The sequence below is a fragment of the Oryctolagus cuniculus genome, chromosome 4, assembly GCF_964237555.1.
Source record: "Oryctolagus cuniculus chromosome 4, mOryCun1.1, whole genome shotgun sequence".
Classification (NCBI taxonomy): domain Eukaryota; kingdom Metazoa; phylum Chordata; class Mammalia; order Lagomorpha; family Leporidae; genus Oryctolagus; species Oryctolagus cuniculus.
In genome coordinates, this window is record NC_091435.1 from 56,665,198 (window position 1) to 56,737,286 (window position 72,089).

The following is a 72,089-nucleotide window of genomic DNA, read 5'->3' on the forward strand; positions in this document are numbered from 1 at the left end:
TTATGATGGCTTCCCCCCACCCCCATAACTTCCCTCCCACCCGCAGCACTCCCCTTTCCTGCTCCCTCTCCCCTTCCATTCACATCAAGATTCATTTTCAATTCTCTTTAAATAGAGAAGATCAGTTTAGCATATAGTAAGTAAAGATTTCAACAGTTTGCACCCACATAGAAACACAAAGTGAAAAATACTGTTTGAGTACTAGTTATAGCATTAAATCACAATATACAACACATTAAGGACAGAGATCCTACATGAGGAGTAAGTGCACAGTGACTCCTGTTGTTGACTTAACAAATTGACACTCTTGTTGATGGTGTCAGTAATCACCCTAGGCTCTTGTCATGAGTTGCCAAGGCTATGGAAGCCTTTTGAGTTCACCGACTGTGATCATATTTAGAGAAGGTCATAGTCAAAGTGGAAGTTCTCTCCTCCCTTCAGAGGAAGATACCTCCTTCTTTGATGACCTTGATGACCTGTTCTTTCCACTGGGATCTCACTCAAGAAGATCTTTCATTTAGGGTGGTTTTTTTTTTTTTTTTTTTTTTTTTTTTTTTTTTTTTGCCAGAGTGCCTTGGCTTTCCATGCCTGAAATACTCTCATGGGCTTTTCAGCCAGATCCGCATGCCTTAAGGGCTGATTCTGAGGCCAGAGTGCTGTTTAGGACATCTGCCATTCTATGGGTCTGCTGTGTATCTCACTTCCCATGTTGGATCGTTCTCTCCCTTTTTTATTCTATAAGTTAGTATTTTCAGACACTAGTCTTGTTTATGTGCTCCCTTTGGCTCTTAGTCCTATCTACTTACATGAGTTTTCTGATCTGTCAACTACATGTGTTCTTCCCTCTCTTTCGGAAGACATATTCTTTTTTTGTATAGAAAATTATTATACTTATTATATAATATATAATTTATAAGTATAATAATTATAATAATTTCATAAGTATAACTTTTGGCTTGTAGTGGTTCTTCCTCTCAGACCCACCCTCCCACCCCCAAGCCATCCCACCTCCTACTCCCCTCCCATCCCATTCTGCATTAAGATTCATTTTTAATTATCTTATAATTAAATTAAATAATTATCTTATAATTAACATTATACTAAGTATAATTAAATAATTATCTTATAATCAACATTATACTAAGTAAAGATTTCAACGGTTTACACCCACTAAGACACACAAAGTATAAAGTACTGTTTGAAGACTAGTTTTACTGTTAATTCTCATAGTACAACACATTAAGCTAAGAGGTCCTACATGGGGAACAAGGGCACTGTGACTCCTTTTGTTGATTTAACAATTGACACTCTTATTTATGGCATCAGTAATCACCCAAGACTCTTGTCATGAGCTGCCAAGGCTATGGAAACCTCTTGTGTTCACAAACTCTGACCTTATTAGACAAGGCCATAATCAAAGTGGAAGTTCTCTCCTCCCTTCAGAGAAAGGTACCTCCTTCTTTGATGGCCCCTTCTTTTCATTGGAACCTCACTCACAGAGATCTTTCATTTAGGTAATTTTTTGCCACATTATCTTGGCTTTCCATGTCTGAAATGCTCTCTTGGGCTTTTTAGCCAGATCTGAATGGCTTAAGGGCTGATTATGAGGCCAGAGTGCTGTTTAGGGCATTTGTCATTCTATGAGTCTGCTGTGTGGCTTGCTTCCCATGTTGGATCATTCTCTCCTTTTTAAATCTATCTATTATTATTATCAGACACTTACTTGGTCTTATTTATGTGATCCCTTTAACACTTAATCCTATCTTTTTGATCAGTTATGAACTTAAACTGATCACTTTAACTAGTAAGATGGTATTGGTACCTGTGGAAGACATATTCTTTAGCTTCTCTTAGCAAAGTTTTGTAAGTTTTAAGTGTAGAAGGTTTACACATAATTAAACTTATTCCCAAGTATTTCATATTTTGGGAAGCTATTGTAAATGGCATTTAAAATCATTCCCCATTGCTAATTTTCAGTACATATAGAGATATAGTTGTGGTTTTGGGTTGACTTTGCCGTTTGTAACATTGCTGAATTTACTTCGAACTTTAAATAGTATTTGCTTTTTATATACATAGGGTTTTTAAATTTGCTCTCATGACATTACAGAAGAAGATTGACTTATTTCCCAAAACTATGTCTTTTTAAAAAAATAATTGAGCCACATAGATTCTCAAACACAATATTGAATAGAAATAATGAGAGAAGATTTCTTTATATTGTTCTCAATCTTAAAAAGAAAACCTTTAGTATTTCACCTTATGAAAGCATTAACTGTAGAGTTTTCATTCATGTCTTAATTATCAGGTTTCTGGGAGAAGTTAAAAAATTTAATCAGGAATAGATTTTCAGTTTGATCCATTGTTTTGCTTTTCCTTGATGATATAGTTTTTCTTCTTTACTCTGTAATGTGGTAAGTTACATTGTTCTATTATAGTAAACTAACCTTGTTTTTCAGGGCCAAATAATACTGGATCATGATGCATTTGAAAATATAAAGTATAACTTTCCACCTCACCAAATTTCATGGATGCATCTTTTAATAAGAAAGGTAATCTATGGGCAGATGTTTGGTACAGTAATTAAGTTGCTGCTTGGAATATCTGAATCCCATATTGGAGTATCTGGTTTGTGTCTTAACTCTACTTTTTATCTTATGTCCTTCTATTGTACATTTGGTACATAGTGGATGATGGCTTAAAGGCTTGAGTCCCTCCCCCCACCCCAAATAAAATGAAGATTTTTTTTAGTTAAAAAAATGAAAGGTACTTTAATATACATGTTAATCACACAGAACTAGAATACATGAAGAGAGAAACATACTCCACAGTGGAAGTTCATCCTTGTATTTTTCTGGTTAATCAACTTTGGTCAGGTACAGGGGTCTTTCTAAGCAAACAAAATTCCTCTACGTGTCCCATCTGCAATCCTAAGATTCTTCAAAATGTCTGGGATTCTCTATCCAAAGTCTGCCACATATAAATCCAAGCCACAGATCATATGCTGACTATTGTTCATTGTTGGTCCTTCACCTACAAATACAGTGAGTGATGACTCTGGTTTCAGAGTATTCTCTGATTTTGGCAAAAGACAACATTTGATTCTGAGAATTCTTGTATTCTTGAACTTATTCTATTGTCTGGTTCTTTACTTCTGATTCTATGACAATAAATGGGATATGAACAGAGTTAAAAGTTTTTGAACTAGGATCCATGCAAATTTTCAGATTCAATACTAAGTACATAACTTTTAAATTTTAATCATCAAAAAGATTTTCCATTTTTCTTGTTTTATAATTTTCCTTTTTGACAGAGAAGTGGAAAACTTTTCTGATTATTTAAGCTTGAAAGTAGGGTCAAGGAATCTTTTAGTGCCCAAGTGAAGGCACTTGATGAATACAGAGGTGGAGAGTAATATTGTGGTTAGTATTTTGAAATATTTTACCATCATAAACAGATTTTAAACTGATAAGAAGCTTTGGTGAAGTTATAGTCAAACAAACATACACATGGAGAAGTAAGGAATCAAGGAAGAATTCACATTAGGGTGACAATTGAGCACACAGTGTAGGGTAAAATATATCTTATAGGTCAGTTGTGGAATTAAACACTGATGTATTTTTTTTGTGATATGAGGGTTGGCAATAATGGAGGCCAAATGTGTTTCTAATTTCAGGTCCATTATTCTATAATTAGCTGAGATATTGTCCAGTTTTTTGTTGTTGCTTTGGCCTGTGGCCTGTTGTTTTCAGACTTGGTGTGATATTTTGTTTATCACCTTGTTTTCATAAGATTATTAATGTTAAATTACAAAAAAATACAGCTTTAGTCATGATTTCTAAAAACCTATTAAACTGTTATCACAGACTAGATTATAGATCATTCTGATCTTACTGCAGGATAATTTGTAATAGCACAATGTAAAAAGGTACATTAATTTTGAAGATTTTATTAATTTAATTTATTTGAGAGACAGAGAGAGTTACCAACAGTGAGAGGGCAAGACATAGAGAAAGGTCTTCCATCCACTGTTCACTGCCCAAGTGGCTGTAAATACATTAATTTTAGGAAGAAAATTTGCATCTAACTTTTAGGTACCTCTAATCCAAATCTTGATTTGTACTTAAAACAATTGAATTATCTAGTTTACATAATACATTTTGTATTTTTAAGTTTTTTATTTTACCTATCATTGACTTCTAGAGACATGATAATAGCTCAGAATAAAGTTGTTTTCTTATTTTCTTTATTGATTTATCTGTACTTAGTGAAATATAATTTTACATGTATGTGGCATAAATTTCAGTTTTTATTTTTTATTTTCATGTTTATTCTCTGTTACATAATCATTCATACATTTTACTTTGCCTGTGATTAGTATTTCTTCCTTTTGTTTATATTTGCATGATTATATTTTTGCTCATTCTCATTGAAATATACAGTAGATGTGTTATGGTAGGAATTATATTATTAGGGTTTTTAATGTTAAAATATTTACCATTAAGTGAAATGTAATTAAAAATAAAAATATAATGGTATAATTTGATAATATTTTATTAAGATTTTTTGATATCTGGGTCCTTGAAATTGGTCTATGTTTTATCTCCTTGTACAGTCCTTATTTTTGTTTTGATGTTAGGATTTTGCTGTTTTCATGTGACAATTTAGAAACTATTCCTTCCATCTCTAGTTTTTGAAAGAACTTTTGTAGATGTGACACTATTTCCTTACTTAGTGTTCGCTAGGATTCACCATTGATACTACTTATGCCAAGAAAGTAAATTAGGAATTCTAATTTTGACTTTTAAAAACAGATAGAAAGCTATTCAGATTTTCTTTTTTTAAACTTTTATTTAATAAATATAAATTTCCAAAGTACAGCTTTTGGATTACAGTGGCTTTTTTTTTCTATTATTTGTTCTGTCAGTTTTAGTAAGTGATATTTCTTAAGAAATTTGTGCATTCTTTGAAGTTCTCAAATTTGTTAATAAAAGTTGTTAAAATATTGCATTATTATTTTTAGTATTTTTATAGTAAAATGCCCTCTTTTTGCTCTTTGCAGGTCTTCTTTCTTATTAACTTCTTTTGCTAGAGATTTATCCATTTTTATCAGTCTTAAAAAAACGACAAAAACTTTGTTGGCTTCTTTCTATTGTCTTAAAATGCTCCTATTTTTATTCTCTTTCTTTATTCACTTTAAGTTTTATTTCATATTTTTTTTAATTTAAAAAAACAACTCACCTCTTCAGATAGAAACATAGATTTTACACTTTTGTTCATTCAATGTACTTTCTCCTAAGGGCTGTTTATATCCCATGGTTTTGATATTTTGTGGTTGTATTATTCAGCTACAATATTCTAAATCTTCCATTGGGGTTTCTTATTTTCTTTATCCTTTATTTAGAGGATAGTTTTGTTGTTAATTTTCAAATAATTTTATATTTTAAAGCATCTTATTGTTATTGATTTCTTTTTCAATGCTGACATGGGCAGAGAACATATTGTTAGATTTTAATCTCTTCACACTTATTGCAGTTTGTTTTATTTTCCTGGATATGGTCAAGCCCGTGAAGCTCCTGTAAGCAGTAAGAAGGATGGGCATTCCTCTGCTGTTCCACTGACTATCCTTGCAGTGCCGCTTACATGAACATGATTGAGAGTGTACTTCACATTATTCAATATGCTTGCTAACCTTTCATTTACTTCTTCTATCAATTATTGAGTGACAGCCTATATTAATTTAATTAGGAAAGTAGAAAAAAAGTGACAGGGAATGAAAGAATTAGACCTTATGCAATTAAAAAAGACCAGTTTTAAAATTTTTGTTTATTTTTCATTGTATTTGAAAGGCAGACACACGTACATACACATTCAGAGAGAAGGGAGAGAGAAGGAGAGAGAGATATCTTCCATCCATTGGTTTACGTCTCAAAGACTCAAGAAAGCTGGGGCAGTGCTAGGCCGAAGCCAGGAGCCTGAAACTCAGTCTGGGTCACCCATATGTGTGGCAGAGATCCAACTTCTGGAACCATCACCTGCTGACTCCCAAGATGCATATTAACAGGAATTGGAGGAGAGAAAAGACAAATTGAAACATCTGAGGATAAACTGGACTCTGTGCGTATAGATTGGAATTTGGATCTTTTACTTCCTCCAACCTTGGTAAATGACTTGCAGAAGGAACTCAAACCCTCTGCAGCTTATGTTGAGTTAGCTGCTGCCTTTTTGCCAGTTCCATTATCTCGCAGATCCAGTAATCTGAAATGTGTTGCCACTCCTCTTTTTCTTTTCTTGTGGAATTATTTGATGCATATTTATTTAAATATTATCTGAAAGGCAGAGCAATAGAGAAATAGAGACAGAGAAAGAAGAAAAGAAAGGGAGAGAGATATCTTCATTTGTTGACTCCCCAAATGTCTGCAATAGGCAGGCCTGGGCCAGGCTAAAGCCAGCCTAGAAGAACTTAATCAGGGCTTCCCACATAGGTGACAGGGACCTAAGTACTTGAGCCATCATCCGCCTCCAAGGATGTTCAATGAACAGGAAACCAGACTGGAAGTGGAATAGCTAGGACCCAAACCAGGCACTCTGATATGGGATAAAGGTGTCCCAAGTGGTGACATAGCCACTGAGCCAAACATGCAAATGTATGTATGCATGCATGTATGTATGTATTTATAGTATTACTGTTCCTAGTTTTCTTTTAAGTACCTGATATAGTATAACTTACTCTTCTTCAGGACTAAATAAACCACAAAACCAACTTTTCCCTGTTTTGATTAATTTTCTTTCCAGAGACCAGCCTGTAATTCCTAACCCTGGCAAATGTAGTAATATGGAGACAATGTCATAACAGCACTTGTATGTTACTGTAGCCATTCATGTCTCCAAGGGCATGCTATCAGTGGCTCAACCCTTAATCCTTGGAAACTGACAGTAACCACTGGTATGTCATGGTCCAAACTAGGAATACACAAATCTGCCAAATGGAGGATGCACACTCTGAGCTTACATGAGGAAAAGGTAGAGCTCAGGTTTGTTTGAACATACTTGACAAAACTCAAGCTGAAATTTAGTCCTATTGTAAGGTATTAAGAGCTGGGATCAGGTAGGACTTTAAAGAGGAGATTAGGTCATGAGAGCTTTGACATTAGTGGATTAATGGATTAGTGTGTTATCTTCAGAATAGGTCTATTACAAAAGCCAGTCTCTGTCTCACTCCTTTTGCCATGTTATGCCTGCAGACTACAGAGTATCATCATTATACTTAGTGAAATAGGCCAGTTCCCAAAAGACAAATATCATATGTTGTCCCTGATCTGTGCTAACTAATAGAGTATCTAAAATGTAATGTATAGGAGTGAAATTGATAATTTGAGATTCTATGCATGTTTACTTTAATGTGGAGGAACAATTTTTTTCCCTCATACCTATTTTTTGAATTCTTTCCTTAGTGTAGGTTTAATTATGAGTATAAAGTAAACTGAAAATAGATCTTTGTAAAAAAAAATTAAGAGTGGGAATAGAAGAGAGAGGAAGAAGGGTAGAAGGAGTGTGAGTGTGAAGGAGGGTGGGAAAAATTACTATGCTCCTCAATCTGTGTATATGAAATGCATGGAATTTGTATACTTTACATAAAATTAGGAAAAGAATGAAGCCCTCTAGAAGCATAATAAACCAATTTCCTTTCTTTCTAAATAACCTAGTTTCAGTCTCAGGATCTTTTCTAGCAGCGGAAAATGGACTTGGTAATGTTTCCTGTTCTATGTAAGACCTTACATAGTGCTATAGAATGTGAACATATGCCAAAATGAAAGGAATCTTATTCCACTAATTCCAGATTTTTTTCTGGCTCTGTTTCTCAAAGAATCACCTAGTCCCATGTGAACAATCCAGTAGGGCATTTTCTGATTCTCTGTGTAATTTCCCTGTTATCTGTTTTCTTCTCAGTAGTCATTAAAACCAATGAGACGGCTGTTCAGAGAAGATTCTTCATCCGTTCTCTAAGGAAGGAGGATATTGAATATGAAACTTACCATTGCTGCCACAGTTGATTTTCCACTTGATAGCTTTGTCAGCTTTCTGGGCAGGCTCATTTGGCTGTCTTTTAAAAATGTAACCATTATATGAAAGAAAGTATTGACATTAATAGGAAACAACATTTGAAGAGGAAATGATGAAGGGGAGAGAGGAAGTTGATGAGCATCAAAAAATGGTGTCAGCAGTTTAATTCAACAGTAATATAATTAATGTCTTAAGCTTCTGATTCTGAGGTCATAAAGAATCCAATAGAGAAAATCCCTTATCCATTCTTCTTCCTCTTCCCCAAAAGGACAGAAAAATAATTTGGAAGCATTATCTCATAGCTTGTGGTTACTTTAGGGTTTGGGGCTGGGGGGAATCTCAGTTATCATTTACTGTAATTATATTCAGAAAAAAAAATCTAAAAAACCTGTTACTCTTCCTATGGTATTGGTAATGGTGGGAATTCTTTGATGTAGTTTGATATATTTATAAATAGAAATTCCTAGCTCCCTTTACTTTTGTAAAATCATACAGAGAAAAGACATGAAAATTGCTGTGATGTAAAGTAAATAATTAGAAAGAATTGCCAATATAAAATCTTATGGAATTCAAAGTATTGACAACCTATGTCTAGGTTTGGGGATAACAGGAAAATTTAGTTAAGAAAGTGACTTTTTAGCTAGTTTTGATGAAAGAATAGGATAAAAACATGGAGAACAGAATTCTGGAAAAAAACAAACAAGCTAGGGGCCTGGGGTAGAGAAGCACTGGCTTTTTGGGAATAGAGAGTGGTTCAATTTGGTTTAGGTCTTTGGTATATGATGGGTGTTTTAGGAAATAAATGTAGAAAGACAGTCTGACATATATACTCGCATATTAATAAATCAAAGGCATTTGAGCACTGAGTTATATGTGATGAAACCCTTACTTCTAGATTAGATTAGCTTAAATGGGAATATGCTTCAGAGAATGGGGAATGCAAAGATAATTTGAATTAAGGGGAGAAGACATTTTTCTTTTTTTTAAAGATTTATTATTTTATTTATTTGAAAGAGTTACAGAGAGAGGTAGAGACAGAGAGAGAGGTTTTCCATCCACTGGTTCACTTCCCAGATGGCTGCAATGCCCGGAGCTGCGCCAATCTGAAGCCAGGAGCCAGCAGCTTCTTCCGGGTCTTCCACGTGGGTGCAGGGGGCCCAAGGACTTGGGCCATCTTCTTTTTTTTATTTTTTTATTTTTTTAACTTTTATTTAATGAATATAAATTTCCAAAGTACGGCTTATGGATTACAATGGCTTCTTCTATGACCCAGTGTTCATTCAGGAGCATGTTGTTCAATCTCCATGTGTTTGCGTATGCTCTAGGGATTCCTGAGTTACTAATTTCCAACTTCATTCCTTTATGGTCTGAGAAGCTGCATGGTATGATTCTAATTCTTTTGAATTTGCTGAGACTTGCTTTATGGCCTAATATGTGGTCAATCCTAGAGAAGGTTCCATGTACTGCTGAGAAGATTGTAAAATCTTTAGCTGTAGGATTGAAAGTTCTGTATATATCTGTTAGATCCATTTGGGCTATAGTGTCGTTTAAATCTACTGTATCCTTGTTGATCTTCTGTCCTGTTGATCTGTCTATTTCTGAGAGTGGAGTATTGAAGTCCCCCAGTACTATTGTATTGGGGTCTAAGTCTCCCTTTAAGTTTGTTAACAAATCTTTTAGATAAACTGGTGCCCTGTAGTTAGGTGCATATACATTGATAATTGTTATATCTTCTTGTTGTATTGATCCCTTAATCATTATATAGTGTCCCTCTTTGTCACTCTTAACAGTTTTTGTGGTAAAGTTTATGTTGTACGATATTAAGATGGCTACGCCCACTCTTTTTTCATTTCTGTTGGCATGGTATATCTTTCTCCAGCCTTTCACTTTCAGTCTGTATGGATCTTTGTTGGAAAGATGTGTTTCTTGTAAGCAGCAAATAGATGGGTTTTGTTCCTTAAGCCAATCAGCCAATCTGTGTCTTTTAACTGGACAGTTCAGGCCATTAACATTCAATGTGACTAATGATAAGTGGTAACTTTGCCCTGCCATTTGCCAAAGATAAGTTCTAATATATGCTTTGAATTCCCTGTGATCTTTTGCTGTGAGGTTTCCTTCCTTAACCTTCTTTCATATTGATGACCGTGTTTCTGTGTTTCTGTGTGTAACACATCTTTAAGCATCTGTTGCAGGGCTGGACGAGTGGCAACAAATTCTTTCAATTTCTGTTTGCTATGAAAAGTCTTTATTTCACCTTCATTCACAAATGATAGCTTTGCAGGATATAATATTCTGGGCTGGCAGTTTTTCTCTCTTAGTACCTGGGCTATGTCTCGCCATTCCCTCCTAGCTTGTAGGGTTTCTGATGAGAAGTCAGCTGTGAGTCTGAGAGTAATTTGACGTTTCTCTCTTGCACATTTTAGGATCTTTTCTTTATGTTTCACTGTGGAGAGTTTAATTACAACGTGTCGTGGTGTGGTGAGGATATCTTTTGGTCGTGTTTATTAGGGGTTCTGTGAGCTTCCTGTATTAGGATTTCTCTGTCCTTCTCCAAACCTGGGAAATTTTCTGCTAATATCTCACTAAAAAGGCCTTCTAATCCTTTCTCCCTCTCCATGCCTTCAGGAACTCCTAGAACCCGAATGTCGGGTTTTTTAATAGTATCCTGAAGATTCCCGACAATATGTTTTAGATTTCTAATTTCCTCTTCTTTTCTTTGGTCTGACTGTATCCTTTCTTGTTCTCTGTCTTCTAAGTCCGATATTCTCTCTTCTGCTTCACCCATTCTGTTTGTAAGGCTCTCTATTGTGTTTTTCATTTGATCTATTGAATTCTTCACTTCATTATGATTTCTCGTCACTATCACAGTTTCCTGTTGTATTAGTTGTTTTGTTTCATTTTGATTCCTCCTTAATATTTCATTTTCACGAGAGAGATTTTCTACCTTGTCCATTAAGGATTTGTGTAGTTCCAGAATTTGTTTTTGAGAACTTCTTAATGTTCTTATCAATTTTTTGAGATCTGCTTCTTGCATTTCTTCTATGTCATCATCTTCATAATCTTGAATTGGGGTGTCTTTTTCATTTGAGGGCGTCATGGTGACTTCCTTGTTTTTATTACCTCGGTTTTTGCGTTTGTTATTTGAAATATTGGAGATATTTGGTTTCTTCACTGTGGTGCTTTTTCTTGTTATACTATGACTCTAGATTAAGTGGACTGTCTGTTTTTGATGGAGCCTTAGAGGCTTGAGATGGGTGTGGCCTGAGAGCTCTGTTTGGTGTGCCAAAGGTGACACTCCCAGGTTAGGCGTGATAGATCTCTCTCTCTCTCTTTCTTTTTTTGATTCAAAAGGGAAGTAATTCCGCACAGCTGAATGAAGTTGGAGGTAGTTAGCAGGGAAATGATATACCCACAGGAGCCAGAGATCGGAACCTCTTTCCCAAGGACCACACAGAGGATCTGTTCTGCCCACAGAGTGGGCTCAAATTCTCCTTCAGTCTCCCACTGGGTTGCCAAAGTTACGGAATTGTAGCATCTCTGGAGTGTACTCATGTGAATTCCGTGAGTTCTCTCCCCCACCGTCTCTTTTTTCACAGTCTCAGTTCAGTAGCACCACAAATTTACTAGGTTCTAATCTCCTGTTAATTCGCCCCACCCAGAGTCAGGTTTTTCTGCTAGGCTCAGGGCCGGTGCAGACCTGAGGTCACTCTGCTTATGACGTATGTCCAAGATGGCACCTGCTCTTTGTCTTGCTCGCCCTTGAGAGGTGAGCGGAGAGAGAGAAACCCGTGTCCATACCAGTCACCTTTTTTTTTTTTCTCTCTCTCTCTTCCAGTTAGCCTGGTGAACTTCCCCCCCCCCACCCGGGGGTCGTTCCCTCTAGTCTCCTCTCTCTGCTTGCCTGCCGGTGTCTCGGGCTATTGAGGTTCGGCTCACCTCGCGTTCCAGCGCTGGTGTGTTGAGTCTGCCGCTGGTGTCCTGAACTGTGGGCTCCCACGCTCTCCACGCAGGTCCGCTGTGAATCATGCGTTCCGGAAGAGTTTCTTCTGCTCTTTCCTCCCCTACTCTTCCTTGAACCTGCAGTATCTCCACTGTTATTAAACTATCTCTCCCCGGACTATCAGTGTGCTCCCTTCCTATTCCGCCATCTTGCCTCCCCCTGGACTTGGGCCATCTTCTACTGCTATCTCAGGCCATAGAAGAGAGTTGGATCAGAATTGGAGAAGCTGGGACTAGAACCGGTGCTCACATGGGATGCCAGCGCTTCAGGTCAGGGCTTTAACCTGCTGTGCCACAGTGCCAGCCCTGAAGACACTTTTCAATATAACGCCTAGGTTTGATAAACTGAACTGGGCAACAGATTATGACATGAGGGTGAAAAAGACTTTGATTCTGAGTGTTTGTGTAGAAGAGTATGTCATAAGATAAACTGCAGAATGCTGAAAATAATTAATTTAGAAAGGAAGGTCTTAAATTCAATCACTGACATAGTGAGTGGGAGGAGTTGCAGGGAAATGTTGGTGTAGATGCTGCCAGATGCAATAGAAAATGTGCATCTAAATTTAGCACAATCTAGAAGGCTACATAAAGAGCTGGGAGCCATATGGTGGATGGATTGTCAAAGGAGAGAGCATAAACAAGAACAGAAAAGAGCTCCAAAGGCTTATCCTTGGGGAAAATCTAAGTTTAGAGCTCAGAATCAGAAAGAGGAGTATGGTAAGTAGATGTAGTGGGAACATCAAAAGAACTTTGTGTCAAAAATGCTAGCAAAAAACCTTTCAGCATGGGGTGATCTGGTCTGTTAAATGTCATAAACTTGAAAAGGAAGAGAATTTGTCCTTTTACCACATGATCTGAAAATGACCTCTGATGTTCAGGAAATTAGTTGAGATCAAGAGCCAGATTACAAAAATTTAATTAATTAATTTTTATTTATTTGAAAAGGAGAGAGAGAAAGAGAAAGATCTTCCATCTGCTCATTCCCTCTTTTTTTTTTTTTTTTTTTTGACAGGCAGAGTGGACAGTGAGAGAGAGAGAGACAGAGAGAAAGGTCTTCCTTTGCCGTTGGTTCACCCTCCAATGGCCGCCACGGCCGGCCTGCTGCGGGCGGCGCACCGCCTGATCCGATGGCAGGAGCCAGGTACTTCTCCTGGTCTCCCATGGGGTGCAGGGCCCAAGGACTTGGGCCATCCTCCACTGCACTCCCTGGCCATAGCAGAGAGCTGGCCTGGAAGAGGGGCAACTGGGGCAGAATCCAGCACCCCGACCGGGACTAGAACCTGGTGTGCCAGCGCCGCAAGGCAGAGGATTAGCCTAGTGAGCCATGGCGCCGGCCTCATTCCCTCTTGAAATGTCCATAAGAGCCAAGGCTGGACCAGGCAGAAGCCAGGAGTCTGGAACTCCATCTGTGTCTCCCACCTGAGTGGCAGGGACCCATGTACTTATGCCATCACCTGCTACCTCCCAGGGTGTGCCTTAACAGGATGTTGAATTGGAAGAGTGGGGAATTGAACCAGACATTCTAATACGGGATGTGGTGACCCAAGTGGCACCTTAACTACTCCACCAAATGCCTGCCTCCCAGACCAGAAGAATTTAACAGTGAGTGGGGAAGGAGGGAGCAGAGACTGCAAGTATTTTTAGTTTAGGGATGAGCAAGGGAAATTTTTTTCTTTTTTTTAACTTTTGCTTAATAAATATAAATTTCCAAAGTACAGTTTATGGATTACAATGGTTCCCCCCCACAACCCCAACTTCCCTCCCACCCGCAACCCTCCCATCTCCCACTCCCTCTCCCATTCCATTCACATCAATTCATTTTCAATTCTCTTTATATATAGAAGATCAATTTAGTATAAATTAAGTAAAGATTTCAACAGTTTGCACCCACTAAGACACACAAAGTGTAAAATACTGTTTGAGTACTAATTATAGCATTAATTCACATTGTACAACACATTAAGGACAGAGATCCTACATGAGGAGTAAGTGCACAGTGACTCCTGTTGTTGACTTAACAAATTGACACTCTTGTTTATGGCGTCAGTAATCTCCCTAGGCTCTAGTCATGGGTTGCCAAGGCTATGGAAGGATTTTGAGTTCACTGACTCCGGAGCAAGGGAAATTAGACTGGCAAATAAAAGAGCTGTTTGCACCTCAATGTTTATTGCAGTTCAATTCACAATAGCTAAGACATGGAAACAACTTAAATGCCCATCAACAGTAGACTGGATAAAGAAATTATGGGATATGTACTCTATAGAATACTATACAGCAGTAAAAAATGAAATCTGGTCATTTGCAACAAAATGGAGGAATCTGGAAAACATCGTGTTGAGTGAATTAAGCCAGTCCCAAAGGGATAAATATCATATGTTCTCCCTGATCTGTGACAACTAACTAAGCACCTAAAAGGTAACCTGTTGAAGTGAAACTGACACCATGAAAAACAGTAACTTGATCAGCCCTTGTCCTGACTGTCCAGGAACAACTTACTATTTTATTCCATTTAGTATTTTTTTTTGTTCTACTTAATACCATTGGTTGAACTCTTTTATTAACACACAATTATTCTTAGGCATTTAAAGTTAACTGAAAAGTGATCCCTGTTAAAATTATGAATGGGAATAAGAGTGGGAGGAGATGTACAGTTCGGCACGTGCTCACTTGGACTTACCCCTAATGGTAGAACTAGAAACATGGCATGGGACTCCAAATTCCATTAAGTTAGCAGGTACCAATGCCATCTTACTAGTTAAAGTGATCAGTTTAAGTTCATAATTGATCAAAAAGATAGGACTAAGATTTAAAGGGATCACATAAATAAGACCAGTGTCTGCTAATAATAATTGATAGAATTAAAAAGAACGATCCAACATGGGAAGCAGGATATGCAGCAGACTCATAGAATGGCAAATGCCCTAAAAAGCACTCTGGCCTCAGAATCAGCCCCTAAGCCATTCGGATCCAGCTAAAAAGCCCATGAGAGTTTCGCAGACATGGAAAGCCAAGACAATGTGGCAAAAAAAAAAAAATTACCTAAATGAAAGATCTCTGTGAGTGAGGTTCCAATGAAAAGAAGGGGCCATCAAAGAAGGAGGTATCTTTCTCTGAAGGGAGGAGAGAACTTCCACTTTGATTATGGCCTTGTCTAAGTAAGGAAGGAATTGTTGAACTCAAGAGGCTTCCATAGCCTTGGCAGCTCATGACAAGAGCCTCGGGTGATTGATGATGTCATAAATAAAAGTGTCAATTGTTAAATCAACAACCGGAGTCACTGTGCACTTGTTCCCCATGTAGGAGCTCTGTCCTTTATGTGTTGTACTATGAGAACTTACGGTAAAACTAGTATTAAAGCAATTCTTTATACTTTGTGTGTCTGTTTGGGTCCAATCTGTTGAAATCTTTACTTAGTATAGACTAAGTTGATCTTCTGTATATAAAGATAATTAAAAATGAATCTTAGTGCAGAATGGGATGGGAGAGGGAGTAGGAGAGGGGATGGTTTGTGGGTGGGAGGGAGGTTATGGGGGGCAAAAACTACTATAATCCAAAAGTTGTACTTATGAAATTTATATTTATTAAATAAAAGTTTTCTAAAAAAAAAGAAGCTTGCGGATGAGAAGAACTAGGATTGTAGGGCAACATTTTAACGAAGGAAGAAGGTGCCCCTTATCCTTTTTGGTTTTCTGTTGTGATTGCTTTGTTTTGAGAATGGACAGACTATCAACAGGCTGTGATGAAGGTGCAGAAGCAAGAGACGGAGGTCAACTCAACAGAATGCTCTTCAGGAGACTTCCTCATAGAGGAGATTTGTGCTATCCACCACCAAATCAAAACAATAACAACCAGCAGAAAAGTATTTCAATCTTTAAAATTATTATTTTTAAAAAGATTTATTTATTTATTTGAAAGCCAGATTATACAGAGAGAGAAGGAGAGGCAGAGAAAGAGAGATTTCCATGAGCTGATTCACTTGCCAGTGTGCTGCAATGTCTAGAGCTGCGCCGATCCATGAAGCCAGGAGCCAGGAGCCTCCTCTGGGTCTCCCGCATGGGTGCAGGTGCCCAAAGACTTGGCCCATCTTCTGCTGCTCTCCCAGGCCATAGCAGAGTGCTTAATTGGAAGTGGAGCCGCCAGGACTTGAACCAGCACTCATATGTGCTGGCAGTGTCTTTAAAATTATTAAACAAAACACTTAGTAATAGTGCCTGAATGTCTTATTTGTAAACAGGCATTTTAGAAGATAAAATAATTGAGCATACTAAGGACTACAAAAGGATTATTGAGTTATTTTATGCTAATTTCTCAAGTACTACTTTCCAGACCATTAAGTGTTCAACCGTTGGAAACACTGAAAGCTATACTAGTGTAAGCCAATGCTGATTAAGTCTCATCAGAAATTAAGATAAAATAGATGATGTTACAAAAGATAAAAACACAAATCAGTGGAGAAACGATGGGCTTTTCATCAGAGGGTTCTAGGACAATTAAATATACATAGGCAAAACAAAGAACTTTGATTTATATCTCACGTTATACATAAAGCCTGATTCAAAATGCACCATAGACCTGTTAGAACTAAAACTATAAAACTTTTGGAAGAAAATGAAAATAAAATCTTTCTGATTCTAGGTTAGGCAAAGAAGTTTTCTTTAAATTTTTTAAAATTTATTTTTACTCGTATAGTTTGTAACATTTAATATAGCTCAGAGATATAATTCTAAGAATATAATGATTTTCCTTTCCTCTCACCTTCTCTTCCATTTCTCTTTCTGTCCTTCCCTTATTTCCTTCTTTCGTTCCTTCCTTCTTTCCCTCCTTCCTTCCTGTTTCTGAGATAACTTATTTTTAATTTCCATTACAGTCAGGGGCTTAATTCTCCACAGAATAAGAGTTCAATAGGCAAAAAGCAAACACAGCCTAGTTTAGTGGGAATATAGGCAAGGACTATAAACAATAGTTGAATGGAAAGAAGACTATTTCACGCATATACAGTAAATTTTAGAGTATCACAGACCGTTAAAGTAGTGTGACATACTTAACCATTGGTTTGACAAAGTCTAAAACAAACTTTGACAATACTGTATTCGCTGAAATACTGATAAATACAGACATTTCTTTTTGTTTGTCTTTTTATTTTGTTTTCTTTTGTAATTTTAGCTCCTACATATAAGGGAGAATATACTAGGGGGTGGAACTGATTTATTTGGCACTGCATGGGTGTTGGTGTCCCCCTTTTCCTCAGTGCTCTACCCTAGCCTAACCCAAAGAGAATATCTACTTGCTCGCTTTATCAAGGGGATGACTGCTGTGTATTTACCTAGCATTATGGATAAAGGCTTTTCCTTCTTCCTCCCCACAAGGTTCCTCCTAGTAGTGTGATTTTCTCAGTATGCCTCCCCATCTTTTTATTTATTTATTTATTTTATTTTTATTATTTGACAGGCAGAGTGGATAGTGAGAGAGAGAGACAGAGATAAAGGTCTTCCTTTTGCCGTTGGTTCATCCTCCAATGGCCGCCACAGCTGGCGCGCTGCAGCCGGCGCACCGCGCTGATCTGAAGGCAGGAGCCAGGTGCTTCTCCTGGTCTCCCATGGGGTGCAGGGCCCAAGCACTTGGGCCATCTTCCACTGCACTCCCTGGCCACAGCAGAGAGCTGGCCTGGAATAGGGGCAACCGGGACAGAATCCAGCGCCCCGACCGGGACTAGAACCCAGTGTGCCGGCGCCGCTAGGTGGAGGATTAGCCTATTGAGCTGCGGCACCGGCCTCAGTATGCCTCCCCATCTTTGAAAACATCAGACAGTCTTTAGGAAAGTAAGGGGAGTTGTGCTCTCCGTGGAAGACCCTTATCTCTGCTATATAAATTGCAAAGGATTTTATATTTTCTGTATTCAAAGGTGGCAAATTTTGTGTTAATTATTTTACTGTAAATGAAAGCTTTTGCAATTAAAGTGAAAGTTGCCCACATCCAAAAAAAAAAAAAAAAAAAAGACATATCTTTCTCTGTCTGGCTTATTTCACTCCTTATGATGTCCTCCTCTAGTTATATCCTTTTTACAAAAATAGTAGAATTTCATTTTTTTAAATAAAGATTTATTTATTCATTTGAAAGGCAGAGTTAGAGAGAGGCAGAAGCAGAGAGAAAGAGAGGTCTTCCCTGCTCTAGTCTACTCCCTAAGTAGCCACAATGGCCAGAGCTGAGACAATCTGAAGCCACGAGTCAGGAACTTCTTTGGGTCTCCCACATGGATGAGGGGTCCAAGAACTTGGGCCGTCTTCTGCTGCTTTCCCAGGTCACAGCAGAGAGCTGGATTGGAAGTGGAGCAGCCGAGACTCGAACCAGTGCCCATATGGGATGCCAGCATAGCAGGCCGGGGCTTTAACCTGCTGTGCCACAGTGCTGGCCCTGAATTTCATTCTTTTTTACAGCTGAATAATATATGCCATGTTTTCTTTATCCATTCACCTGATGATGGGCACCTTGGTTGATTTCATATTTGGGCTGTTATGGCCAGTGCTACAAAGTGTAAAGTGGTGTAAAATGCAGAAAGTGCTAAAGTGCTCCTTTCCTTTGGGATACATACAGTAGTGGGATTGCTGGATCATATGGCATGTCTACTTCTAGGTTTTTAGGAAATCTGTATACTGTTTTCCAGAGTGGCTGCACTAATTTACATTCCTACCAACAATGTATAAGTGTTCCCCTTTCTGCACAATCTCTCCAGCTTTTGTTACTCTCTCTGTTTTGGATTTTAGCCATTCTGGCAGGGATGAGGTGATGTCTCTTTATGATATCTCATGATGGCTTCGATTTATATTTCCCTGATGATTTTTGATGTCGGGCATTTTTTTCAAATACTTGTTGACCATTTGTATTTCTTCTTTTGACAACTGTCTATTAAGGTCATTTGCCTTAGTGGATTGCTTGTTTTCTTATTGTTGAGCTTTTATGTTGCATATATATTATGGAGATTAGTACTTTGTCACATAGCTTGAAAATATTTTTTTCTCTATTGATTGCTTACTTTGCTGTGCAGAAACTTCTGAGTTTGATATAATTCCATTTTTTAGTTTTATTTTCTTTTGCTTGGTGATCTTACCCAAGAAGTTGTCACCTACACCAGTGTCTTACAATATTTCTACTACATTTTTTTTTTCAGCAAATTCATAGTTTCAGGTATTAAATTTAGGTCTTTGATCCAAGCTGATTTGATTTTTGTTTAAGGTGAGAAGTATGAATCCTTATTCCAATGAATGGTCTGGGTACTTGTCAAAAAGCAATTAGCTCTGTGTATGTGGATTAATTTCTGGGTTCTCTATTCTATTTCTTTGATCTCTGTGTTGGTTTTTATGCCAGTACTATACTGTTTAATTACTATAGCTTTGCAGTAAGCTTTATTATTTTATTTTTATTTTTTTTATTTTATTTATTTATTTATTTTTGACAGGCAGAGTGGACAGTGAGAGAGAGAGAGACAGAGAGAAAGGTCTTCCTTTTGCCGTTGGTTCACCCTCCAATGGTCGCTGCTGTGGGGAGCAACTGAGACTAGACTAAGTTACTGGAATTAAGACTTATTCTATGCATCTGCTCTCCCACAATATGGCGCTGAGAGAGAGACCAAACAACCTCTATGCAGCTGCCTCATCAGTTTGATAAGCTGCAGGAGCTGATCCTGCTCCTGATTGGAGGAGAGCAGCGTGCTCAGTGTGTGGGCAGCAGAGTTGGGATTGGTGGAAGAGGACTATAAAGGAGGAGAGAGACAACATGCACCAGGAACATCTGAGGGGAACACCTGAGGAACATCTGAGCAGCCCCCAAGAGAGCCGGCCAGTGGTGTGCTGCTCCTCCGCGGAAGCGGGGAAAGTGGCAGGGGGTGCTGCCCCTCCATGGAGGTGGAGGGGCTGGCAGCAAACCTGGGAAGGGCTGAGCAGACAAAAGAACAGCGCAGGGTCCAGTGTGTCCTTCCTCCGCGAATAGGGGAGTGACACGCTGCGGCTGGCGCACCGCGCTGATCCGATGGCAGGAGCCAGGTGCTTCTCCTGGTCTCCCATGGGGTGCAGGGCCCAAGCACTTGGGCCATCCTCCACTGCACTCCCTGGCCACAGCAGAGAGCTGGCCTGGAAGAGGGGCAGCCGGGACAGAATCTGGTGCCCCGACCGGGACTAGAACCCGGTGTGCCGGCGCCGCAAGGCGGAGGATTAGCCTAGTGAGCTGCGGCGTCAGCAGTAAGCTTTAAAGTCTAGTATTATGATGCCTCTCACTTGATATTTTTCCCCTCAGGATTGCTTTGACTATTCTGGGTCTTTTTGGATTCCATATGAATTTTAGGATTTTTTTTCTAATTCTGTAAAGAATGTTGTTGGTATTTTGATAGGAATTGCATTGACTCTGTAGATTACTTTAGAGGATATTGATTCTTCTAATGTTTGAGCAAGGAATAGCTTTTTAATTTTTTGTGTGTGTCCTAGGCAGAGAATTTCTAAACATGGTCCCAAATGCCCAATCTATAAGAGAAAAAAATCTGACTTAATCAACATAAATTTTTTTGAAAGACACTTTTAAGAGAATAAGTAAACCACAATTAAGCAAAAAATATTTGTAAACTAAAACTGTACTGAGAATATGTGAAGTGCTTTCAAAATCCATTACAAACACAAAACCTGATTAAAATACAGTAAAAATATTTGAACTGGCTCTGCACCAATAAGACATATAGAAGGCAAATGAATCCTAAGAAGATATTCAGTAAATTCATTATCTCAGAAACACAAATTAAAGTCACTGACCATAACAAATGTTAGGGAGGATGTGCATGAGCAGACTGCTGAAAGGAAGATAAAACATTATAAACTCCCTGCAAGACAATGGGATAGGTTGAATAATAGCTTCTCGAAGATATGTGCATCCTAATCCCTGGAACCTACTAGTTTCATAGTAATATATACACATGTGATTAAGTGAAAGATCTTGGAAAAACAGGAGTTAATCCTGGTTATTCAAGTGACACCAAATACAATCTTTAGGGCCCTTCCTATGGAGGAAGTTCGGAGTCCATACAGGAGATGTGATAATAGAAGCAAGCCTGAGGAAGAGTTCATGAGCCAAGGATTGCAGGTAGCCTGGAAGTTAAAGGAGTGAAAGGGACTCTCCTCTGAAGCTTCCAGAAAGAACACAGCCTGCTCAATATTTTAACTTTAGCCTTTGACCTATAGAACTGTAAGAAATGTTTGTCTTGATTTAAGCAGCTCATTTTGTGGTAATTACTATAGTTTTTAAAATGTTTATTATACATCTACAAGCAACCCACTTATTCTAGCCCTAGATATTTATTTAAGAGAAATGAAAGTTATCCTTATCCAAAATCTTGTATTTGAATGTCTGTAGCAGCTTTAGGTATAATAGGCAAGGCTCAGAAATAAGCCAAATATCACAGGTGAATGAATTATGGGTATGGTATACCCATACAATGGGATGCTACTAACAAATAAGAACTCAACCTGTTGATAGATAGACACAACATGGAAAACTCTTAGAATAATTATACTGAATAAGGACACCAGAAAAAATTCTATATACATTATTCCATTTCTAAAAATTCCAGAAAACTATCCGTGATGACAGCATAGTATTTGCTTGGTAATGGAGAGGAGGTACAGAACAGGGTGACCTGAAGGGAAGGATTATCAAAGATCAGGAAGAAACTTTTGAGGGGTGATAGATATGTTTATTATCTGGATTGTGGTGACGGTTTCACAAGGGTATATGTCATCAAAAGTTATTAAATGGCATACTGTAAGTATATGTGTTAATTATCTGTGAATTACACCTATAACAGCAACAACAAAGAGTATAAATCTCAGAAGGCTGTTGTGAGGCTCCCAAGTATGAATACATTTTGCATATAACACTTGCTATAACTCCTGGCATAGTAAGCACTCAATAAATTCTAATTGTTATTTTTTAGTTCAGAGGAAAGATTGTTATGGCAGTAATTGTTAATGACCAAGTCTCTTTAGAAAGAAATGACAGTAGATATTGCAGAAGAAAATGAGAAATAGATATTAAATATAGGAATTTATTATATATACTGCACAAAGATGTGATGCAGTGATGGTGTGCCTTACTAGTGCTGTGAATCCTTCTCAGTACTTACTAAGTGTCTTGGGTTCTATTATATTCTTGGACACAGTAGCTGCTTAAGAAATACATATCAGACTGAACTGAATTAATCACCCCTCTGTCTTTGTAATCCAGGAACCTGAAATGCATGGTCACATATACTCTGTAGCTAATTAACCACAACTCAATTTTGGAGATTCCTTGCCTCAAGGCACTTGGCCTTCTCTGATGTAAAACATTTAGGTAATGATAGACAGGAAGCAGTGACTTATGAAGAAGACATGCCTGGGGAACTCCAGAACCTATAGGAGGAAGTGTCTAGGAGAGGTTAAGTAGGCTCCAGCTGGGGTTGGCAGGGTACTTTCATTTCCCACGGTTTCCACATGTGCTTTTTTGAGTGGAGTAAACTCTTCACCAAACAACAGACATTTGTATTTTCTTATCCAGTTCTTGTTCTTGCTGGGGGGTGGGAATTCAGTACTGCTGTGTACCATGAGAATTATTTCTTCCACTCTGTGCCTACTCCTGAAGTTAGTTTGTGTGTAGTCATAGCTCGGAGAATTCCATGCTAGTTGCATGATAGACCAGTGAAAAGCTAAGCAGCTACAATCAGTTTTATATTATTTTGCTTGTTTTTACATTTTCCCCCAGAAACCTTGTATTTAAGATGTACAAAATTCATACATTTCATCAATACAACTTCAGGAACATAGTGATTCTTTCCACCATACCCACCTTCCCACCCTTCTTCTTCCTCCCTTTCCTATTCTCATTCTTATTTTGTTCTGAGACCTACTTTCAATTAACTTTATACACATAAGATTAACTCTATACTAAGTAAAGAGTTCAACAAATGGTATGGAAAAAAACCTGTTCTCAGGTCTTCAAAGAAGGAGGTACCTTTCTCTGAAGGGAGGAGAGAACCTCCACTTTGACTATGACCTTGTCTAAACAAGATAAGAGTCGGAGAACTCAGAGGGCTTCCATAGCCTTGGAAACTCATGACTGGAGCATAGGGAGATTACTGATGCCATAGACAGGAGTGTCAATTTGTAAAGTCAACAACAGGAGTCACTGTGCACTTACTCCTCATGTAGGATCTCTGTCCTTAATGTGCTGTACATTGAGATTTAATGCTATAACGAGTACTCAAACAGTATATTTCACTTTGTGTTTCTATGGGGGTGCAAACTGTTGAAATCTTTACATAATGTATACTAAACTGATCTTCTGTAAAAAAAAAAAAAAGAAATTATCAATTCCCAACTTGACTCTCACTGGGATTAAACATGACAATAGGTCTGATCTGATTTCATCATCATTTAAAAAATCATCTATTATTTTTCACTTTATGTTTCTGTGTGGGAGCAAACTGTTGAAATCCATACTTAACGTATACTAAGCTGATCTTCTGTATATTAAGAGAATCGAAAATGAATCTGGATGTGAATGGAAGGGGAGAGGGAGTGGGAAAGAGGAGGGTTGCGGGTGGGAGGGACGGTATGGGGGGGGGAAGCCACTGTAATCCATAAGTCGTACTTTGAAAATTTATATTCATTAAATAAAAGTTAAAAAAAAAAAACTCCTACTAGACTAGTAGTTAATGTGCTTGAAACTTTAAAGAGTAAGTTAGATCTGTTTTATGCAACGTGGCACTTCCAGGAGATCAAGGGTGACAATCATTCCACATATCATGATTGTCAATGTATCAATATGTCAGAAGTACTGAGTTTTCAAATCCTCTTCCAGTCTTCACAGAGTTTGCATTATAGATATACTGTATCTATAGTTTACATTCTTTGTTGGGCCATTAGCAAGGCTTACATTTATTAAAAATAAAGATAATAAAGTAAAAAAAAAAGAAAAAAACCTGTTCTCAACAGTTGAGACAAGGACTATTGAAAATCTTCACATCTCAAAGTGTCAATTTCACTTCTATAGTTTATCTTTTAGGTACTCTGTTAGTTACCACAGATCAGGGAGAACATTGGAGCTGCTTATTTCACTAAGTATAATGTTTTCAAGTTGCATCAATTTTATTGCAAATGACAGGGCTTCATTTGTTTTGACCACTGTATAGTATTCCATTGTGTATATATGTATGATAATTTCTTTATCCAGTCTTCAGTTGATGGACATCTGGGTTGATTGCATATCTTAGATATTGTGAATTGAGCTGTAGTGAACATGGGGGTGTGGATAACTCTGTCATATCCTGATTTCATTTCCTGTGGGAAATTCCCAGGAATGGGATGGGTGGATCATATTATAGGTCTATATTTAGATTTATGAGATAACTCCATACTGTCTTTGATAGTGGCTGTACCAGTTTACATTGCCACATGTAACAGTGGATTAATGCACCTTTCCCCACATCCTCACCAACATTTGTTGTTTGTTGATTTCTGTATGAAAGCCGTTCTAATGGGGGAGAGATGAAACCTTACCATTTCCCTGACTACTAGTGATCCCGATCATTTCTCAGGTGTCTGTTGGCCATTTGAATTTCCTCTCTTGAAAAATGCCTGTTGGAGTCCTTTGCCCATTTCTTAACTGGATTGCTTGATTTGCTGTTGTTGAGTTTCTTGAGATCTCTATATTCTGGATATTAATCTTTTGTGAGTTGCACAGTTTGCAAATATTTTCTCCCATTCTGTTGGCTGCCTCTTCATTTTGCTATTTCTTTTGCAGTGCAGAAGCATCTCAGTTTTATGTAATCTCATTTGTTAGTTGTGGCTTTCATTGCCTGTGCTTCTGGGGTTTTTCCCAAGAAGTCTTTGCCTATGTCAATGTCTTGCAGAGTTACCCATGTTACCAAATTGTTTTATGAGTTCCAATAGTCTCTCAATGGAGTATTTTGGAAACCCTATATATAAAATTATGTCATTTGCAAATAGGTATAATCTGATTTTTTCCTTCCCAAATTGTATCTCTTTGATTTCCCCTTCTTGCCTAATGGCTCTGGCTAAAACTTCCAGAACTATGTTGAATAGTGATGGTGAGAGTGGGCATCCTTGTCTGGTTCTGGATCTTAATGGGAAGGCCTCCAATGTTTAAACATTCAGTAAGATGCTGACTGTGGGTTTGTCATAAATTGTCTTGATTATGTTGAGGAATGTCCCTTTTATACCCAATTTGCTTAAGGTTTTCATCATGAAAGGATGTTGTATTTTATTTTTAAATATATTATTTATTTATTTATTTGACAGATAGAGTTAGACAGTGAGAGAAAGAGACAGAGAGAAAGGTCTTTCTTCCGTTGGTTCACCAACTAAATGGCCACTATGGCTGGAGCTACGCCGATCCGAAGCCAGGAGCCAGGTGCTTCCTCCTGGTCTCCCTGCGGGTTCAGGGCCCAAGCACTTGGGCCATCCTCCACTGTACTCCTGGGCCACAGCAGAGAGCTAGACTGGAAAAGGAGCCACTGGGACTAGAACCTGGTGCCCATATGGGATGTGGGCACCGCAGGCGGAGGATTAACCAAGTGAGCCATGGTGCCGGCCCCAAGGATGTTGTATTTTATCAAATGCTTTCTCTGCATCTATTGAGATAAACATACGGTTTTTGTTCTTCAGCTTGTTAATGTGATATATCACATTGATTTGGAAATGTTAAACCATCCCTGCATACCAGAACTAAATCCTATTTGGTACAAGTGAATGATCTTTCTGATGTGTTATTGGATTTTATTGGCTAGTATTTTCTTGAGGATTTTTGCATCTATGTTCATCAGGGAAATCAGTTGTAATTATCTTTCTCTTGTTTCTTTCTCAGGTTTAGGGATTAGGGTGATACTGGCTTCATGGAAGGAGTTTTAGAAGATTCCTTTCATTTCAATTGTTTTGTATAGCTTGAGAAGAACTGGAATTAGTTCTTTAAATGTCTGGTAGAGTTTGGCAGTAAAGCTGTCCAGTTCTGGGCTTCTCTTTTTTGGGAGGGTCTTTATTACTGATTTGAGTTCTGTCTTGGTTATTGGTCTGTTTAGGTTTTCTGTGTCTTCATGGTTCAATTTTGGTAGATTGTCGTGCCCAAGAATGTATCCATTTCTTCTGTGTTTTCCAATTTGTTGGCATACTGCTCTTTGTGGTAATTTCTGATGGTTATTTTTATCCGTGGAATCTTGTTATGTTTCCTTTTTCATCTCTGATTTTATTGATTTGGGGTCTGCTTCCCCCTTTTTTGGTTAGTTGGGCCAATGGTGTATCTATTTTGTTTATTTTTTCAAAAAAAAAAAAAAACCAACTTACCATTCCACTGAATTTTTCATTTTTTTTTTGTTTAAATTTTGTTTCTTCAGTCCTCTGGCCTCAGAATCAGCCCTTAAGGCATGCGGATCTGGCTGAAAAGCCCATGAGAGTATTTCAGGCATGGAAAGCCAAGGTACTCTGGCAAAAAAAAAAAAAAAATGATCTAAATGAAAGATCTCTGCGAGTGAGATCCCAGTGGAAAGAACAGGTCATCAAGGAAGGAGGTACCTTTCTCTGAAGGGAGGAGAGAACTTCCACTTTGACTATGATCTTGTCTAAATATGATCAGAGTCGGTGAACTCAAAAGGCTTCCATAGCCTTGGCAACTCATGACAAGAGCCTAGGGTGATTACTGACACCATCAACAAGAGTGTCAATTTGTTAAGTCAACAACAGGAGTCACTGTGCACTTACTCCTCATGTAGGATCTCTGTCCTTAGTGTGCTGTACATTGAGATTTAATGCTATAACTAGTACTCAAACAGTATTGTTCACTTTGTGTTTTTGTGTGGGTACAAACTGTTGAAATCTTTACTTAATATATACTAAACTGATCTTCTGTATATAAAGAGAATTGAAAATGAATCTTGATGTGAATGAAAGGGGAGAGGTAGTGAGAGATGGGAGGATTGCAGGTGGGAGGGAAGTTATGGGGGTGGGGAAAGCCATCATAATCCATAAGCTGTGCTTTGGAAATTTATATTCATTAAATAAAAGTTAAAAAACAAATTTGTTTCTTCTCTAATTTTTATTTTATTCTCCCACTATTTTTGGGTTTAGTTGGTTATTTTTCTAGGTCCCTGAGATGCATTGATAGCTCATTTATTTGGTGACATTCCAATTTCTTGATTGCTATATTTCATCAATTGCTATAAACTTCCCTCTTGACACTACCTTTGCTGTATCTGTATGTTTTGATATGTTGGATTGTCATCTTCATTCATTTCCAGAAGTTTTTTGATTTCTCTTTTGATTTCTTTAAGACCCACTGTTTATTCAGTAGCATGTTGTTCAATTTCCATGTGTTTGCATATGATCTAGAGATTTTTGAGTTGTTGTTTTCCAGTTTCATTCCATTGTGGTAAGAGAAGATGAGTGGTATGATTTTGATCTTTTTGAATTTTCTGAGACTTGCTTTATGGCCTAGCATGTGGTCTATCCTAGAAAATGTTCCATGCATTGGTGTATTCTGCAACTATAGGATGAAAAATTCTATAAATGTCAGTTAGGTCCATTTGGTCTATAGTGTCAATTAACTCTGTTGTTTACTTGCTGATTTTCTGTCTGGTTGATCTGTCCATTTCTGAAAGTGGGATATTGAAGTTCCCCATTACTATTTTTTTTTTGACAGGCAGAGTGGACAGTGAGAGAGAGAGACAGAGAGAAAGGTCTTCCTTTACCATTGGTTCACCCTCCAATGGCCACCGCGGCCGGCGCGCTGCAGCCGGCGCACCGCACTGATCCGATGGCAGGAGCCAGGAGCCAGGTGCTTTTCCTGGTCTCCCATGGGGTGCAGGGCCCAAGCACCTGGGCCATCCTCCACTGCACTCCCTGGCCACAGCAGAGGGCTGGCCTGGAAGAGGGGCAACCAGGACAGAATCCAGCTCCCCGACCGGGACTAGAACCCGGTGTGCCGGCGCCACTAGGCGGAGGATTAGCCTAGTGAGCCGCGGCGCCGGCCCCCATTACTATTGTATTGGAGTCTATGTCTACTTTTAGATCCATTAACATTTGTTTTAAATAGCCAGGCAGCCTGTAATTGGGTGCATATACATTTGTTATACTCACATATTCCCATTGAATTGGTCCCTTAATCATTAAATAATGCTCTTCTCCATCTCTTTTAACAGTTTTGTGTTAGTCTATTTTGTTGATATTAGGATGGCTACACCAGCTTTTTTTTGGTTTCTGTTAGCATGGAATATAATTTTCCATCCTTTTGCTTTCATTCAGAGGGTATCTTTGTTGATGAGATATGTTTCTTGTAGGAAGCAAATAGATGAGTCTTGTTTTTTAGTTCATTCATCAAGTCTGTATCTTTTAATTGGAGAGTTGAGGCCATTTACATTTAAGGTGACTGTTGATAAGTAACAACTTGGCCCTGCCATTTTCCACTAAATATTCCGATTGTTTACTTTGTATTTCCTTTGTGCTTTTACTGGGATATTTTGTCCCTTCAAATTCTTTCATAGGGTTGACTATGTTTTGTTTGTAGCAAATCCTTAAGCATCTTTTGTAAGGTTGGATGATTGGTGACAAATTCTTTCAATTCTGTTTTTTTTTTTTTTTTTTTTTGTGTGTGTGTGGAAGATCTTTATTTTACCTTCATTCATAAATAGAACTTTGCACAAAACAGTGTTTTGGGTTGAAATTTTTTTTTCTCTTAAGACTTGGACTGTGTCTTGCTATTCTCTTCTAGCCTGTAGGGTTTCTGATGAGAAGTCAGCTATGAGTCTAATTGGAGATGTTCTGAAAGTAATCTGGCATGTCTCTTGTGCACATTTTAGAATCTTTATTTATTTTGCTGTAGAGAGTTTGACTACAATGAGTTGTGGTGAAGGTCATTTCTAGTCATGAAAGTCATAAAATTAGGAGTTTTACATACTTCCTGTACTTGGATGTTCCTTTCTTTCTCCATATTGGGGAGGTTTTCTGTAATTATTTCTCTAAAAAGGCCTTCTCATCCATTCTCTCTTTCCACACCTTCAGTAATCCCTTTAGAATAGTGTGTTTGGTCGTTTGATAGTATTGCATAAGTGTCCAACACTGTGTTTATTTTTTCTAATTTCTTTTTTTATCTGACCTGTAAACATTTCCATAAATTTGTCTTCTAACTCATAGATTCTTCTTCCTCATCATGTCTGTTATTAAGGCTTTCCATTGCATTTTTTATTTGATCTATCAAATTCTTAATTTCTAATATTTCATTTTTATTTCTCTTTAAAATCTAAATTTCATGGGGAAATTTTCATTCATGTCATGTATAGATTTCTTTAATTCATGGATTTGCTTCAGATTGCTTCTGAGTAAATCTATGATTAATCTTTTGAATTCCATTTCTAGAATTTCATTAACCTCTACATCTTCATATTATAATATTGCGATGTTGTTGTGTGTCTTTGGGGGCATCATATTGTCTTCCTTATTCTTGTTTCTTGAATTTCTGTGTTTATTTTTAGGCATTTGTGGAGATACTCGTTGGATTTTTTTTTCCCTTGATGGCTTTTGTCTTTGGGCTATGCTATGTGGCTTATGGAGTGTCTGCTTTTTTAGTGAATACCTGGAGGTGTGTTCTGGGTGTGGCTAGGGAGCTCTGTTCAGTGCTCCAGGGTGGGGCAAGTATCCGTGGTTATACCCATGTTGGGCATAGTAAATTTCTTTTCTGTTTTTTAATCAAAGTGGGGGTTTTGATGAGCTCTGTTGGCATGGTCTGACCCTTACCTCCTCTCTTCCAAGGTGATCAATGACAGGCACCAACCAAAGTGAGTACAATATTCTTCCATGCTGCCACAAGAACCACACAAAGGATCGGATCTGTGCATTCCTTCGTGTGAGCATGGATCCTTCCTCATTGACCCACACCAGGCAATCGGAGCCCTGAGCCTATGCTGCCCCCAGTGACTGCTAAGGGACCCACCCACACCCTAAACCCTCCCATGCAGCCACAGTGTTTCCAGTCTCAGCATACATGGCTCCCACAGTCATGGGGAACCAAGGATCCACTCCACCTTGCCAGTTTGTCCTGTCCACAGAGAGGTGGAGTCACTTCCAGAGCCAGCTGCCTGTAGGTGCTCAGCCAAGGCAATTTGAACCTCAGAATCTGTGATATTATTGGAAGGGGGGCACCTCACAGTCTTATATGGTTGCCCAGCCCCCTTATCAATCCTTCCAGCCAGACTCAGGCATCTCCTCTTGGCTGGTTGCTGGCACAGCTGTTACATATGTCCAAAATCGTGCCCCCCTCCCCAGCCAGTTGCAGGGTGCTTTTGTCGGGGGTGTGGGGAGAGAGAAATGTGCTTCTTTTTTCCCTCTAGGTTGGCAGGTACCTTGTTCCCCATAGGGCTCCCTGTGTAACTCACACCAAACTCTCCTGCTGCTATATTGCAAGTGGCTTGGGGTGCCCAGTCTGGTCTCACCTCACTCTCCAATGTAGGTGCTGAGGTTCTGGCTGCTGGGGTCTTTTGTTGTGTCTGTGCTTGTGCTGTGCATCCATACCCTCCATGTAGAGCCACAGTGTTCCTTTTCCTTTGTGGGGTTTCCACTGCAGTTTTTTCCCTAACTCTTCCCTGAGATTGTGCTCTCTTTACTTTTTAAAAACTATTTTTCCCTACCCTAGAGCAGTAGGCTCCCTCCCTCTTCTGCCATCTTGGAATCTCAAAGTTGACTATTTTAAAAAAGGATCTGTTTTATTTATTTGAAAGACAGAGTGAGAGTGAGAGTGAGAGTGAGAGTGAGAGAGAGAGAGAGAGAGAATTGTCCATCTGCTGGCCTAGTCCCTAAACAGCCACAGTGGCCCATTCTGGGCCAGACTGAAGCCCAGAGCCTGGAGCTTCCTCTAGGCCTCCCACATGGATGTAGGGGCTGAAGACATATGCCACCCTCTGTTGCTTTCCTAGGCACATTAGTAGGGGACTGGATTGGAAGTGGAGCAGCCAGGACTCTTAAGTGGCACCCACATGGGATGCTAGTGTTGCAGATGGCAGCTTTACCCACTGTGTCACAGTGCCATCCTCAAAGTTGACCATTTTTAAATTCATTTTTATATATGACACTTGGGATGGCAAGGACTCATGAAGATTTTAGAATTTCAATATGCTCTGGAGGTCACATAGTTCTGGAAATGAGATCATTGAATCCTAGAGAGATGACAAGATTATCCCAAGGCTGGCTGCACAGCTCCATTAGTTGCAGAGGTATGATTTCTGTAGGAATCCTTAGAAGCAACTATGATTTAGCCACTAGACTATACCTAGTGCAGGGATATGGGAAGTTGTGCTTCTGCCACCAGAGAAGAGAGAGGGGATATAAAAAAAATTAAACACTATCCTTGAGTTAACTAGAGAATTGAAAGTAGAAGTTAATGAAAAAAAAATCATCATCAAAAAGATCTAAGAGGTCAGAGCAATTAAGCAGGAGAAAGAGATAAAAGGCATACAAATAGGAAAGAGGAAGTTAAATTATCTCTGCAGGTGGTATGATTCTATATATAGGGAAATCTAAAGATGCTACAAAAGCTATTGGAATTGATAAACAAATCTGGTAAAGTTGCAGGACACAATAATGAGTAGCATTTTAACATATTAACAATAAACTTCATGAAAGATAACTTAAAAGCATTTTTACTCATGATATCTACAAAAATATAACTTAGGATAAATTTAATAAAAATAATGAAGACCACTACATAAAAATTATAAAATACTTGAAAGGAATTGAAGATACACAAAACATGAAAAAGACCTTATACATTTATAGATTGGAAGAATTAATATTACTTAAATGTTCATACTGCACAAAGCAGTTTATAGATTCAATGGAATCCCTATCAAAATACCAATGATATTCTTCACAGAAATACAAAAACAATCCTAAAATTTATGTGTAAGCACAAAACACTCCAAATAGCCAAAGCAATCTTGAACAAAAAGAGCAAAACTGGAGGTATGACAATGCTAGATTTCAAGACACAATACAAAGCTACTGTAACCAAAACAACAGGGCATTGGCATTAAAACAGACACATAGATCAATGGAACAGACACTCCAGAAATGAATCCATTTTCCTACAGCCAACTGATCTTTGACAAAGACACCAAACATACACTGGAGAAAGGGCAGTCTGTTTAATAAATTGTGCTGGGATATTTTTTTTTTTTTTGACAGGCAGAGTGGACAGTGAGAGAGACAGAGAGAAAGGTCTTCCTTTACCATTGGTTCACCCTCCAATGGCTGCCGCGGCCAGCGTGCTGCCGCCGGTGCACCGCGCTGATCTGATGGCAGGAGCCAGGTGCTTCTCCTGGTCTTCCATGCAGGTGCAGGGCCCAAGCACTTGGGCCATCCTCCACTGCACTCCCGGGCCACAGGAGAGAGCTGGCCTGGAAGAGGGGCAACCGGGACAGAATCCAGTGCCCCGACCGGGACAAGAACCTGGTGTGCCGGCGCCGCAAGGCAGAGGATTAGCCTATTGAGCCGCGGTGCTGGCCTACTGGGAGATCTTAATATCTATAATGCAGAAAATTAAAACTTCACCCCACCATCCCCAGCTTCTTACTGTCAACTTAAAATGGATCAAAGACCTAAAAGTGAAATCCAAAACTGAAAATACTCAAAGAAAGCATAGAGGAAGCACTTCAAGATCTTGGCATATGCAAAAAATTATTTTGGCTAAGGCCCCAAATGCACAGGAAACAAAAGCGAAACCAGGCAAATGGGATTTTATCCTAAGAAGCCTCTACACAGCAAAGGAAACAGTCCAGAGTGAAGAGACAACTGGCACAAGGGGAGAAAATATTTGCAAACTGTTCATCTGACATAGGATTAATATACAGATTATATATGGAACTCAAGAAACTGAACAACAGCAACAAATCCCTACACAATTAAGTTAAGAAGTGGGCCAATGATCTGAGTAGACATTTCTCAGAAAAAGAAATACAAATGGCCAAGAAATACATGAAAATGTTCACCATCACAAGCCATTGGGAAAATACTAATCAAGCTATAGTGAGGTATCCTCTCATTCCGATTAGAATGACTATTATCAAAAAGACAAAAAATATCAAATGCTGGTGCATATGTGGAGAAAAGATAACCCGTACACAATTTTGAGAATGCATATTAGGCAGCCATACTGGAGGACAGTATGGAGGTTTCTCTAGAAACTAAAAATAGATCTGAAGACTAAAAATATCAAGAATTCTTGAGGCTTGAGATTCTTGTTTTGATCATAGTTTCTTCTTCTTCTGCTTTTAAGATTTATTTATTTATTTGAAAGAGTTACAGAGGGAGAGAGAGAGAGAGAGAGAGAGAGGAGAGAGTGAGCTTCCCTCTGCTGGTTCACTTCCCAGATGGCTGCAATGGCCAGAGCTGGGCCATGCTGAAGCCAGGAGTCAGGAACTTCTTCTAGATCTCCCATGAGGGTGGCAGAGGCCCAAATACTTGGGCTATGTTCCATTGTTTTTCCCAGGACATTAGCAGGGAGCTGAATTGGAAACGGAGCAGCTGGGACACAAACTGGCGCCCATGTAGGATGCCGGTGTTGCAGGTGGTAGCTTCACTTGCTAGGCCAGAACACTGGCCTCTTGCTCATAATTTCAAGGAAGGGAATTAAATTAATGGAATTTAAGAGAGTTATCAAGATTTGGTGTTGAAATAAACACTCTCAAGTTCAGATTTAATGATTAAGTATTAATGAAAAAGCTACCAAAGTGTTGCTGTTTGGAATTTCCTTTCTTTTCTTTTAGACTGTTAGCTAGAAATCACCTTTGAGATGTATGTTTATATATTAATACCTTATTTATTTTAAAACAGAACTTTATTTCATTGTACAAAGTAAAAGCATGCTTACTTGCATCTTGGGTCAACTGTATTTGACACATGGGTAGCAGACTGAATTTCAAGGAACCTGACTGGGGGACATTGTGCAAAATCATTCTTTGGTTTGGTAAAATGCAAACAGGAGACCAGGTTCTTATTACTCAGGTTGTAAAGATATAAACAACATATTATGACCTTTTATAATTTGAGTTGCAAGCATAGTACATTAAGATATAAATAACCTCTTTAGTAAAAACAGAAAATATTAACAACAATGAATTGAGCACCTATTATATAATCAGTGTTTTGCATTATTTGCTTTATCTATTGATATTTAAACAAGCTATTTTGTGAGGCGCATCTAGTTGCTACTACATTACACACTAATACTTGAAGTTCGGGTGCTTTTGATGAATTGTGAAATGTGATGTAACTGTTGAGTTCAATGGAATTTAAAGACAACTTACTGCAGTGTCATTGTTATAACCTTGAATGTGGAGTTACAGCATCAGACACTACTTACAGCCAATTAAGAGCTTCAAATTACTTTTTTTAAGGAGATGATTTATTTATTTGAAAGGCAGAGTGACAGAATAAGAGACAGAGAGATCTTCCGTCTGCTGGCTTACTTCTCAAATGTCTGCAACAGCCAGGGCTAGGGCAGGCTGAAGCTAAGAGCCAGGGGCTTGATCCAGGTCTCTTTTATAGGCAGCAGAGATCCAAATACCTGGGCCATCATTCACTGCCTTCCAAGGTACATCAGCAGAAAGTTGGATTGGAAGCAGACCAGCCACACTGGAACCCACACTCTGATATGGGATGTGGGCACCCCAGGCACTGGCTTAACCTGCTGTGCCACAATGCCCATCCTTAGTTTCAAATTCTTCCTCTCTTTTTCCCTTGCTTGTAGTTAAATGAATATACTTACAAACATTAAAAAAATTCACTCTCTCTGAGTTTATACAAGCAGAACAGACTATGTCATTTCTCAAAGTATTGCTTCCTATCCAAAATGTTTGGAGACTAAAAGTAAAGAAAGTTGATAAGATATATTTATTTATAAAATATGTAAATATGAAGCCCAGGTATTTAAAAATGTGTACCCTCCCAGCTCTTCCAAGGGTTGATTCTCTTTAAAATAAAAATATAATGTTCAAGGTCTTGAGGTAGCTGAGTTGACCAAGGCATGGGGATGGAGACCTTCTCACTGAAGGATGACTGCTGATAAAAGAGATGTTATGGAAAGGAAGGGTTAATTTTTAGTGAAATGAATTCATTAGCTCAGTATAATATCTGTTAACAGCTTACTAGATGCCAGGCACTATTCTGTATTCTCAAGATACTGCAATGAGCAGAAAAGACAGAAACAGACCAATTTCTCCACCTTTATCAGCTTATACATCAATCAGCTGATTAATTAATTTCAGAGGAAAATTACAATGCTGGGTGGAATGACTTTATTAGGGTTGAGAGAAGAGCTAGCCAAAGAGCCTGTTCTCCTCTTAACCCATTCTCCAAAAAAGAAATGTAGGCGCTAGAGACTTGACAAGCAGGAGACACTGGGCCCTGATTGAGGGACTTGAATCAGAAGGTGTGTGCTGGATTCCAGGGCAAAGGTCTAGGAGAGATTTCTAAGGCAGAGTCTAAAACCATTTTGGTTCATAAAGGTTAACTTGAAGCCTTAATGTGGTCTGGGAGCCAGGCAAGAAGAGCTTGCATCTCCAACATCTCAGGACCAGAATGAAAGCACACGGGTTGTCTGAAGGAGGAAGTAGGGAGAATGGTGATTTCCCTCATGAGTGGGCCATTCCCAGATTATCTGAGCAACCCTTAGCTGGGTAATTTACCTGTGTGGCAGCCCCGTTCCTTGACTGTGGAACAGGCATAGATCTCAGTGTGTTTTTATCCAGGCCATTGTGTGCTGTGTATTTTCCTCACTGCCCTGTAGTCCATGCTAGTGATGCTCGAAGGGGGTCATCATGAGGAAGTCAGTGACTTCCCTTACTCAACTGAACCACACTTCAGGAGAAAGGAAGAGTGTAAGAGAACCACTCGAAAAGATCACAGTGGAGGACGGCCTCAGACCTGTTATTATTCTCTTAAACCTTCTGGGTAGTTTCTACAGAAATCAAGTTGGTGCAAAGATCAGTGGAAAAGGTGGCTAAATGCTTGTGTGGCTATCACCTCTAGTAAAAGTCTTGTTTTGACTGCTCTGTTCACTCTTGCATACCACTGGGCTCCTTGTGGAAGACAGGAGAGAAAGAGGGAACCTCTCTCCTGGCTTACCTTCTAGGCGCTGACATTGTCAAATGCTATCATAGGTTATTTCATCTAATTCTTTTTTTTCAAAGATTTTATTTATTTATTTATTTGAAAGTCAGAGTTACATAAAGAGAGAAGGAGAGGCAGAGAGAGAGAGGTCTTCCATTCATTGGCTCACTCCCCAAATGGCTGCAATGGCCGGAGCAGCGCCGATCTGAAGCCAGGAGCTTCTTCCTGGTCTCCCATGCGGATGCAGGGGCCTGAGGACTTGGGCTATCTTGTACTGCTTTCCCAGGCCATAGCAGAGAGCTGGATTGGAAGTGGAGCAGCTGGAACTTGAACCGGCGCCCATCTGGGATGCTGGCACTGCAGGTGGTAGCTTTGCCTCCTATGCCACAGAGCTGGCCCTTCATCTAATTCTTACAAGGATCTGGTGGAATAGGCACTCCATTATCTCATTTTATGGTGAGGAAATAGATTCTTAGAACCACTCCCAGGCCACACTCAAGATGTGACAGAACTAGGATACAAGTATGATCTGAGCAACTGATGGCAGTGCTCCCACCATTATTACTCTGGGGGTGTATTGTTGTGGTAGGACAACTCCTAGGCAGGACTAATAGTTTCTTCTGGCTACTGGACAGCCCTCCGCTTATATGGTGATAGCTGCCAGTCTGATAGTTTTCTAACTTGCTTTAAAAGTAAGGATTTTTCATCTATTATTTTTCACTTTATGTTTCTGTGTGGGAGCAAACTGTTGAAATCTTTACTTAATGTATGCTAAACTGATCTTCTGTGTATAAAGAGAATCGAAAATGAATCTTGATGTGAATGGAAGGGGAGAGGGAGTGGGAAAGGGGAGGGTTGCGGGTGGGAGGGACGTTATGGGGGGGGAAGCCATTGTAATCCATAAGCCATACTTTGGAAACTTATATTCATTAAATAAAAGGTAAAAAAAAGTAAGGATTTTTAAAAAAATATTTATTTATTTGAAAGAGTTACAGAGAGAGAGAGAGACAGAGACAGAGAGACAAACAGAGATCTTCCATCTGCTGATTCATTCCCCAAATGACCCCAAAATCCAGGGCTGGGCCAGGCTGAAGTCAGGAACTAGGGCTTCCTCTGGGTCTCCCACCTGGGTGACAGGGGCCCAAAAACTTCTGCTGTTTTTCCCCAGTGCACTAGCAGGGAGCTGGATCAGAAGTGGAGCAGCCAGGAAATGAACTGGTGCCCTTGTGATGTGATGGTGTTGCAGGTGGCAGCTTTATCCATAGAGCATAACACTAGTCCCAAAAGTATGGGTTTTAAACTTTAAGAACAATAAGAGGAAGTGTGGAAAAAAGAAAACAGCTCCTTTTGCTGATCTTAATACAGAATGTGAAATTTGGTAGACTCATACCATATATTTCTATCATGTTTTCTTTCCTCCTACCTATCTCAGGTCAGCCTCTTTCTCCTGTTTTGAAATTAAGCTTTAAAGTCATTTTAGCCAAATAATTAATAAGCAGACCCTATGAGAAGAAGGAACATAAGAGATGATAAAAAAAAGTCTGAGAAATTAAAGGGAAAGGTAGATTAGCCAATAAAAGATATCTGCATTTGAAGCCTAGTTTCATACATAAAGATTAATTAGAAATAGTTTAAAAATTAAATATAAGCATATAAACTATAAGATGCTAGCAAAAATAACTGAGTTTTTATACTTTTGCTGAGAAGAGTCATTCTAAACATAAAACCACTGAAAAGATGCAAAGGAAAAATATTCAGATTTCACTATATATAAAAGTTTAAGACAGAAAGAACTATAAAGGTATAAACTACATATTGGAAAACACTAAGAGACACATATGATAGAGAAGGGTTAAACCTTAAAGATTTCTTCCTTTTTAAGAGAGAAATATTAAAGCAACACTTTATTTTGGATATACATGTTTTAAGATATAACTGATTATTTCATTTGTTGAGGTCTTTGTGGAGTGAATTATTGACAAGCCACTGAATTTCATCTTGTCAAATTTGATATGCATGATGTCGAGGTCCCTATGGAAGCTCTTGGCCAATGACTTATATATCAGAGAAGACAATGAGTCCTGTGGAAACTGCTAGGGAACTAGCGAGGGTGGGTGTGGAGTCTGAGCCTGGGGAGTTTAGCTTTCAATTCTAAGTAAGTCACCCAACTACAGTGGCATCCAGAGTACACTTCTTCATTGATATTCATGGAGATTTTGAAAAAGCATATTTTATAGAATGTAATGCCCAATAGCTATGGGATTCTCCTTTTCTTGGTCTAGTTTTCAAAAAATGAAAATGAACTCCATCTCATATGACTTGTCCTTAGTGCATCTATGATGTCTTCAAGTGAGCCATCACTTCCTTTTTCTAAGTTCACAAACTATCTGTTTATTAATGTCTTTGAAAATGTTTTCATTATCTATGTAGAGCTTGTGAAATCTGACTTCATTCTTATTTTGAAAATGGAGATTGTGATTTGCTTTTCTTCAGTTCTCTGGCACAGCTAACCTTCTCTGCATTTCATTACAGATTCCTGAGATTCTTTCCTATCCTGTTTGGAAGGCATAGGTGAAGTACAGGAAGCACAAGGAATATTTTATTTATATTTGCCTGTTTCTAATGGAAGTTTAAGAAAAAGGGCTGGAGAAGAGACTAGGGCTTTGGTTTTATCCTCCTATCTTGTCTGAAGTCTTAGAAAGTGTTAAGGGATCTAGCCTTTTTGAATATAACAAATAGAGTTAGAACTGTATTGTATTGAGCTTGCTCTTCAATTTTATTCCTACCTCTAATTTTTATTGGGCAGAATATAGACTTTTAATGGGCAAAACTTACAGACTTAAAAGAAAATCAAGAATCTCTTGCTTTCATTGAATTACTTTCTGTGTTGCAAATCCTTGAGCATGTTGACTTCAAGGCCAACTCAAAAAAATTTAAATAAACAGACAAACAAAAACAGTCCAAAAAGAACCAATAGTTACTCCAAACTGCAGGAAGCATAAATGAAAGCTTGAATGTTTTAAACCTTTGTTTTTGACAAAAGTCATTACAAATGATGATGCCTATGCTAAAAATTAACAGTTCCACAGACCCTAACAGTAGGGCTTTTCTCCAAGTTAAAGCTTTTCTCTTTAAGTGATCTTGAATAGAGAAGACTACATAGATGGTAGTTTTTTGAAAATATTACCAAACTCCTTTTTAAAATGACAGTTAAGCTCCGTTTAATAAGATTGACATTGTTAAGTTCTCTTCTAAATTAAGCTCTAGGATTTGTTATTTCAGGCAAATAATCCAGCTCAGTAAATCCCATGCCTCTGACTTTACTTCTGCTCTGTTTACTAATTTACCAATAGTGTGAGTCAGGGCTTGTGGTTGTGGCAATAGTCAGCCCTAGAAGCTGACTTTTATTTCTTCTGACTTAAAGGAAGGCACCGATGGACTGGAAGGGAAAATTGGAAGATTCAGCGGTTTTGAGACATCATCTGTGCATGGTAACTTCTGTCCTAAAGAAGTTTAGAAATTATAGTCTGGGTTGTCCCTGGCTTCTGTCTGAAAGAAGGTTCCTATTCAGCTCTTCCGGGACGGTGCTTAGAGGCAGCCACAATGGTCCAGCGTTTGACGTACCGCCGGAGGCTCTCCTACAATACAGCCTCCAACAAAACCAGACTGTCCCGAACTCCTGGTAACAGAATTGTTTACCTTTATACTAAGAAGGTTGGGAAGGCACCCAAATCTGCATGTGGGGTGTGCCCAGGCAGACTTCGTGGGGTTCGTGCTGTGAGACCTAAAGTCCTGATGAGATTGTCTAAAACCAAAAAACACGTCAGCAGGGCTTATGGTGGTTCCATGTGTGCTAAATGTGTCCGTGACAGGATCAAGCGTGCTTTCCTTATCGAGGAGCAGAAAATTGTTGTGAAAGTGTTGAAGGCACAAGCACAGAGTCAGAAAGCTAAATAAAAACATGAAACTTTCAAGTAAAAAAAAAAAAAAAAAAAAAAAAAAAAAAAAAAAAAAAAAGAAGGTTCCTATTCATGCATATTTCTTTTGTGAAACAGAACACAGTCATCATTACCTTACTGCTGACTTTTTGGAAAGTTAAACTTCTTTCTTTGCTTACAGTCTTCAACCCATTTGGCACACAAGTATCTCTTTTAGATTAATCTTCCTAGATCATGGTTCTAATTATCAGGATAATGCCTATTATTAATCCCTGCCAGGACTGAATTTTCTTCCTATCTGAGAAAATGAAAAAAAAATCGTATATCTACTTTATTATCCTTGGACATTTTCTTCACTGGAAAAAAGTTAATTAATAAATATTAGTTCTTAGTAAATAAAGCAGTTGACTTTAAAAGTCTTGGGTTGAGGGATATCCAAGCAAACATACAGTTCACAAGGTAATGTAAAATTTTTCTAAGTCGCCTTTTAAATTATTTTACTGTCATGTAATCCATGTCTCAAAGTTTTGCATAGAAGGGATTCTCATTATCAACCACAATGTGGATAATATGCACAGCTCAAGTAAGAATATATATATACAACCAATGTGTGGCAAACTTGTAATTTTTTTTTTTTTTTTTGATAGAAAAATTCTTTAATCAAAACAAGTTTACACGTTGACACTTATGGCTTGACTAGAATAAATTTGTCCAAGTTAAAACTGAATTATGGACCGAAACAGGTATATATAATGTAACAGCAGAGTTCCCTCCAAACATTGGGTCCTAGCTTCCCTTCTAAGACCTCTGAACTGCACAAGTCCAATTACTGAAGTAATGTTCAAATGTTAACCTGTAGATGAAAAGTCAGAACATACAATGCATGTTGCACACAAACACTGGTTTTAAAGTCCTTTTCCGATATCATATAGTGTCAAAACGTAAGTATCCTTCTACCTATTGAAAACCAACAACTGCCCTAATATTCAAAATATCTTAGAAACACTATCCTTTGTTATTACACTTATAATCTGTGATAACATTGGTACACTCTGATTTAGTCTCTACTTTATGTAATCCTGTTACATGTATGAAACAGAAATGGAAATACAAACTACTTTCTAATATGGCCTTGTTATCAAATAGGTTAGTTCACTTGTATAGCATTTATATTTTCCGCATAAGCATCATGGATTGATTTTTTTTCCAATTAAAAAATATAACGGCTTTCTTAATTTGTGACTTTTAAAAATATTTAGAAACTTGAGACACTTCTCAAAAATAAATGTATATAGTTTTCAGTGTTACTAATGCCTGTAAAGGATCTTAGATGGTTGAACTCTAAAGCCAGATTTATAATACACCCAGCGTGTTCGCTTTAGGTAAGTCAGGTGACTTCACTGAACTCCCAGCAAAAAAAACTATTTCCAAAAATTAAGTTTGTTCTGTACCTCCTAGAATTGCCAATTAAACATCAGTTGGGTATCTAGCTGTCATACAAAAAGGCATAGAGACTACAGATTGTTACAAAGAAGCAGGATAATGTACCACAATGTAGAGACTGTGATATTAAAATTAACTTTTGGTGACAGGAGGGAGTGAGTACTTACATAGAAGTAACATTTTCTCTACCGTAAAAATGCTCAACTTCTACAAAACCCACAAACAGTGAGATCCAAGATTTGTAATAAACTATGCACAAAACCCACGGTATTTGGGAGAAGAGGAAAGGTTTATACAGGTAGCATTTTTAAAAATGTAACTTTGTTCTACCAATTACACATTAACATACACACACTAATTGAAAATATGCTACAACCATTTCTGGAAAAGCAGTTTTAACATTTTCTAAATGGACTTTCTCCCCACGTTTACTGTTTAATGGAGCTGTTAATACTGCACAAGAACAATTAGTGATAAGTTTAATTACTTTTAAACAAAGGCATTTTCTCCCTCAAAACAAGTTTTAAACATCAAAACCTATGCTTATAAAAATTTAAAACTTTGAGCAGTCTAAATATTTCAAATGAAAACCATTACAAACTTCTTCAAATGTTGTAATTTGAATTTTTGTAATTTTTGTAATTTTTTTAAAAAATTTATTTATTTATTTGAGAGGTAATGTTACAGACAGAGAGAGGGAGAGACAGAGAGAAAGGTCTTCCATCTACTGGCTCACTCCGCAAATGGTTGCAATAGCCGATCTGAAGCCAGGAGCTAGGAACCTCCTCCGGGTCTCCCATGTGGGTGCAGGTGCAGGTGCTTAAGCTTCTGGGCCATCTTTCACTGCCCTCCCAGGCTACAGCAGAGAGCTGTATAAGAAGAGGAGCTGCTGAGACTAGAACTGGCTACCATATGGAATGATGGCACTGCAAGTGGAGGTTTAGCCCACTACACTACAGTGCTGGCCCCCAAAGTTATATTTTTAATATTCCATGAAGTTACCCCGAGATAACTACTTCCTTAAAAATTAAATCTTTTATATCATAAAACCTTTTCAGTTGTGACTTAGAGAACTGGTGCTCACTAAATACTGTGTGTATTTTTTCCTTGCCTCCTTTGGTGTTGAATTGGTGCCATATGCCTAGTTCTGGCTAACAGATAATTAAGTTGAAGAGACACTTGTCTCTTTTGGGCCAAAGCAAACAGGGAGGCCACATATTCTGGGTGGTTTGGACAAAAGGTGGTAGAATGTCTTTTAGCCTGGGGTTCCTGGGGCACTATGTGCAGGAAAATGTTCGATTGACCAGTGTTGGGCATGAAACTTCAGAATATAATAACCTTTTAAAAATATAAGAGTTAACTTGTTATCCTACACAATCTAGCCTTTCCTAACTATTGTAGAACTTAATAAGTACCAAGAAGCAGGTGTACTTGCAAAAGTATAGAAATATGAATTCCACTGTCCTCCTCTGTGGTCTTTTGTGCTATGGAGGACACCTGGTTTCTTGTTGACTGTGGCGACATCCTGCTATTTTACAGTAAAGTACTGATCTTGAGTGTTTGTCTTAACTGAGGCTAAAAATTATTAAACTCTTCAACATTGCCCTTCTCTGGTTTGCAGAATCTCAGCTGATGTGTTCTAAAGGGCAAGACCAAAGCAAGGCTCCTGCTGCTCCTTTTGCTACCCTGTCTGGTGATAGATAAGTTGCCAGTTCTTGATCACAATCTTCTCTTGATTAAATGTCACTTGTAATTTTCAGGTACTTTCAAGGGAAATTATTGAATATTAGCCTGACTTTCCAAAATTTTATCCCAACCTACCTTTCCAGAGGTTTTACTGCAATCCTTCTTCATCAATTGCTTGCCAACTCCTAGACATGTCTATCTTCCTGTACATCTTTTATGCATGTTATTTCTCCTGTCAAAATGCCTTTCTTTCCTGACATTCAAGTCTTCCCCATACTTCAAGGGACAGCTCAAGTTTCACTTTATTTTGATGGTTTCCATGATACACACTGATATATCTAAAGAACCTCAGTCCTTATCTTTATTTCTAAGGTCCAAGAAGTTCTGAAAATGGAGCTTTCAAATATGTCATCAGAAAAATCCAAGTCTGATCTGAAAAAAATTTGATGATAAAACTTGAGCTAAATTGATTTTATTTATAGTTTTTACCTATAGTTTTCCATAATGCATATATTAATAATCTGTTTGACTGTGATGTGCTGTCTTCAACCCTTATGGGCTATTATATAAAATACAGTATTATCCATCTAAAATGAAAGCATTTTGAGTGTAGAAACTTACTTGTGTACAGGATTTTGGTAATGAGATTGTGGCTATGTTACTGTCTACTGAGAACCCACTGTGTAGCTGTTTCATGTTATATAATTTATTAAATGTACTTTAATAAAACCAATTTCCAGCATAGATTAGAATTTTTTAAGGATTTATTTTATTTATTTGAAAGACAGAATTACAGAGAGAGGCAGAGACAGAGAGAGAGGTCTTCCATCCGCTGGTTCACTCCTCAGATGGCCGCAATGGCTGGAGCTGTACCGATTTGAAGCCGGGAGCTTCCTCCAGGTCTTCCACATGGGTGCAGGGGCCCAAATACCTGGGCCATCTTCTACTGCTTTCCCAGGCCATAGCAGAGAGCTGGATCAGAAGAGGAGCATCTGGGACCAGAACTGACACCCACATGGGATGCTGGTGCTTCAGGCCAGGGCTTTATCCCGCTGCGCCACAGCGCTGGCTCCAGAATTTTTTTTTTTTTTTTTTTTTGATGGAGAGAGAGAGAGAGAGTAAGCACTCCCATCTGTTGGTTCATTCCCCAAATGCTCAAAATGAAGCTAGGAGCCAGGAACTCAATCTGAGTCTTCCATGTGGGTATCAGGGCTCAACCATTGAGCTATTACCTGCTGTCTCCCAGGGTGTATATTGCAGAAAACTGGAATCTGGAGCAGAGCTGGACTTGTACACAAGTACACCAATATGGGATGCAGGCATGGAGACCAGCATATGGACCAGCTGGGATTTTTGATAGTGAAAATTTTCTTAGTGTGTTGGATACGAATTTATACAAGTCATAAACTCAGTTGTACAAAAGTGTATCTTCCTAAAACTGAAGTTAGCTCTTAACCCCAAGCACATCTCCACCAAGTAGCAAGCAACTTCAGTTAAATTCAGTTAAATTAGTGACTGCTCAGTTAAGGTTTTGATGCAGTCAATTCAGAGAAATAATCCTGAAGTCCCTGGTCCTGTGTAAATCCCTCATTTGGCCTTGTTTTCTGCTCCTCTTGGAGATAAGCTCTCTAACACTTCCCTTTGGCCCTTGGGAATTCAGAGTCTTGTAGTCCCTTTCTGTCCATACAGTTTTAGCTCTACTGTTGCCAGACTGTACTGACGTAGGGTAAGGGTATTGAAATCTGCTCTTGGCTTGTTTCATTGATCTGTGCCTTGGGAAATAAGACCCAGCTTTCAGAATTCCCAGAATTAGGGGAACTTGAATTGTTCTTCCTTCCCCATTCCCAAAGGGTAGGAATATGGTGAAGTCTTGGAATTCCTATATCTTCTTTGACTCCAGAAAGAATCATTAAAAATGTTTTTAAAAAGATTTACTTTTTCACTTGTTTATTCATTCACTCAAAAGGCGGAGGACAGAGCAAGAGAGGGCAAGCAAGCAAGACCGAGAGATACATATTTTCTATTTGCTGTTCACTCTCCAGATGGCTTCAACAGCCACCACTGGGCCAGGCTGACACCAGTGGCTAGGAACTCTACCTGGGTGTCCCATAGGAGTGTCAGGGATTCAAGTACTTGGGTTATCACCTGCTGCTTCGCCATGTACTCTAGCAGGGAGCTGCATTGGAAGTGGAGTAGCTGGGACTGGAACTGCCTATCTGACTGATATGGGATGCCTGCATTGCAAGCAGTGGTTTAACCTCTGTACCACAATATTAGCCTCTCATTAAGATTTTTAAAAATGGCCTAATTTTACATATTTATGGGGTATAATGTCTTGATTTGATGTATTTATTCATCATATAATGAACTAATCAGGGTAATTAGCATATGTGTAACCTCATACATTTGAGCATTTGAAAAACTTTTATTTATTTTGGAGTAAATACAATACAATATTAACTATAGACACCCTACTGTGTGATTAGAATGCTAACAGTTATTCCTCCTATCTACTTGTAACAATAAATCAACTCACTTATATTTTCTTCTTCAAGTGACTGGGCAGTAATTCTACTAAACTTATTTTTGTGGTGTTCACTCAGTTTTTGACATTTAAAAAGCCACATCTCACTAAGTTAAATAAATGACATGGATTTGCATAAGTATTCTTTGGAGCTTAAAATATATGTAACTAAAACATATGTGACTAGAATTCTTTGCTCTGTCTGGGATTGCTTTGGTTCTGTCCCTGAGGAACTAATGCTGACTCATGGGCAAAGGGTAGAAGACAAAGAATAGATGGAAGGCAGGGTGAGTGCGAAGTACTCGCTTGGTGTATTAGGTCATCTACTATACCTGTACGCTCATGTGGAGCACTCAAACCCCAGACTGCAAAAGCTGCTCTTCCACAAAGGCAGAGGTTTTATTTGTCCTTGCACATGTGTTTTGCCAACAGGCTTCTTGAAGGAGCCTGGAGGAGGCTGCTGAGCTGTGATTTCTTTCCTTCTCACCCATCTCCCAGATGCCAACTTCAAACACTGAGTATCACACTCATCTTTATAAAAATAATTCAGCCTTTTATGTCTCTTATGCATTGTAGATTTCTGTATAATTCATAGGATTATTCAAGTGATTTTTCAAATACCCAAGTCCATTTAGGAAGCAATTTTACCAGAGGCAGCTTCTGTTTTCAGTTATGAGTGAACAATTTATCCAGAATCTTCCAACCCAGTGACAAAATCTTCCAAGTATTCATTTATGGTGCCAGCATATTTCAGCCCTGGGAAGTTTGTTATCTGAAGGCCTGGCAAACAGCTTCATCTTGGTCTTTGTTCTCTGCATAACATTTATAACTTTGGATACTTATATTAGGGCCTGGAGTAAAGTGTTGTGGACAGAGAGAGAGAGACAGAGAGAAAGGTCTTCCTTTGCCGTTGGTTCACCCTCCAATGGCCGCCGCGGCTGGTGCGCTGCAGCCTGCGCACCGCGCTGATCCGATGGCAGGAGCCAGGTACTTCTCCTGGTCTCCCATGGGGTGCAGGGCCCAAGTACTTGGGCCATCCTCCACTGCACTGCTATCTCTTTTCTAATGGGGAGTCAAGAGAAAATTACAAAAAACTTTTCCTGGAGTCAGTGCTGTGATACAGCGGGTTAATGCCCTGGCCTGAAGCACCGGCATCCCATGTGGGTGCTGGTTCGAGACCTGGCTGCTCCACATCCCATCCAGCTCTCTGCTATGGCCTGGGAAGGCAGTGCAGGATGGCCCAAGTCCTTGGACCCCTGCACCTACATGGCAGACCCGGAAGAAGCTCCTTGCTCCTGGCTTCAGGTTGGCGCAGCTCTGGCCGTTGTGGCCAACTGGGGAGTGAACCATCAGATGGAAGACATCTCTCTCTTTCTCCCTCTCTCTCTCTGCCTTTCCTCTCTCTCTGTGTAACTCTGACTTTCAAATAAGTAAATAAAATCTTAAAAAAAAAACCTTTTCCTTTGGTCACTTGAACATTGCTTTCCCTGCTCACTGAGAATAGACAGGGTCACAGTTTGGAAGTTTGGGCCAATTGCAGTATAACCATTGCTCTTATGTAGCCTGTGCTCTATTACCAGTCTCCAAACTGGTCTCCCTTCCTTTATAGCTCTCTGATCTTGTCCATGTCTAACATATTCTTTTTCTTAACTATACAACCGATTATAAACTTTAATGATTTAAAAACCCTTTATTGGCTTTGCCATTTTATAGGATATAATTCAGAATCTGTTCTTTGGATCATGAGATTTAATGATATCCAGTCTCAGACTTGTAATTAACATTGTTATGGTTATCTTAAGAGCTAGTCAATATGACAGGACATTTCAATTAACCCCATTTAACCTTCACAACAATACTGTGAAGTAGTAGTTTTGTTTTTTTAAAGATTTATTTGAAAGGCAGGGTTACAGAGAGAAAGGGAGTGAGAAAGAGAGAGAGAGAGAGAAAGATCTCCCATCTGTTGGTTCATTTCCCAAATGGCTGCAACGACTGGACCAGGCTGAAACCAGGAGGCAGACGCTTCAGATTGATCTCCCATGAGGATGAAGGGACACAAGGACTTGAACCATCTTCCCTTGCTTTCCCAGGCATGTTAGCAGGGAGCTGGATCAGAAGTGGAGAGATGGGAACTCAAATTCGTGCCCACATGGGATACTGACTTCTCAGGCAGCAGTTTAACTCACTGGTCCACAGCGCTGGCCCCATGGTAAATACTTTTGACTCTATTTAGTTGCCATCTCATTCTCTTATGTGGGTTGCAGGAACCCAATTACAGGAGTCATTCCCACTGCCTTCCAGCATCTACAATGCCCAGAAAGCTGGAGTCAGAAACTGGAACCAGGAGCTCCAATGTAGGATGAAGGCATTTTAACCACTCAGCTAAACATTTCCTCTTTTTTTTTTTTAAATGAGAAAGTTGAACTTAGAAAGGTTAAATAATCTTCCCTATAATAATAAATAGCATATTTGCATCTAACCACCAATCTTTTATACACAACTTTGTGTAACCAAAGCCCTGAAGTATTCACTGATGTCAGAGTTGAAGTGTATACCCCTATCTTCCACACCTGTGTAACTTTCCTCTTGCTGGATCTGCTGCCTGTAGTGAGAAGAAGTCTTACTCACTGCTTAATCTTTAAGTAAATCTCAAAATCTAGATCACTTGTTCCATTCTCTGTTTAACAATTTGTTGGTGAGATACACTCTCTCAGAACCAGCCATTCTCTGAGGGCATGGTACCTCACTAGATGGTGATTCCCAGGTATGAAAAGTGTCCTTCTCACCTCACTTATTATTCCTGGACTTCTGATTCCATTTAATGACAATAATTTCAGGAAACTGAGGAAGAATAAAACATAAAGGAAATTTAGGTTACTGTGACATTGCTGCTATATAAAGGGTCTTCAGAAAGTTCAAGAAAAATATGCATTATTTTTAAATTCTATTTTCATGACTTTTTGATATATCCTCATAGGTATCCAATTTCTGCTATTTATTTTTATTGTTTTTAAAACAATTCATTTTGCTTTGATGAGACCCATGTGTTCATACAAGAAGGAGTTGGTGCCTAAGTATTCAAATATCCAACAGAGAGATTTCTCATATTTTCTAAGTTTAAAGTTTTCTGGATTGTGGTAAAAGACATATAGCAAAGTTTAGCATCTAACAATTTTTTAACTTTTATTTAATAAATATAAATTTCCAAAGTACAGCTTATGGATTACAATGGCTTTCCCCCCATAACTTCCCTCCACCCGCAACCCTCCCCTCTCTTGCTCCCTCTCCCATTCCATTCACATCAAGATTCATTTTCAATTCTCTTTATATAGAGAAGATCTGTTTAGTATATATTAAGTAAAGATTTCAACAGTTTGCACCCACTAAGACACACAAAGTGTAAAATACTGTTTGAGTACTAATTATAGCATTAATTCACATTGAACAACACATTAAGGACAGAGATCCTACATGAGGAGTAAGTGCACAGTGACTCCTGTTGTTGACTTAACAAATTGACACTCTTGTTTATGGCGTCAGTAATCTCCCTAGGCTTTTGTCATGAGTTGCCAAGGCTATGGAAGCCTTTTGAGTTCACTGACTCCAGTCTTATTTAAATAAGGTCATAGTCAAAGTGGAAGTTCACTCCTCCCTTCAGAGGAGGTACCTTTGATGGCCCATTATTTCCACTGGATCTCACTCACAGAGATCTTTCATTTAGGTCTCCCCCCCCCCCCCCCAGAGTGTCTTGGCTTTCCATGCCTGAAATACTCTCATGGGCTCTTCAGCCAGATCCGAATGCCTTAAGGGCTGATTTTTAGGCCAGAGTGCTGTTTAGGACATCTGCCATTCTATGAGTCTGCTGTGTATCTCGCTTCCCATGTTGGATTGTTCTCTCCCTTTTTTATTTTATCAGTTAGTATTTGCAGACACTATTCTTGTTTATGTGATCCCTTTGGTTCTTAGTCCTATCATTATGATCAATTGTGAACAGAAATTGATCACTGGGACTAGTGAGATGGCATTGGTACATGCCGCCTTGATGGGATTGAATTGCTAGCTCTACCATTTGGGGCAAGTCAGCTTGAGCATGTCCCAAATTGTACATCTTCTTCTCTTTTTTTTTTTTTTGACAGGCAGAGTGGACAGTGAGAGAGAGAGAGACAGAGAGAAAGGTCTTCCTTTTTCCGTTGGTTTACTCCCCAATGGCCGCTGTGGCTGGCGCGCTGATCTGAAGCCAAGAGCCAGGTGCTTTTCCTGGTCTTCTATGTGGGTGCAGGGCCCAAGGACTTGGGACATCCTCCACTGCATTCCCAGGCCACAGCAGAGAGCTGGACTGGAAGAGGAGCAACCAGGACAGAATCTGGCTCCCCGACCGGGACTAGAACCCGAGGTGCCGGTGCCACTGGTGGAGGATTAGCCTATTGAGTCGTGGCACTGGCTCATCTTCTTATTTGTACAGTTAAGTAGTGTTAAGTCTATTTGTATTCTTGGATAACCAATTTCCAGAACTTTATCTTGTAAAAATGAAACTCTGTACCCATTAACAACTCCCTAATCTCCCCTCCTCCTAGACCCCAGCAAATATAATTCTACTTGTTTCTGAGTTTGGTGACTCTGAATATATCATACAAATAGAATCATGCAGCAGTTTTCTTTTAAAACTGGTTTATCTCATTTTTCATTATGTCTTGAAAGTTCCATTCATGTTGTAGTGTGTGTTAGAATTTACTTCTCTTTTAAAGTTGAATAATATGTGTATACACCTCTTCTTCCATTCATCTTTTAATGGACACTTGAGTTGCTTCTACCTTTTGGCTACTGTGAATAATGCTGCTATAAACATGGACATACCAATAGGTCTTCAAGTCTCTGCTTTCATTTCTTTAGAATATACAACCAGAAATGGAATTCCTGAATCACATGGAAATTCTTTTTTTTAGATTTTCTGAGGCACTACCATACTGCTTTCTATAGCAGCTATACCTTTTTACATTTGTATTAATAATATACAAGGGTTCCAATTTATCTGCATCCTTTCCAAGACTTGTTACATTTTTGCCATCATAATGAATATGTGACATAAGATTTTTGAATCAAGAAAACTCTCCCTAAAAGATCAGTTGGTTTTTTTTTTTTTTTTTGGACTTTAGGCCTCCCAGACTCAAGTGTTACATATAATGCAAGACTGGTGGGTATTACCCTCTGACATTCTAATAAAAAATAATGTTCACAGAAAAGCACAATGGAGCAGAAAAAATAAGCTCATATCTTTGTACAACCTAGCAATGTCTGTGTTAAACCAGGTGGCCTGGCCATAAAACCACAGTTCATAAACTACACTCCTCAGGAAGCCATCTTCCCTTGGTATGACAGCTAGAATCTAAGAGAAGCTTAATAGCTGCTAGGGTGCTAGCCTTAGAAATCTGACATCACAGAGTATTAGCAATCATTAACTCTCCAACTAAACTAAGCTTCTAAAGGACAGGGGTTATTTCTGCAAATTTTTCTTGGTATTGTGCAAGGCCCATAGGACTACATTCAGTAATACATGTGTGGTACCAACCCCTCCTCCTGGAAATCACAGGGATATGGCAGTGAACAAAACAGACAGACATCTCTGTCGTCACAGACAGAGAGAGGAGAACTGGGCATAGATACATAGATGTGCTGTACGTGTAATAGGTGATGAATGTTGAGGAAACAGAGAAGGCAAGAAGCAGAGTTAAGTGGTAGGAAGGGGATGGTTGCAGTTTCCAGCTGGGTTCAAGGAAATCTCACTGAGAGGTGGCATTTGTCTAAAGACCTAAAGGAAGCAAGGGAGTAAGTCTTGTTGGTGGCTTTCTGGAGGAAGAGTCTTCTAGGTAGAATAGCACAGCACAAAGGGCCTTAGGTGGGAGCATGTGTCTGATATGCTGGAGAACAGCACAAATTCCAGGGTGTCTTCCACAGGGTGGGCAAGGAGTGGGGTATGAGAAGGGGTCGGATACAGAACAGGCAGGCAGACTGCACAAGGCCTTGTAGCCATTGAACGACCTTTGGTTTGGGAAGCCATTGGGAAGGGCAGAAAGTAAGTTTGAAATTTAATCAAGACAGGATCTGAACCACATTTATATGGATCACTCACTACAGTGTTGAGAACAGACTTTAGGAGTCAAAGGTGGAAGAAGACTCTTCGAAAATATTTAGTCATTCATAAGAATGGAGTTCATGGTGTTTGGACTTGGAAGTTATATGAAGGGTGGGCAAAGTTGACAGCCTTCACAGTATGAATTACACAGATTCTAAAGACCCAGATCGCTGGGCAAGCTGATTATGGATAACTCTAGCAACAAGGTCGTGCTCCAGAGAGTGATTATAGTCTGGTGAGTATGGGCTTGGGACCTGCAGGGCAGTGCTTGCTGTCTGCTTTGGATTTAGGGTAGCTATTTCATTGCAGGCCCTGGGATCAGAACAATGTGTTGAGGTAGCAAAGGGAAGAACTGCCCTCAGAGGAGCTCTGTCTTCCTAAGTGAATGGATCAGACTCATCTTTGAGAAATTTCTACAGGCCTAGGTCTGAGGGAATTTGAGAAAAATGTCAGTGGGATTTCAGCAGTGGCCAAGGGCAGTAGACCACAGCTGGGTAGTTCCCATCAGAGGAATTCTATCTTGTTTCTTCATTAGTACTAATGAAACTAAGTCTGCCGAAGGAAATCACATGACAAGACCACAGCTGTTTCACCGAAAGTGCTACTAAGTGAGCTCTAAAGCTGGTTGTAACTTTGAACTTTGGGCTGAGGCCAAAGAAACATGAAAAGTTTCCAAATTTTTTTTTTGTTTTTTGTTTTTTGTTTGTTTTTTTTTTTGATAGGCAGAGTGGACAGTGAGAGAGAGACAGAGAGAGAAAGGTCTTCCTTTGCCGTTGGTTCACCCTCCAATGGCCGCCGCTGCAGCCGGCGCACCGCGCTGATCCGATGGCAGGAGCCAGGAGCCAGGTGCTTTTCCTGGTCTCCCATGGGGTGCAGGGCCCAAGCACCTGGGCCATCCTCCACTGCACTCCCTGGCCATAGCAGAGAGCTGGCCTGGAAGAGGGGCAACCGGGACAGAATCCGGCGCCCCGACCGGGACTAGAACCCGGTGTGCCGGCGCCGCAAGGTGGAGGATTAGCCTATTGAGCCACGGCGCCGGCTAAGTTTCCAAATTTATAACTGAGAATTTATGGTTAAAATGATCCAAGCGTTCAATGAGAAAATAATTAGCTAAGCAAATAAAAAAAAAGGTATCAAGGAATGTGGAATGTCACAAAGGCACTAAAAGTAAAAGCTCTTTTATTTTGTTTTTGGGTTCGTGAAAAGCATAAAAGAGGTTATTTAGGTGAACAATACACAACACAAAATGGAGTGCTTATGCAATTGCACCTACAATCAAGTATGTATAACACTGAAAAAGTGAATTTAGAGTGATAGAAATTGAGTTTACAAATGAATTCAGGAAGGCAAAAACTGAGTTTCAGCTCATTATCCTCATATACCACGTAGCCCTTCTTTATTCTTCAATACTTGTGCCTCACCTTCTTCCATAATGTGGCCCACTCATTCTGTGCTAAAAAGACTGAAGAAGAAGCAGATAGACTTAGATCCCTTGAGTGTAAGCCTTGAAAGTCCATTGGGTTAAGGGGGGATTCCGATGTTGCTCGTGTACTTGGTCATTGATGAATCATTTCTGGCCTGAAGGCCATTGGCAACTTAGTAAGCTTCAAGGACAGCCCTGCCACTTAATTTCAGGATGAAAGATTAGAAAGCTGCCTCTGTGTTCCTGCTTTGTAAAAAAACCCAGATGTTTACATCATGATGGTTAAAGATGATTCCCAATTTTATTGGTTAAGTCCTCTGTTTAGGAAAGATAGTGAGTGACATTTATTATAAGAACATATATTTTTATTTTCCTCTAAATGTCTCAATAAGCTGATAATTAAGTGGATTATTTTGGTGATATTTAAAATATAGACCATTGTAGATGGTAGTGTTGAAGAATGATGGGGCTATCTCGGTTCTTGTGTCACATCGAAGAAGAATTTTCACACAGACAGGGACAGCAAATAAAGCAAAGTTTATCGAAAATAAGAAACCTGCAGCAGTCAAGAGGGAGACTCCAAGGGAAGAGTTACCAAGGGAGCCTGCAAGTTCTGGCTCTTATATACAAAATGGCTTTCTCTGCTCAGTCTCTTTCTCAAAACTAGATACAGATTTAACAAATCAGGGGAAAGGTAGAATAACAACAAATCAGTGGGCAGGAATAACACCCAATCCGGAGGCCAGAGTAACAAGCAATCACAGGGAAGGGTTAACAGCCAATCAGAAGGCAGGGATAACAACCAATTGGAGAACTGGAAGTGTATGTTAATTAGGTATGCTATGTGAACGGATCAGGAACAAAATTGGAGTAGCCTGTTTTGCACAGAAGTTTATAGAGTGCTCAATGGGGTACTGGAGACTCAGCAACATCTGATGATATACATTGTACAACTATGTTTTCCCCAGTCTCCAATTTTCTCCCTCCTTCAGTGTTCCTGGAGGGTGACATCATGTGCATTTTCTTTCCTCTATTTTTCTTTCCTTTCCTGGGCCCCCTGGAATCCATATCAATAGGATTCATGATTAATTTTGCTTTGTTTTTAAATAGGAAGGTACTTCAAAAAGTTTGAGGAAAAATTAAATAAATATTTTATATATTTACATGAACTTTTGAATGTCTCTCATATTCCTGTACTCATACTCCTCATATATCTGTAAAATAATGAATATATTACTTTTATAATAAAAAGTAAATTTGTTATGTTTTAAAACAGTCATCTAGTGAATGTTTTTCCTAAATTCATCCTTCTAAATAATAATAGGCCAGACTACAACCAACTAAATTTTTTCTGTGACAGCTGTTCCTTAGCCTTCACCATAAGCAATGTTTAAATATAGTTGACAAAATGAGACTACCAATTAGGAGCTTTAATACACAAAATATTGTATAAATCACTAGGAAAATGATAAAAAAGTCTACATATTAATAGCTGTATTAATTTATTAAAGAAGTGGCCATACTCATGATAAAAGAAATAATCTTATTTGTGGTTAAATAAATGTAAATTAAAAGAACAATTAACTACTAGTTTTCATCTATTAGAGTGGGAAATATTAAGTGCTATTATTCTTGGTTGAGTTAGAGATTACAGGCATTCTCATTTATGTTAGTGAGAATTAAAATTGATACAAATTGAGGGGCCAGCGCTTTGGCACAGATTAATGCTCCACCTGTGGCGCCGGTTCTAGTCCCGGCTCCTCCCTCTTTCAATCCAGCTCTCTGCTGTGGCCTGGGAAAGCAGTAGAAGATGGACTAAGTGCATGGGCCCCTGCACCCACATGGGAGACCCTGAATAACCACCTGCCTCCTGGCTTTGGGATCAGCGTAGCTCTGACCGTTGTGGCCATTGAGGGGTGAACCAACGGATGGAAGACCCTTCTCTCTGTTTCTCCCTCTCACTGTCTGTAACTCTACCTGTCAAATAAATAAATAAAATCTTTAAAAAATTGATACAAATTGAAAGCAACACTCATTTAAATTTTAAATGAGAATATCCTTTGACCTATATATTATATGTCTAAGAAAGTAATTGTAAAATTTTACACAAGTTTTATAGTTAGATTGCTTGTTGTATAAATGTTAAATTACAGTCATGGTATTGGGTTGTGAAATTGCATGCTTCCAGGGGTTCACATTTGCCATGGTTTGATTGTGTTTCCCAAAGTTCATGTGTTGGAAATGTAATTCCTGGTGTAACCGTGTTGTGAGGAGGGAACTTTAAGAGTTAATTAGGTTATGTAGGTTCTGACCTCATGGATGCATTGATGCTGTCATTGTCATTGTAAGGGTGGATTAATCACCACGGAGAGGGTTCTTCATAAAGGATGTGTTCAGACCCCTCCCGTCACGCACATATGCTCACATTCTCTTGCCCTTCTTTCTGCTATGGAATGATACAGCAATAAGGCCCTCGCTGGATGTGAGACCCTTGACCTTGGGTTTCCCAGCCCCAGGAACTGTGAGAAATAAATCTCTGTTCTTTGTAACCTACCCAGTCTCAGGTAATCTCCCACAATTTAAGGGAGACTAGGAAGTGGTGAGTGCACAGTGAGACTTTGAGCAAACACTTCCAGCCCAAAGGCTGTTGTGACTCCAGCCCAGTGTACTGCCTTTCACCATTGTGAGTTCCATGCTGCCAGGTCTTTCTATTTTTTGATCACTTTTGAGCATTCTCCCTTCAGAGGTACCTGCTCCCTTGACTTTTGTTTTAGTTCTTTCTTTTTCTTTATATTGCCAGTAACCATATCACTGAAGTCAATATTAGTGTAGTTGGCATTGAACTTTTTAAAATCAGGCTCTAATTTATTTTACTGAGGCATTTTGAGATTCATCTTTTTGTGTGAGTGAATTATTCTCCTTGATTTGATATAATATGTGTTAAAGTTTTAATATGATTGCTGAATTAAATAATTGTAAAGCATTAAGGAAAAGTAGGTGTGTTGGAGGTGCTGCCAACACTCCTTTTGCTGTAGTAGGGTCATAGGGTTGCCCTTTCTCCTCACCTATGGTATCAGTGTTGCCTTGGGCACAGGCTCTGGATTTGGGCCCTTCACGCACATGCTAATGGTGGATACTGGGGTATGGGAAACTCTTTCTGCATACCTGGCCCCAAGGTATTGCTGCTACCTGTATAATGCTGCTTGCTTACCACCAAGGCCGCTCCATCTCAGTGTGTCACTGTAAATAGTTCATTTATTCATACAGAGACATTCTTTTCAAAAAAGATTTATTTATTTGAAAGGCTAAGTGATAGGGAGGGAAGGAGGGAGAGAGAGAGAAAGAGAGAGAAAGAGAAAAAGAGAGAGAGAGAAAAGAAAGGGAAAGGAAGATACCTTTCATCTGTAGATTCTCTCCCCAGTTGTCTTCAATAGCCTGGGCTGGGCCAGGCTGAAGCCAGGAGCTCAGAGCTCCCTGTTGGTTTCCCCTGTGGGTGGCAGGGGCCCAAGTACTTGAGCTTCCCAGATGTATTAGCAAGAAGCTAGATTGGAAGAAGAGTAGCCAGGACTCGAACGGGTGCTCTGATATAGCATGCAGGCATCTCAAGTGGATGCTTAAACTGTTGTACTACAACACCTACCCTAAGAGATGTACTCTCTCTTTCTTTCTTTCTTTCTTTCTTTCTTTCTTTCTTTCTTTCTTTCTTTCTTTCTTTCTTTCTTTCTTTCTTTCTTTCTTTCTTTCTTTCTTTCTTTCTTTCTTTCTTTCTTTCTTTCTTTCTTTCTTTCTTTCTTTCTTTCTTTCTTTCTTTCTTTCTTTCTTTCTTTCTTTCTTTCTTTCTTTCTTTCTTTCTTTCTTTCTTTCTTTCTTTCTTTCTTTCTTTCTTTCTTTCTTTCTTTCTTTCTTTCTTTCTTTCTTTCTTTCTTTCTTTCTTTCTTTCTTTTCTTTCTTTCTTTCTTTCTTTCTTTCTTTCTTTCTTTCTTTCTTTCTTTCTTTCTTTCTTTCTTTCTTTCTTTCTTTCTTTCTTTCTTTCTTTCTTTCTTTCTTTCTTTCTTTCTTTCTTTCTTTCTTTCTTCTTTCTTTCTTTCTTTCTTTCTTTCTTTCTTTCTTTCTTTCTTTCTTTCTTTCTTTCTTTCTTTCTTTCTTTCTTTCTTTCTTTCTTTCTTTCTTTCTTTCTTTCTTTCTTTCTTTCTTTCTTTTGACAGGCAGAGTTAGACAGTGAGAGAGAGAGAGAGAGAAAGGTCTTCCTTTTCCGTTGGTTCACCCCCCAAATGGCCACTATGGCCAGTGTGCTGCGGCCAGGGCGCTCGCCGATCTGAAGCCAGGAAGCCAGGTGCTTCCTCCTTGTCTCCCATGTGGGTGCAGGTTCCAAGCACTTGAGCCATCCTCCACTGCCTTCCCAGGCCACAGCAGAGAGAGCTGGACTGGAAGAGGAGCAACTGGGACAGAATCCGGCGCCCCAACTGGGACTAGAACCTGGAGTGCTGGTGCCGCAGGCAGAGGATTAGCCTTATGAGCTGTGGTGCCAGCCTGAGATATACTTTTTCTGATACAATGACAGCAGAGAAGGCAGATAGCAAAACAATATAGAATTATTCCATGTTACAAAATGTGGCTGTGTACACACACATTTTATGCACCTACCACATGTCCATTTTGGAAGGCTGTGACACTCTCACATCCCTTGCCTCTTAAAGTTATGATTACATATAATCTGAAATATAATATCTTGGCCTTGAAAGAGTCAGATACTATCTCCAAACATTTACTAATATTGGGGGATAATTTCCTTATGCTCTTTTCTGCCTCTGCATTACTACTTTTTCAGGTTCTATCTTACTCAGGTTCAGTGACATGCAATTTAATAGTTTCATTGGATCCTATAAACATTCCCTTATACTCAAACATTCCATGAATCCAGACATTGTGTGAGAATGACCCAAGGCTATCACAGGAAAATGTTTACGTGTGGAACACTCACCCTCTACCACCTTTCTGCTTTTGCTCTCATTCTATTATTAAATTCTCCCATTTTTCTGAGCAACAGAAACTTTCTCTTGTCTCACACAGAATAGGTCAATTGAACCCAGAGTTCCTCAAATTTTTTTTTTTTTTTTTTTTTTGACAGGCAGAGTGGACAGTGAGAGAGAGAGACAGAGAGAGAAAGGTCTTCCTTTGCCGCTGGTTCACCCTCCAATGGCCGCCGCTGCAGCCAGCGCACCGCGCTGATCCTGGCAGGAGCCAGGAGCCAGGTGCTTTTCCTGGTCTCCCATGGGGTGCAGGGCCCAAGCACCTGGGCCATCCTCCACTGCACTCCCTGGCCATAGCAGAGAGCTGGCCTGGAAGAGGGGCAACCGGGACAGAATCCGGCGCCCCAACCGGGACTAGAACCCGGTGTGCCGGCGCCGCAAGGTGGAGGATTAGCCTATTGAGCCACGGCGCCGGCTCGAGTTCCTCAAATTTTGCCTTTTATTTTAAGACCCATCAAATATTTTATTTCTCCCATATATAATTCTTTTGAGAAATCTTGGTGGATAAAAGTACCTACTACTTTTAAAAAAATTTGTTTAAGTTATATAAATTTCATGTATTCCCTATATACAGATTTAGGAACATAGTAATAGTTTCTGCTCTACCCTCCCATGCTCCAACCCTTCTTCCTCTTCACTTTCACATTCCTACTTTTAATTTTTACAAATATCTGTTTTCAGTTTACTTAATACTTGTAAGCTTAACCTTATACTAAGTAAAGAGTTCAACAAATAGTACTAAGAAAAAAAAAAAAAAACACTGTTCCTCAACAGAAGAGACAAGGGCTGTAAACAATAATCGAATCTCAAAATGTCCCTTTCACTCCAATACATTACATTTTAGGTACTCTGTTAGTTACCCTAGATCAGGGAAGACATATGATATCTGTCTTTTTGGGACTGCCTTATTTCACTAAATAAAATGGTTTCCAGTTGCATCCATTTTGTTGCAAATGACAGGATTTCATTTTTTTGTTTTTACAGCTGACTAGTACTCTGTAGTGTATATATACCATACTTTATCCAGTCATCAGTTGATGGACCTCTGGTTTGATTAAATATCTTAGCTATTATGAATTGAGCTGTACTGAATATGGGGGTATGGATAACTCTTTCATATGCTGATTTCTTTTCCTTTGGGCAAATTCCTAGGAGGTCTATACCACATTCATTCTATACCACAAAATGAATGATGGGATTATAGGTGATTTGGACAATCTTTATAATACATTTTTGTAATGGAACAATGAGAAAAATTGTTTGTTTTATATTTATAGTTGAAAAAATGACATATGTATGTTGTAGAAAAAATATGAAGGAACCAGAAAATATGTTAGAAATCAATAGGAGTTACTTTCAAACTGTTTTGAACATCATTGCTGGTAAGAAAAAGATAGATATATTTTATTAGGTAAATATATATCTAGTAAAATAAAAATATATGTGGAATACACCTAATAAGATCAACTGAAAAAGTTTGATAAAATATTATTTATCCTTCTTTTGTGGTATCAGTGACTCACTAAATTGATTTTACCCTGACAGAGCTTTACTTGCATGTTAAAAACACTCATCTATTGATTTTTCTAAATTTGTCTACCTAATCCTGAAAATTAAAACTTATTGTCCAATTATTTATTTCTCATTACTCTGTAAGACAACAGAATGTATTTTTTATTCCATTCTTTGCTTATCATGATATTCAACAGACTTTGTTTCATGAAGAAGTGAGGTCTAGAAATTCCCCTCTGAACTTCTCTGTGGAAGATGAATTCTTTTAGGACTGTCCTGATTCTGTTAGAGTGAAGTCACAGTCACAGTCTCATTAAAGATGTTTGGTTTCTGGGAGAGCTTTTGTGTTTGGAAAGGATCATTTGTGGTTACACTAGTATTTAAAATTATCAAAAAGAAACCTTTTTGTCCTTAAGCTTTTTTTGTTTTAAATTTTTTTGACAGGTAGAGTTATAGACAGTGAGAGAGAGAGACAGAGAGAAAGGTCTTCCTTCTGTTGGTTCACTCCCCAAATGGCTGCTATGGCCAGTGCTGCACCAATCCGAAGCCAGGAGCCAGGTGCTTACTCCTGGTCTCCCCTGCAGGTGTATGGGCCCAAGCACTTGGGCCATCCTCCACTGCTTTCCCAGGCCACAGCAGAGAGCTGGACTGGAAGAGGAGCAATCGGGACTAGAACCTGGTGCCCATATGGGATGCCGGTGCTGTAGGTGGAGGATTAACCAAGTGAGCCATGGTGCCGGCCCTGTCCTTAACTTTTAAGTTCAACCTTTAAATTTATAGTCTCTATAAAGTGAATATACTTTTTTAAAAGCAAATTATTGGGGCTGATGCTGTGATGCCTGCAGTGCCATCATCCCATATGGGTGCTGGTTCTAATCCCCGCTGATCCTCTTCTGATCCAGCTCTCTGCGATGGCCTGTGAAAGCAGTAGAAGATGGCCCAAGTCCTTGGGGCCCCTGCATCCGCCCTCCTGCTCTGTGGGAGACTGGGAAGGAGCTCTGGGCTCCTGGCTTCAGATTGGCTCAGCTCTGGCCATTGTGGCTATTTGGGGAGTGAACCAGCAGATGGAAGATCTTTCTCTCTGTCTTTCCCTTTCACTGTCTGTAACTCTACCTCTCAAATAAATAAATAAAATCTAAAAAAAACCCCAACAAATTATTTTCACTTGCTCTTTGATTATTGATTAATTAAATACTTCACTCTATTAAAATTTATTGCATTCTCTTAAGCATTCAAATATATATAAAACATAAGTGTCCTGATATTCTCATGTATCAAGGATTTTCATGGTACCATCTTCCCAAGCCTTTAAACTACTCATGAATACCTAACATAATTTATGACTCTAGTAAGTCAGGTTCTCAGTTTTCAAATGCTATTCAGAAATAAATAATAATTTTTTGTTTCTGGATTAAGGTCTCAAGTATAAGTTACCCATCACAAGGGTTATATGACAAATTATTTCAAAGAGAATAATGTGAATTGCAGATTATCCTGATGATTAAGACAAATATTGACAAATCTGCACACGAAACTCTGGACAGCATATAATAATTGTGCTAGTTATTTTCATAATTACGTGGTTGAAAATTTAATTAACCTGCTCAGGGAAAGATCTCCCATCTCATATGACCTGAGGCAATTGATTTTAAAGTTTCAGACTGCAAAGTATGATTAGGGTTGATCTTGAATCTGCAAGGATATCTGAAACTTCAAAATCCTAGGTAGGCAGGCTGAGCTGAATCAGGTATTTTCTGTTATATCATCAGGGATCCCCTGACCCTAAAAATATACATTTACATTATTATCCAAGAGACAAAGTGGGAAATGATAAGTGTAAAATAAGCTGAGAGCAAATTACTGAATGTGAGGATCAACCTTCAAAAGCTTTCCAGAATGTTGTGTGAAGAAAATAGAGAAACATCAAAGAAAAGTTAAAAGATGAGAGTGAATTCAGAAGTTCCAATATACGTTTAATGAAATACATAGGAAAGAAATTTTTCACTTTAATTATTATGTCTTAATTTTAGAAGTATGGCTGCTTATTCTTCAATATTTCATACATTTCTTAGGAATATTTGCTATTTTAATTTTGCATTCACACAAAATCTGCTCTGGAGAAATGGCAATCTATATGATTGCAACAAGGAATGACATAGAACCAAAAGACTGAAATCACTAACATTTCATCCCATTAACTCCTGCCAAATATAATATAATTGTAAACTACCGTTTAGAGACCATGGTAGGATAGATTGCATTTTGGGGATAGAAATTAGTAGCTGGGGTCTGGTGTTGTGGTGTAGCTTGTTAAGCTGCTGCCTGTGGTCCTGGCATCCCATAAGGGCCCCAGTTCGAGTCCTGGCTGCTCCATTTCTGAGCCAGCCCTCTGCTAATGTGTCTTGGAAAGCCACAGGAGGTGGCCCAAGTCCTTGTGCCCCTGAACCCATGTGGGAGACCCTGAAGAAGTTCCTGGCTCCTGTTTTCAGACTGGCCCAGCTCTGGCTGTTGTGACCATTTAGGGAGAGAACCAGAGGATGGAAGATTCTCTCTCTCTCTCTTTCTCTCTCTATCTTTCTCTCTGTCTCACCCTCTCTTTCTGTCTGTAACTTAGCTTTTCAAATAAATGAGTAAATCTTTTAAAAAATGGTAGCCAAAAATACATTTGGTTCCAAAATGTATTCCTATTAAATCTTACATTTATTAATATTTGTAATATTATGAGCCATTGATTTAATACTAACTATGCTACTGCCCTGGGCCATTTTATGGGAGAAAATTTTTAATGAACACCAAGTGAATGAGAATTTCCTGGAAGGAAAGACAGATATGAATACTTGGGTTGAAAAAAAGTCCCATGAGAAGCTACATAAGATTGAAAAAATCCCATATCTAGACATTTTGTTAAAAATTTTGAAACATTAGATATAATCAGAACACCCTACATTTTGCCAGAGATATAATATAGACTAAAAGAATGAACATTAAAGTAATGTTATATTTCTCATTAACAGTTTTAGATGTCAGAAAAGTAACAGGATAATATCTTAAGGTTCTGAAAAATACTTAATACAGAAATATTTGCTATTCAGAATTATGCATCAAGATTAAGATTAAATATATTTTTAGACTACAAAGATGCTGGAGTTTTTTATGCATAGTGTGTTATGGTTTGAATGTATCCCCAAATTCCACGTGTTGGAAACTTAATCCCCAGATTTAAACATTAATATTAGATGTGATCATGAGAGTGGGACCTTCATGATGGCATCAATGGATTTTTATGAAAAAGAAGAGGCTGGCACCGTGGCTCACTTGGCTAATCCTTTGCCTGTGGTGCTGGCACCCTGGGTTCTAGTCCCGGTTGGGGTGCCAGATTCTGTCCCGGTTGCTCCTCTTCTAGTCCAGCTCTCTGCTGTGCCCCAGGAGGGCAGTGGAGGATGGCCCAAGTGCTTGAGTTCCTGCATCCGGCTCCTGGCTTTGGATTGGTGCAGTGCCGGCCGTAGCGGCTATTAGGGGAGTGAACCAACTGAAGGAAGACTTTTCTCTGTCTCTCTCTCACTGTCTATAACTCTCTCTCTCTCACTAACTCTGCCTGTCAAAATTTTTTTTATTTAAAGATTTTTATTTATTTATTTGAAAGTCAGAGTTACACAGAGAGAGGAGAGGCAGAGAGAGAGAGAGAGAGAGGTCTTTCATCCAATGGTTCACTCCCCAATTGGCTGCAATGGCAGGAACTGTGCCGATCCAAAGCCAGGAGCCAGGAGCCTCTTCCAGGTCTCTCACATGGATGCAGGGGCCCAAGGACTTGGGCCATCTTCTACTGCTTTCCCAGGCCATAAGCAGAGAGCTGGATTGGAAGTGGAGCAGCTGGGTCTCCAACTGTTGTCCATATGGGATGCTGGCGCTTCAGGCCAGGGCTTTAGCCCACTGCGCTACAGTGCCGGCCCCTGCCTGTCAAAAAATTTAAAAAAAAATTAAAAGAAGAAAGATTTGAGCTAGCACGTTTGCTTTGTCTTACCCTCTGATGCCCTCTGCCATGTATGATGTAGGGAAAGATCCTTCTCAACATGCTGGAAACACACTCTTGTACTTTTCAGTCTCCAGAAGTAGGAGCTAAATAAATCCTCATGGTTTACAAATTAACTAGTCTCAACAGGGAGATTCATTTTTTTTTTTACTTGAAAGGTGGAGTTACAGAGAGCAAGCTAGAGAGAAAGAGAGTGAGAGAGAGAGAGAGAGAGAGATCTTCCATTTGCTAGTTCACTCCCCAAATGTCTGTGATGGTTGGGGCTGGGCCAGTCTGAAGCCAGGAGCCAAGATTTTCTTCCAGGTCTCCCATGGGGGTGCAGGGGCCCAAAAACTTGGACCATCTTCCACTGCTTTCCCAGGCATATTTGCAGGGAACTGGATCAGAAGTGGAACAGCTGGGACCATAACTGGTGCCCATATGGGATGCCAGTGCTGCAGGTGGCAGGTTAATCTGCTATGCCACAGCACAGTTCCCATGAGTTGATTTTTTAAGTTGCAAATACTGAATTGGTGTTATCAGCTCTAACAGCTTTTTGGTGGAACATCATGTCATCTGCAAATGTGAATAATTTGACTTCTGAGTGTAACTGAGCGGCAAGATGGCAGAATAGGAAGGGAGCACACGATAGTCCAGGAAGAGACAGTTTAATAAAAGTGGAGATACTGCAGGTTCAAGGAAGAGTAGGGGAAGAAACAGCAGAGGAAACTCTTCTGGAACTAGTGATTCACAGTGGACCTGTGTGGAGAGCGTGAGATCCCACAGTTTGGGATACCAGCGGCAGAATCAACACACCAGCGCTGGAATGCAAGGTGAGCCGAACCTCAATAGCCCGAGACACCGGCGGGCAAGTGGAAAGAGGAGACTAGAGGGAACGAGGCTTGAAACCCTGTGGGGAAAAGTTCACCAGGCTAACTAGAATAGAGAGGGAAAAAAAAAAGGGACCGGAATGGACACGAGTTTCTCTCTCTCTGCTCACCTCTCAAAGGCGAGCAAGACAAAGAGCAGGTGCCATTTTGGAGATACATCATAAGTGGGGCGACCTCAGCTCTGCACCCACCCTCTGCCAAGCAGAAAAACCTGACTCTGCGGGAGGGTTGAAATAACTGGAGATTAGGACCTAGTGAATGTGTGGTGCTAATGAACTGAGACTATGAAAAAAGAGATGGTGGGGGAGAGAACTCACGGAATTCAAGTGAGTACTCTCCAGAGACGCTACAATTCGGTAACCTTGGCAACCCAGTGGGAGACTGCAGGAGAATTTGAGCCCACACTGAGGGCAGAACAGATTCTTTGTGTGGTCCTTGGGAAAAAGCTTCCCATCTCTGGCTCCTGTGGGTATATCATTCGCCTGCTAACTACCTCCAATTCTGCTCAGCTGTGCGGAATTACTTCTTTCTGAATCAAAAAAAGAAAGAAAGAAAGAGATTTACCACGCCTAACCTGGGAGTGTCACCTTTGGCACAACTTTAACCCTGAGGAACCAAACAGAGCTCTCTGGCCACCTCAAGCCTCTAAGGCTCCATCAAAAGCAGACAGTCCACTTAATACAGTCATAGTATAACAAGAAAAAGCACCACAGCGAGGGAAGAAGAATCCAAAGAATATCTCCACAATGCCAAGCAACAAACGCAGAAACCAAGGAAATAAGAACAAGGAAGACATTATGACACCCCCAAATGAACAAGACACCCCAATCCAAGATTATGAAGATGATGAGATGGAAGAAATGCAAGATACGGATTTAAAAAATTTATGATAAGAACAATTAGAAGTTTTCAAAAACAAATGCTTGAGCTACAGAATTCCTTACTAGACAGGATAGAAAATCTCCTTCGAGAAAATGAAATCTTAAGGAGGAATCAAAATGAAACACAGAAACTAGTAGAATAGGAAAGTGTGATAGTGAAGAGAAACCAAAATGAAATGAAGAACTCAATAGATCAAATGACAAACACATCAGAGAGCCTTACAAACAGATTGGGTGAAGCAGAAGAGGGAATATCGGACTTAGAAGACAGAGCACAGGAAAGTATACAGTCAAACCAAAGAAAAGAAGAGGAAATTAGAAATCTAAAAAATATTATTGGGAATCTACAGGATACTATTTTTTTTAGACTTTTATTTAATGAATATAGATTTCCAAAGTACAGCTTATGGACTACATTGACTTCCCCCCAACCCCGATGACTTCCCTCCCACCCGCAACCCTCCCCTTTCCCGCTCTCTCCCCCCTTCCATTCATATCAAGATTCATTTTAAATTTTCTATATATACAGAAGATCGATTTAGTATACATTAAGTAAAGATTTCAACAGTTTGCACCCACATAGAAACACAAAGTGAAAAATACTGTTTGAGTACTCATTATAGCATTAAATCTCAATGTACAGCACATTAAGGACAGAGATCCTACATGAGGAGTAAGTGCACAGTGACTCCTGTTGTTGACTTTACAAATTGACACTTACAGGATACTATTAAAAACCCCAACATTTGGGTTCTAGGAGTTCCTGAAGGCATGGAGAGAGAGAAAGGATTAGAAGGCTTTTTTAGTGAGATACTTGCACAGAACTTCCTGGGTTTGGAGAAGGACAGAGACATCCTAGTACAGGAAGCTCATAGGACCCCTAGTAACCATGACCAAAAGAGATCCTAACCACGACATGTTGTAATCAAACTCACCACAGTGAAACACAAAGAAAAGATTCTAAAATGTGCAAGAGAGAAACATCAGATTACTCTCAGAAGATCTCCAATTAGACTCACAACTGACTTCTCATCAGAAACCCTACAAGCTAGAAGGGAATGGCGAGACATAGCCCAGGTACTAAGAAAAACTGCCAGCCCAGAATACTATATCCTGCAAAGCTATCATTTGTGAATGAAGGTGAAATAAAGACCTTTCATAGCAAACAGAAATTGAAAGAATTTGTCGCCACTCGTCCAGCCTTGCAAAAGATGCTTAAAGATGTGTTGCACACAGAAACACAGAAACATGGTCATCAATATGAAAGAAAAGGTAAAGGAAGGAAACCTCACAGCACAAGATCACGGGAAGTTCAAAGTATATATTAGAAAATATCTTTGGCAAATGGCAGGGCAAAGTTACTACTTGTCAATAGTCACATTGAACGTTAATGGCCTGAACTGTCTAGTTAAAAGACACAGATTGGCTGATTGGGTTAAGGAACAAAACCCATCTATTTGCTGCTTACAAGAAACACATCTTTCCAACAAAGATGCATGCAGACTGAAAGTGAAAGGCTCGAAAAAGATATACTGTGACAACAGAAATGAAAAAAGAGCAGGCGTAGCCATCTTAATATCGGACAACATAAACTTCAACACAAAAACTGTTAAGAGAGACAAAGAGGGGCACTATATAATGATTAAGGGATCAATTCAACAGGAAGATATAACGATTATCAATGTATATGCACCTAATTACAGGGCACCGGTTTAGTTAAAAGATTTGTTAAGGGACTTAAAGGGAGACTTAAACTCCAATACAGTAGTACTGGGGGACTTCAATACTCCACTCTCAGAAATAGACCAATAGGACAGAAGATCAACAAGGGGACAGTAGATTTAAATGACACTAAAGCCCAAATGGTTTTAACAGATATCTACAGAACTTTTCATCCTACACAGAAAGCATTTACATTCTTCTCAGCAGTACATGGAACCTTCTCTAAGATTGACCACATACTAGGCCATAAAGCAAGTCTCAGCAAATTCAAAAGAATTAGAATCATACGATGCAGCTTCTCAGACCATAAAGGAATGAAGTTGGAAATTGGCAACTCAGGAATCCCTAGAGCATACACAAACACATGGAGATTGAACAACATGCTCCTGAATGAACACTGGGTCATAGAATAAATCAAAAGAGAAATCAAAAATTTTCTGGAAGTAAATGAGGATAACAGCACAACATACCAAAACTTATGGGATACAGCAAAAGCAGTGTTAAGAGGAAAGTTAATAGGTGCCTACATCAAGAAATTGGAAAGGCACCAAACAGATGAGCTTTCATTGCATCACAAGGATCTAGAAAAACTGCAACAAACCAGACCCAAATCTAGTAGGAGAAGAGAAATAATTAAAATCAGAGAAGAAATCAACAGGATTGAATCCAAAAAAAATTACAAAAAATCAGCCAAACGAGGAGCTTGTTTTTTGAAAAAAATAAACAAATTGACACCCCATTGGCCCAACTAACTAAAAAAAGAAAAGACCCAAATCCATAAAATAAGAGATGAAAAAGGAAACATAACAACAGACACCACAGAAATAAAAAGAAGCACCAGAAATTATTACAAGGACTTGCATGCCAGCAAACAGGGAAATCTATCAGAAATGGATAGATTCCTGGACACATGCAACCTACCTAAATTGAACCAGGAAGACATAGAAAACCTAAACAGTCCCATAACAGAGACAGAAATTGAAACAGTAATAAAGGCCCTCCCAACAAAGAAAAGCGCAGGACCAGATGGATTCACTGCTGAATTCTACCAGACATTTAAAAAGAACTAACTCCAATTCTTCTCCAACTATTCAGAACAATCGAAAAAGAGGGAATCCTCCCAAATTCTTTCTATGAAGCCAGCATCACCTTAATTCCTAAGCCCGAAAAAGATGCAGCACTGAAAGAGAATTACAGACCAATATCCCTGATGAACATCGATGCAAAAATCCTCAATAAAATTCTCGCCAATAGAATGCAACAACACATCAGAAAGATCATCCACCCAGACCAAGTGGGATTTATCCCTGGTTTGCAGGGATGGTTCAATGTTCACAAAACAATCAATGTGATAAACCACATTAACAGACTGCAGAAGAAAAACCCTGGTTATCTCAATAGATGCCGAGCAAGCATTTGATAAAATACAACACCCATTCATGATGAAAACTCTAAGCAAACTGGGTTTGGAAGGAACATTCCTCAATACAATCAAAGCAATCTATGAAAAACCCACAGCCAACATCCGATTGAATGGGGAAAAGTTGGAAGCATTTCCACTGAGATCTGGTACCAGACAGGGATGCCCACTCTCACCACTGCTATTCAATATAGTGCTGGAAGTTTTAGCCAGAGCTATTAGGCAAGAAAAAGAAATTAAAGGGATACAAATTGAGAAGGAAGAAGTCAAACTATCCCTCTTTGCAGATGACATGATTCTTTATTTAGGGGATCCAAAGAACTCTACTAAGAGACTATCGGAACTCATAGAAGAGTTTGGCAAGGTAGCAGGGTATAAAATCAATGCACAAAAATCAACTGCCTGTGTATACACAGACAATGCCACAGCTGAGAAAGAACTGCTAAGATCAATCCGATTCACAATAGCTATAAAAACAATCAGATACCTTAGAATAACTTTAAAAAGGATGTTAAAGATCTCTATGATGAAAATTACAAAACCTTAAAGAAAGAAATAGAAGAAGATACCAAGAAATGGAAAAATCTTCCATGCTCATGGATTGGAAGAATCAATATCATCAAAATGTCCATTCTCCCAAAAGCAATTTATAAATTCAATTAAAGACCAATCAAGATATCAAAGAGAAGTCTTCACAGATCTAGAAAAAATGATGCTGAAATTCATATGGAGACACAGGAGACCTCGAATAGCTAAAGCAATCTTGTGCAACAAAAACAAAGTCGGAGGCATCACAATACCAGATTTCAGAACATACTACAGGGCAGTTGTAATCAAAACAGCATGGTACTGGTACAGAAACAGATGGATAGACCAGTGGAACAGAATAGAAACACCAGAAATCAATCCAAACATTTACAGCCAACTTATATTTGATCAAGGATCTAAAACCAATCTCTGGAGTAAGGACAGTCTATTCAATAAATGGTGCTGGGGAAATTGGATTTCCACATGCCAAAGCATGAAGCAAGACTCCTACTTTTCATCTTACACAAATATTCACTCAATGCGGATTAAAGACTTAAATCTATGACCTGACACCATCAAATTATCAGAGAACATTGGAGAAACCCTGCAAGATATAGGTATTGGCAAAGAGTTTTTGGAAAAGACCCCAGAAGCACAGGCAGTCAAAGCCAAAATTAACATTTGGGATTGCATCACATTGAGAAGTTTCTGTACTGCAAAAGAAACAGTCAGGAGAGTGAAGAGACAACCAACAGAATGGGAAAATATATTTGCAAACTATGCAACAGATAAAGGGTTGATAACCAGCATCTACAATGAGATCAAGAAACTCCACAACAACAAAACAAGCAACCCACTTAAGAGATGGACCAAGGACCTCAGTAGACATTTTTCAAAAGAGGAAATCCAAGCAGTCAACAGACACAGACACAAAAAAAATGTTCAAGGTCACTAGCAATCAGGGAAATGCAAATCAAAACTACAATGAGGTTTCATGTCACCCCGGTTAGAATGACTCACATTCAGAAATCTACCAACAACAGATGCTGGAGAGGATATGGGGAAAAAGGGCCACTAACCCACTCTTGGTGAGAATGCAAACTGGTTAAGCCACTATGGAATTCAGTCTGGAGATTCCTCAGAAACCTGAATATAACCCTACCATACAACCCAGCCATCCCACTCCTTGGAATTTTACCCAAAGGAAATTAAATTGGCAAACAAAAAAGCTGTCTGCACCTTAATGTTTATTGCAGCTCAATTCACAGTAGCTAAGACCTGGAATCAACCCAAATGCCCATCAACAGTAGACTGGATAAAGAAATTATGGGACATGTACTCTATAGAATACTATACAGTAGTCAAAAAAATGAAATCCGGTCATTTGCAACAAGATGGAGGAATCTGGAAAACATTATGCTGAGTGAATTAAGCCAGTCCCAAAGGGAAAATATCATATGTTCTCCCTGATCAGTGACAACTAACTGAGCACCAAAGGGGAAACCTGTTGAAGTGAAATGGACACTATGAGAAACAGTGACTTGATCACCTCTTGTGCTGACTGTTGATGTACAGTGTAATACTTTACCCATTTTAGTATTTTTTTGCTCCAGTAATATTGGTTGAACTCTGTAATTGGCACACAATTATTCCTAGGTGTTTAAATTTTAACTTAAAAGTGATCTCTGTTAAGTATAAGAGTGGGAATAAGAGAGGGAGGAGATGTGCAATTTGGGACATGTTCAATTGGACTTGCCCCAAATGGTGGAGTTTGAAACGTGCCAGGGGATTCGAATTCAATCCCATCGAGGTGGCATGTACCAATGGCATCTCACTAGTCCCAGTGATCAATTTGTCTTCACAATTCATCATAATGATAGGACTAAGAACCAAAGGGATCACATAAACAAGACTAGTGTTTGCTAATACTAACTGATAGAATCAAAAAGGGAGAGAACAATCCAACATGGGAAACAGGATACACAGCAGACTCATAAAATGGCAGATGTCCTAAACAGCACTCTGGCCTCAGAATCAGCCCTTAAGGTATTTGGATCTGGCTGAAGAGCTCATGAGAGTATTTCAGGTATGGAAAGCCAAGATACTCTGGAAAGAAAAAAAAAAGAAGACCTAAATGAAAGATCTCTGTGAGTGAGATCCCAGTGGAAAGAATGGGGCCATCAAAGAAGGAGGTACCTTTCTCTCAAGGGAGGAGCGAACTTCCACTTGACTATGACCCTGTCGGAATAAGATCGAAGTCGGCGAACACAAAAGGCTTGCATAGGTTTGGCAACTCATGACTAGAGCCTAGGGAGATTACTGACGCCATAAACAAGAGTGTCAAATTGTTAAGTCAACAACAGGAGTCACTGTGTACTCACTTCTCATGTGGGATCTGTCCTTAGTGTGTTGTCCAATGTGAAGTAATGCTATAACTAGTCCTGAAACAGTATTTTATACTTTGTGTTTCTGTGTGGGTGCAAATTGATGAAATCTTTACTTAATATATCCTAAATTGATCCTCTGTATATAAGGATAATTGAAAATGAATCTTGATGTGAATGGGATGGGAGAGGGAGCGGGAGATGGGAGGGGTGGGAGTGGCAGGGAAATTATGGGGGGGAAGTCATTATAATCTATAAACTGTACTTTGGAAATTTATATTTACTAAATAAAAAATTAATAATTAAAAAAATAAAAAAATAAAAGCT

The 72,089-nt window shown here is 39.0% G+C and overlaps 1 protein-coding gene and 1 long non-coding RNA gene across 2 annotated transcripts; both read left to right on the forward strand.

Annotated features, from left to right (window-relative positions):
- Positions 1 to 16,230: 16,230 nt before the first annotated feature.
- LOC138849269 (uncharacterized) lies at positions 16,231 to 42,155 on the forward strand. Its single transcript, XR_011387831.1, has 2 exons — positions 16,231 to 39,801; positions 40,264 to 42,155. It is a non-coding gene; the product is annotated as an uncharacterized lncRNA (long non-coding RNA).
- LOC127489420 (large ribosomal subunit protein eL34) lies at positions 39,790 to 40,202 on the forward strand. The gene has a single exon (XM_070072023.1). The coding sequence runs from the start codon at positions 39,846 to 39,848 to the stop codon at positions 40,197 to 40,199; it is 354 nt and encodes a 117-aa protein (XP_069928124.1). The 5' UTR covers positions 39,790 to 39,845; the 3' UTR covers positions 40,200 to 40,202.
- Positions 42,156 to 72,089: the final 29,934 nt, after the last annotated feature.

What these genes read in the sequence shown, in the direction of transcription:
- LOC127489420 (XM_070072023.1), top strand. Translation starts at nt 39,846, where the DNA reads ATGGTCCAGCGTTTGACGTACCGCCGGAGGCTCTCCTACAATACAGCC.